The sequence below is a fragment of the Hylobates moloch genome, unplaced genomic scaffold (assembly GCF_009828535.3).
Source record: "Hylobates moloch isolate HMO894 unplaced genomic scaffold, HMol_V3 SCAFFOLD_18, whole genome shotgun sequence".
Taxonomy (NCBI): Eukaryota; Metazoa; Chordata; class Mammalia; order Primates; family Hylobatidae; genus Hylobates; species Hylobates moloch.
Window position 1 is genome coordinate 6,667,844 of NW_026652293.1, and position 72,089 is coordinate 6,739,932.

The window sequence follows — 72,089 nt, forward strand, 5'->3', positions numbered from 1 at the left end:
TGTCCAACCAGTCCTAATGCGATGAACCAGGTACCTCAGTTGGAAACGCAGAAATCACCTGTCTTCTGCGTCAATCACGCTGAGAGCTGCAGACCGGAGCTCTTTCTATTCAGCCATCTTCACCCATTGCTCTCTTGCAACATATCTTTGTATTTTCATATTTTTTGTAATAAACCTGCCTTTCTTCACCTAAGACTGTCTTGGTAAGTTCGTTTACCACCCACAAGGCTGGCCTCAGCCAGCTGCAACCCATGACAATATTCATCCCTATTTTAGAGTTCCTTCTTTGGAGTTGAAACAAGGAGGTCAAACACAAATGAAAATCCCCTTCATGGAAGGCAACAGTTGAGATGTGGCATGAATGAAAGAGGAAACATGCACAGGACTTCAGGGGAGGCCCAATAGAAAGATTGGAAGAGTCTTTGCGGGTGTGTTGATGTTTAGTCTGAACACAGAGGACCTGAGAGGTGTGCACACGTGGAACTGTGGAGTAAAGGCAGTCCAGGGACACATATTGGTGGAAACCCAAGTATGCACTTCTAAGGTCTACACAGTAAAATAAAAGTATTAACTTATGAAGTGGGTTTTCTAGGACTCTCATTTGCTGGGCTCTTAAATGATCACAAAGACAAAGTAGTTCTGATATGTGAATATTAATCACCATGAAATTGGAGCTAAAGGTATGGTAGAGATGCAAAACAGAAGTGATCCATATTGAATGAAACCAAGAAGGCCACAAGGCATCTTTTTTTCCCTCTTTTGGGAAAAATTATAGTTATTTTTCCAGAGTGGATCATCTTCCCTTGTATCTCTAGTTCCAGTAGGTCAATCTCTGGAGACAGCTTATACACCTCCAGCGCCATTTTCACATTGTCTGGGTTTGGGAAACACTGCATGAGTTTTCTGCCTGGGAGTGCTTGCTCAGGGACTCCTAAATGAAATATAGGTGCTGGATGTCCTTTGTAGTTTTTGCATTGGGTTTCATCTCCATATATTAATTATTTAAAATAAATAAAATCGAATGTTTTTGTGCTGCCTCTAGCAGAGAAGAAACTTTGCTCTCAGTGCTCTAATGACAGTTCCACACACTTAGTCATGGGCTGAAAAGGGAGCTGGAGTTACTTTTACATTGAGGGGCTGGAGATGACCAGCAGGAAGAACTGCAGGTGAGTTTCACCTGTCCAATCACAGTGTAGCCTTCATCACATTTATATACAGCGTCATTTTTGAAAGAGTTGTATAAATTAACTTGTTTAGGATGCCCATGGGCAAAACTAGGGGGAAAACTGCAATTTGATGGTGAGATACAAACGTGACAGAGCACGAACTTATAGAATGTACAAAATAGCACATCCCAGAATGCATGTTATTTGTAGGAGGCTTTATTCTGTCCTTCCATCCTCTCTGCCCATAAAATAACCTGGCTAAACCTTCATACTTGTGTGGCCATCCTGTCAGCCTCAGCCTGAGGAACTGTAGAAAGGTTCAAGTAATAGACCTTACATGTTCCACCATCTTACTAACAAGCTCACTCAACTTGACATTGTTTAGGAACCATTTTGGCATGAAGGCTGGATTCAGCCTGAAGTCACATTATACTTATGCTACCCTTAGTCCCTTGCAAGCTAAATGCAGAGATGTGCATCTGTGAGAAACTGTGAGAAAGTTACGTCATCCACAATCCCTGAGTCATTGCTCCCCAATCAAAACTGTCCATTCGGGTTATTATTAAAAAGTCAAAAAATAATGGATGCTGGTGAGGATGCAGAGAAAAGGGAACACTTATATTGCTAGTGGGAATGTAAATTAGTTCAGCCACTGTGAAAGCAGCTTGATGATTTCCAAAAGTACTTAAAACTACCATTTGACCCAGCAATCCCATTATTGGGTATATACCCAAAGGAATATAAATTGTTCTACCATAAAGACACATGCATGCATATGTTCACTGTGGCACTATTCACAATAGCAAAGATATGAAATCAACCTAAATCTCATCAATAGTAGACTAGATAAAGAAAATATGGTACATATACACCATGAAATACTATGCAGGCATGAAAAGAATGAAATCATGTCCTTTGCAGCAACATGAATGGAGCTGGAGGCCATTGTCATAAGTGAACAAATGCAGGAATGGAATAGCAAATACTGCATGTTCTCACTTATAAATGGAAGCTAAACATTGAGTACACGTGGACACAAAGAAGGAAACAATGGACACCAGATCCTACTTGAGGGTGAAGGATGGGAGGAGGGAGAAGATAAAAAATCTGCCCATCAGGTACTGTGCTTATTACCTGGGCAATAAAATAATCTGTCCACCAAACCCCCATGAGATGCAATTTACCTATATAACAAACCTGCACATGTACCCCTGAAACTAAAACAAAATTAGAAAAAAAAACTGTTTATTCATCCTCACCAAGAATGTACTTACTGCATTTTAAGATATTTTAGAAAATGACTCATGGGAATAATAAAAATGGTGACTTGCACATTGAAATAAATAGGACGTGGCACACAGCACTTCACTGAAAAGAAACACTGTCAGAGTCCACAAACACTGCATGAGGAAGTTGAACAGCATAGAGCAGCAGGAATGTCAGACAAAGTACCATGCCAAAATAAGAATTTTCTCTGAGGGCTAAAACCAAGTGATAATGCCTTCCGAATTGTTATTTACTGGGAATAAAAATTTAAAACATTTATCTACACATGGGCATTTAGAAAACCCTCTCCTGGCCTTTCTCATGGATCCTTCAACCTTAATCATCACTATTTTTTAATTTGTCCTCTTTATAGACTAATGCACCTAGCCATTGGTCCCCAAATACATCATACACATTTTCACAGGGGTACCTGTGCTCATATCATCTCTCCTACCTAGAATGCCACCTTTTCTTTTCTCCTTGCTGCTCAAGTGCCAATTGTTCTGTGTGAAGGCTTCTCTTTACTTCTCCAGCAAACAGTCATCATTTATTTCTCTAAGCTCCTATAGCAGTTATTAGGAAGAGATTATATATCATATCCAACTGCTTGCTGAGCTCTTACTATAATCTATACTGCAATGCATATATCACATATTTTATATATATGAATGTATAGTATGTATATTATTTATCTTTTATATATATACATGTATAGTATGAATACTGTGTATTCTATGACACTGTATCTGTCCTACATAGTATATGTATGCTACATATAACATATATACTATGATACTACAGACATAATATATTCATAATTGAAACACCTTATATATATTATATCATCCAGTGATCACAATACCCCTAACGGATACTCATTATCATCTTCCCTACCTTTTAAAGAAGAAAACATCTCCATGGAGAAGAACTTTGCTCTGTGTTAAGCAGCTACTGAGTGACAGAAAGAGTTGGAACTGAGGTCTGTTTTGCTCAAAAGTTCACATCCTCTATGGCTTCAGTCTGTACTGTCTATCTGCTATTTAACAACTGAGTTATACTCTCCTTATTATAATTTTTTTCTGTTTTGACAGTAGAGAACAGGTCTCAAGTATCTTTGTGTCTTTTTGACATGATAGGTTCAAAATAAATGTTCACCTATGTACAAGTCTAGGGCTCACAAATGAAATGTCCTGAGCCTCAGATCAAACCCATTATTAGGAAAAGTCTTTTTATGAATGAGTACAGCAAACACTTATGTGAATTCACCCCCATAAGTCTGTTCAGCAGACATCAAGGCACATCCTTGGATACTGTAAGGAAAATAAGTCATAACCACATGAATAGCAAAACCATAATACCAGTCAGCTTACGGTAATATCCAAAGACAAGGGAAGCCAACAAGAAGGATATAATAAGAAAGAAGGAATGAGAGAGAACCAACACAGAAAAGGATAAGATAACATTTTTTGGAGGAGATTTGAAATATATATTTTGAAGTTTAGATTAAAATCTGCTTAAATGGGTGAGATGTGGGTAGGCTTTTCATGTTAGAGTAATGGTTTAGGCAAAGGCTTAAAGGCAGCAGAAAGTTTTTACTGACGGAAGAAAAAGAGGCAAACTTAGAAACCAGATTGTGAAAAGATTTGGGCATAAGTTACACTGCAGGCAAAGTAGGATTTTGAGGAACTGGAAGAACAGGGGATAAATATGGAGAAACCCGGAGGAACAACTCTCTGTGACCTGTTAGACATAGTCTACCTTCACTGCCTCAGAAACAAGAGGAGACCTGGAAGGTCACGGTAGCGGTGCTCAGGGAAAACAGTAAGAGGGTTGGAGTGGAGTATGGCTTTGGAAGAATCACAAATTTAGCCATTTCATTTTCCAGGAGAGAAGAATAATCCAGGATAAAGGAATTCATTTAATCTTAAGAGTTTCCCTTAAAATACAACAAATTAGCCGGGCAAGGTGGCGGGCGCCTGTAGTCCCAGCTACGCGGGAGGCTGAGGCAGGAGAATGGCGTCAACCCCGGGGGGCGGAGCGTGCAGTGAGCCGAGATCGCGCCACTGCACTCCAGCCTGGGTGAAAGAGCGAGACTCCTTCTCAGGAAAAAAAAAAAAAAAAAAAAAAAAAATCCATTATTTTGATGTAAAAAAAAAAAAGAGACCTCTTCCAAAGTAAAATATTTTAAAATTCTCCTTAGAAGAAATTCAGAAGTCACCTTTGATGTTAAGAAAGTTCAAAGGATGAACAACATGGAATCATTCTGGGGCACTAGAAATTAATCTTGACATAAAAGACTACACATTGAGTACAGTGTACACTGCTCAGGTGATGGGTGCACCAAAATCTCAGAAATTACCACTAAAGAACTTATTCATGTAACCAAACACCTGTTCCCCAAAAGCTTATTGAAATTTAAAAAAGAAAAAGATAAATTAATCTTGAGAAATTATCTCAATGCTTTTGCCAGGATGACAGAATGGCATTGTGGGACACCACATTCTCTCTGATCAGCATAAAATCTTTCTATCTTCAGAACTGGGAAAATCCCTGACAGCACATGAATATGAAACATGATCACCATAGAGATGGACATAGCTATTGGTGAAATATTTTCTTCTCTGTTGAGTGATTTTGAAATCCTATGCAAATGCTCTCCTTTAAGTGTTCTGATAGACAGCATAAGGGATATGTGTATAAATATTTTTAATACTTTTAGGAAGGTTTTCTTTTAAAAAAGAAATCATATCAGAAGAAGAAAAATTACTTTTTTTTTTTTTTTTTTTTTTTTTTGAGACGGAGTCTCGCTCTGTCGCCCAGGCTGGAGTGCAGCGGCACCATCTCGGCTCACTGCAAGCTCCGCCTCCCGGGTTCACGCCATTCTCCTGCCTCAGCCTCTCCGAGTAGCTGGGACTACAGGCGCCCACCACCACGCCCGGCTAATTTTTTGTATTTTTAGTAGAGACGGGGTTTCACCGTGGTCTCGATCTCCTGACCTCGTGATCCGCCCGCCTCGGCCTCCCAAAGTGCTGGGATTACAAGCGTGAGCCACCGCGCCCGGCCGAAAAATTACTTTTTATTGGCATTCTTAATTTATAAATTAAAACAATTACATCTGCATGTATAACCAGCACTACGCTAGTGGGACCTACAAGTTCTCACAGACTCTTTCAGTGCTCTTGGTAAGGTAGAATTATTCCCTAAATTACAATAAAATACCTTACACCCTATATAATGTTTTCAGTTTACTCAATGCTTTATAATTTTACTTTAGTAAATGCACTCATTATTTGTAACAACATAAAGTTTTCCTTTCTAAATGACAAATATCTTCTACTCAATTATTAATGCAATAGAAAAAAATCAACCCTTTAGAATAGCTAATTTTAAATTATTTAACAGTATCCATTTAAACATAATTTTATGTAACATACATTAATATAAAAACTAAAGGTTTTTGTTAGATCAGCTTCTCAAAGATTTATATAATATTTTGCTTTCCAAATAACTAAAGATTATATCAAAAGAACTAAAACTATTTAAATATATTTCTTAATAATGTACTTCATTGTATTTCTCCAAAATTGTACCGAATTATTGCCATTTGATCATACTGCACTAATTTTTAACCAGGAATTCTTCACCATATCTTGATTTAAACTACCCCTCTTGTTCTCTTCTTCCCCATAACCTCAGTACTCACCACACAGGACAGCTGGAAACCACAGAAGAGACAGGACCCTGGGGAGGCAGTGCTGGGAAGATTCCCTGCAACTTGGGAGGCAGAATCTCAGACAGAGTACTGGGCTCGGCTTTCTCAGACACCCTAAATCAGATGAAAGTTTGTGCTCCAAATCTCTAGTAAATTGATGCCTGAACCAAGAAACTAAGTCTTGGGAAGGCCACAGCTTTGAGTCACTGAATGGCAGGGGCAGAGTTGGGTAGATCAGGTTCAGGACAAGACCCAATAGGGAGCAATCCAATAAAGCTCCAGATCTTGGGGGAACAATATGAGCTGAACATGAGAGTTCTGGGATTCAGTGGATATTTATATTCATTACCACAAGACTTTCTCACTGTCTTTTTTCCCCTTGTTATCGGGGCACTTGATTGCTTGTTGTCTATGTATATACATCATTTATTTCCAAGTAATCAAGTCACAGTTTAGACATGTGTAATGTCCTTCAGGTATCAGGGTGAGATGCTAAGACATGTTTTACACCATCTCCCAGAGGTGTCAGATCTTCAGTTACTGTGATTTCCCAATAGGCAGGTAAAAACTTAAAAAAATCTAGAGTTAAATGTTCTTCCTAAACACAGCCTAATTGGAATAGAGAATGCATGCAAGTTTATAATTGTAAAAAAAACCCAAAAATATAGTTCAAACAATTACTCCCTCAATATTTATGTTTTCTGGATGTATCTATGATATCAAATTATTCATCCACACTAATTGGAAAGTAAAGGAAAGTTTCTCAGAGTGGTGTGTACAGCACAGATAAAGCATGCGTGGCAAATTAAATGGTAGAGGATGAAGCATTATAAATATAGAAAGGATCATCATGACTTTAAGAACTTTTCAGTGGTGCTGGATCCAAGTAGAGGCCCTTCCCTTCCAGTATTATATCTCTGACAAAAGCACAAAAAGATAAGTTGTAAAAGGTTAACAATAAGTTGTATTTGTTAAACCTAGGACTTAGTTTATTAATAACTATCTGGGTTAAGACTGGTCCATTAATAACTACCTAAGTCATATGCCTGGGTTATTTCTTTTAGTCTCCATGAAGTGAAAAGGTGAAGATAACAGCTTGGATTTCATATTTTGCCCCTTGGAGAAGCTATGTATATTTGTTACTTGAGTATACACAAATATTCATCCACAGAGGACAATAAACGCTGAAAAAATATCCAAAAATGACCTTTAACAGCAAGCTGAGTGGTAATGAGTGTAATGGGCACATAACAACCAAAGTGCTTAACTCTCAAAAATAAAGAGGAACATTTCCCAGAAAAAAATGGGTGGAGTTCTTTGTAAATATTGCTGACAGCACAATTGAATTTCTTTTTTTTTTTTTTTGAGACGGAGTCTTGCTCTGTCACCCAGGCTGGAGTGCAGTGGCGCAGTCTTGGCTCACTGCAAGCTCCGCCTCCCAGGTTCATGCCATTCTCCTGCCTCAGCCTCTCCGAGTAGCTGGGACTACAGGTGCCCGCCACTACGCCAGGCTAATTTTTTGTATTTTTAGTAGAGATGGGGTTTCACTGTGGTCTCGATCTCCTGACCTCGTGATCCGCCCGCCTCGGCCTCCCAAAGTGCTGGGATTACAAGTGTGAGCCACCGCACCCGTCCTGAATTTCAACCTTCCTAGAAAGAAAGGAAAACGAATAAACCCATCATGTGATTTGATTCATTTGATAAACAGGAACTAAAATAAAATCTGACTATGTAGATAAAAGAGGTCATTTAAATAGTTAAGCAGGATATTGTTTTTAAGAAACAGCTTCTGCTTATTAAACATGTTCCAAATTTTTACATAAATTATTGCATTTAATTTCTTAAAGCAAACCTATAACATGGATATTAGTAGACATATTCTATGGAGGAAACTTATTCAGAAAGACTGAGTATACTTTTCTAAATCTTTCTCATCAGTGGCAAAATCAGATTCTGAATCCAAGTCTGATTCAAATCCCAAGCTCTTTTCACTATGTCAAACTAATTGCATTTAATGAGATCGGACTAAGCTTTTTGTGTGGATCTCTGTACCTATCACTTAGCAGAGTATGCCTAAGGACTTTCTGCTTTTACTATGGTGGAAAAGACTCTGAACTGCCTGTTTTATCAGGAGACCAAATCCTTATATAACCTACCAAGAATTATGTGGCTTAGTCATGAGACTGTGACCCAGGCCTTCATCTCCACATATGTTTAAAGAAGAGTTTGGAATTAGAATGGCCTCTATGATATTTCCAGTACAGAAATTTTAAGCTCGTGCAGTAATGGAAAAAATAAAGTGCAAAAAATAGGAATTTATTGTCTTAAATAAAGGACAAGAAAAGCAGAAATTGGGTTGACAATAATGAGGTATAAAACCTTACTCCTATAGCTCAACTCACCATGAAATAATCATATTAACACCTGTATCAGTCCATTTTCATGGTGCTGATAATACCAGAGATTGGGTAATTCATAAAGAAAAAGAGATTTAATGGACTCCCAGTTCCATGTGGCTGGGGGGGCCTCACAATCATGGCAGAAGGTGAAAGTCACATCTTACATGGTGGAAGGCAAGAGAGAAATGAAAACCAAACAAAAGGGGTTTCCCCTTATAAAACAATCAGCTCTTATGAGACTTATTTACTACCATGAGAACAGTATGGGGGAAACCACCCCTATGATTCAGTTATCTCCCACCAGGTCCCTCCCACAACACATGGGAACTATGGGAGCTACAATTCAAGATGAGATTTGGGTGGGGACACAGCCAAACCATATCAACCCCTATTGAATGAACAAAATATGTGAATGTAAAAGAACTTGCCTTAGCCCACCAAGATGCAGTCCTTGAGAAGAATTTTATGAAATTTATGAGATCCTAGAATACACCATTAAAGGAATAAGGATGTAAAAATGGGAGAGAAGAAAATAAATACAGTTTACATTGGCGAGCAAGTTACCTTTGTGGAGAGCTGAAGCTAAACCTCTTAAGGAACCTCAGGTAGAGAGTGTAGAACATGCCTCAGAGATTGCCTACCTGTGGATTAAGAAAGCTGGCATTTATATCTACCAACATCCATCTTGGTACCATATCCGAGGGAGGCCAGCCAATCACTTGGGTTCCCATCATGGAAGATGCAGTGATTTGCCTCTGCAGCAGTAGATTCTTGAATGGATTTGGATTTATCATCCCTATGGCAAGGCTTCTTGCAGCCATAACATCTGCGGACTTACTAAATGCTTTATTTGCTGTTATGGGAGGACATACATTATTGCTTCTGATCAAGGAATTCACTTGATGATGAAATAATATAAGTCAATGAAATGATGTTCCTGAGATTCACTGGTCCTATGTGGTATTCCATCACAGAAGCAGCTGACATTATGAAAGAGTGCAATGGTCTATTGAATGCCCAAGAAGCTAAGAAAGAATGCCTTATGAACTTGGAGTATAGACCTATAGCATATGGTGTATTTTCTTTTCTCTTTTCTTTTCTTTTCTTTTTTCTTTTGAGACAGAGTCTTGCTCTGTCACCCAGGCTGGAGTGCAGTGACGCAATCTCAGCTCACTGCAACTTCCACCTCCCAAATTCAAGCGAGTCTCGTGCCTCAGCCTCCCGAGTAGCTAGGATTACAGGCATGCACCACCATCTCTAGCTAATTTTTGTATATGTAGTAGAGATGGGGTTTCACCATGTTAGCCGGACTCGTCTTGAACTCCTGGCCTCAAGACATCCACCCACCTTGGCCTCCCAAAGTGCTGGGATTATAGGTGTGGGATACTATGCCCAGCCAGGATACGATATATTTCCTAAAATAGTAGTTGATAGTTAGAGCTATTCTGAAGTGGCGAGACTAGTAAACCAAAGGGCAGATATCACATAAAGACAGAGATGCCTGAGGAGTCCCAGCTGTTCTAGCCCTCAGCTTGTTAAGTCTTCCCAGCTCAGATACCAGACATGTGAGTAAGCAAATCTTTATATGATTCCAGCTCCTAGTCTATGAGACACCTCTACTGATGCTGAGTAGAGCAAAGTCATCCTCCACAAAGTTCTGCCCAGACTGCAGATTTATGAACAAAGTAAATGTTACCATTTTAAGCCACTAAGTAAGTTTTGGGTAGTTTATTATGCAGCAACAAATAGCATTACAGCATCCTCTACATTAACAGAAAAAATGTTTTTGATAACTTCACTAGATGCAGAAAACATACTTGATAAAATTCAACAACAATTTATGATAAAAATGGAAACCTCTTAGAAAATTAGGAATGAAAAGAAACTTTCTCAATCACACAAGATCGAGCATGTTCAGGGTGGTATGGCCATAGACATACTACATATTAGTGAGCCATTAAAAGTTTTTCTCTTGAGATCAGTAAGAAGACATGAACAATTGCTATATTCACTTCCATTGTACATTGAATTGCAGGTCCCATTCATGGGAATAGAATGTTAGCTGAGTAAATAGATAGATAGGCAAGCAGGCAGATAGATAGATAGATAGATAGATAGACAGATAGATAGATAGATAGATAGACAGATAGATAAATGGTAGGAGTGGAAAGGAAGGCAAACTGTTATTTCTCACAGGTGACATAATTAGGAACTTTAAAAAGCCAAAGACATATCAAAAATTAATTCGAATTAGCTAATTATCAAATAAAATATCAACAATTAACAATTATCTACTGTCCAAAAATTATATAAAAAGATTTTTTTGTAAATGTAAAACTTAAAATGCCAGGTGCCTAGTGGTAAGTTCAATGAGAGATGTATAAGAGCTCTTCACTGAAAGCTAGAGATAAATAAAAGATATAAATAAATGTAGGAAAATACCATGTTTATGGATTAGAAGGCAAAATATTGTATAGATATCAATTCCTCCCAAATTCATACATCAATAAAATGCATTCTAATAAAAATTTCAAAAGAATTTTGGTGAAAATTGACAAGCTGATTTTAAAATTCATTTAAGTGCAAAGGAGCAAAGTTGTCAATGTAATCTAAAGAGGAGGTGGAGGAGGAATAGGAGAAGGACCCACATTGCCAGATATTAAGGCTCATTATGAAGCTGTAGTAAAGAAGACATTGTGGTATTGGTGTAAGATAGCCAAATAGACCAAGGGTTAACAACTGTGAGTCAAGAACAAATGCCAAATATGCATAGCTAATTGGCTTACGACAAAGTGACACTACAGAGCAATGGGAGAAAGGATGGTCTTTTTAATAAATTATACCAGATTAATTGTATATCCATATGGAAAAAAATGAATCTTGGTCCTTTACTTTACACCATAGCAGTTATGGGTGGATCATAGTTCTAAGTGTGAAAGTAAAATTCTAAATATCTTAAAAGAAAACATGGGCAAAGATTTGGGTGTAGGCATAGATTTCTTAAATGGGATACAAAACACTGATCAAAAGGGAAGCACTTGATATATTGTACTACATTAAAATTAGGAATTTATGTTTATAAAACACATAACTTTATAACAGTAAAAAAAGCCAAGCCATAGATCAGGAAAAAGATATTTGCAATACATATCTCACAAAGGACTTTTGTCCAGAATATATTAAAAACTTCTACAACTAAATTAGAACTAGGTAAATCATCCAATAGAAAAATGAGTAAATGACTTGAACTAGAACTTCACAGAAAAGGAATATCTAAATGGTCAATAAACATATGAAAGGTAATTCAACCTCACTAATCACTGGGGAACAACAAATTTAAAGCACAATGTGATACCCAACAGAATTTCTCAAAAAAAAAAAAAAAAAAAAAAGAACAATTAACAATAGCAAGTGTTCCATGTTCTGCAGGAGTGTGTTTTGGTATAACAGCTTTAGAAAACTGAACAAACACATACACACACCTTATAAGCCAGCAATCCCATCCTCAGGTATATGCGGAGAAAAAAATGTCAATGTTCAGCAAAAGGCACTTACAAAAATATTTGTAGCAGCACTATTCATGATAGCCAAAAAACTAAAACTAACCCAAATGTTCATCAACAATAGGACAGATAAGTTAATTGTGATATATTTATACACTGGTGGAATACTAAATAGAAATGAAAATAAATGAACCTCAACTATGTATAACATGGATGAATCTCACAAATATAATTAAAGGAAAAAAATAACATGTATGAAAGAATGCATAATGGATGATTCCATTTCTATAAAGTTGAGCAACATGCAAGCCCAATCTGGTAAAAGTGCTGTTAAAAGTGAGAAGAGTGGAATTCTGTGCAGGGGTAAAGCGATGAGTTACTAATGGACAGGGGCCATCAAACAGACAATGGTTTTGTCTATAATGTTACAGAAAATCCTTTGAGTTTTGTATCCTTTTCTGTAGGTTAAGGGTAGGCACATGTGGGATTCAGAATAAAGGCATTCAGATAAAGATTATGGTATGAACATGGTTTGAATTTCCTGGCTTCCATTCTTTCTGAGGTACAAAAAAGGTGAGGCAAAGTTAATTACAGAAACTTCAGGCAGTGGATTTGTGTACTGGAGTGTGTCATATTTATGCAAAATATTGACCAAGATGACAACACAAACTGATATTTGGTAAATAATTATTTAATTAACCAGCACTTCAAGTCCAGGAAAGTAGACATTTGAGCTACAAAAGGCTAGACTATCAATAATTACACATTTTCTCTAGCAGTAATAAGAAAGTTCTCCTAACCCAGACACTTATTAGAGGGATGGTGCTTAAGGAAGAGTAGGGTTGATGAATGAAGATTCTGTATGTTGATTTGAAGGGAAAATTAAGTCCTTCATTTCCTCTTTTTCAGAAAATTTCTGATGGGTGTTCATCAGTTTGTCTCTCTCTTTTTCAAGTTTTTTAATCTCCAGAGATGGCTTATACACCTCCAGGGCCACTTTCACATCCTCTGGGCTTGGGAGACACTGCATGAGTTTTCTGCCTGTGAGCACTTGCTCACAACCTTCAGGTGCCTCCTAAAAGTGATTTAAAGAAATGAGTAGGGGATGGGAGTACATTCTTTTTGTTTGTTTGTTTAAATACTTTAAGTTCTAGGGTACATGTGCACAATGTGCAGGTTTGTTGCATATGTATACATGTGCCATGTTGGTGTGCTGCACCCATTAACTCGTCATTTACATTAGGTATATCTCCTAATGCTATCCCTACCTCCTCCCACCACCCGACAACAGGCCCCGGTGTGTGATGTTCCCCTTCCTGTGTCCAAGTGTTATTGTTCAATTCTCACCTATGAGTGAGAACATGCGGTGTTTTGTTTTTTGTCCTTGCGATAGTTTGCTAAGAATGATTCCTCAGGGATCTAGAACTAGAAATACCATTTGACCCAGCCATCCCATTACTGCGTATATACCCAAAGGAATATAAATCATGCTGCTATAAAGATGGGAGTACATTCTGAGAGTCATTACTGGCAAAAGGGAGATTGACCTGAGGAACAAATAGGAAATCAGGAGAGACAGTGCATCCTAGCAAGTGTTCACATGCAAGCCAAGCCCAGATCTGTCCTTGAGCAGCAACCAAGCAGGTCGAAGCTAAAAAGATGCTGGGCTCCAAAGGAGATGCAAAGCACATCCACAAGGACAACTGAGGGATGGTTCTGAGGACCAATCAGAAATGGAACAAATGCACAACCTTTATTGTAGAAAATGTAGAGCTAGGGGTCAGGACATCTGGGTCAATAGACTCTCAAGTCTAGAGATTTGGGCTCTAGACACAGAGCAGGAAAATGTGTCTCTCTTGGCTTATCACCATGCAAGTTTGGAAGTGCTAATTGTGGTAAGTTACTTATGCTTCCTGACAAAAGTCAGATCTCCCCATTGCTAACTGGGACAGAACCTGGGGAGAGGCCACTATTTTTAGGGATTGGTAGCACAGAAATTCCTTGAATTGTGCCACTTACCCACTCACACCTGGGCACTTCTGGGTACCAGGTTCTCTTCTCTGAGCAAGTGATGCTTTTGAGACCAACCACCCCATAGCCAGAATCACATTCAATGGTAACATTTTCAGGCTCAACATACTGATCCTTATCCACAGACAGCCTTCCATTCACTATTTCTGGTTTCAGACACAGAGCTGTAATGAAAATGTATTTTTGATCACATTGTTTCTCAAAAAAAGTCATCATAACAGCATTGGATAATAAAAACAATACAAAATTGTATTCACAATTATATTCTGGTCCTGCAGGTTGTTCTATGCTTTTATTTTAATGATAATTATAACAGTAATAATTAGCATTTATTGAACAAGTACTATATGTCAGTCTATGTGCTAAATTTTTTACTTATCTCATTTAATCCTCACTACCAATCTATGAGTTAGATACTATTATTATCACAATTTTACCAACAAGGAAACTGAAAAGTTAAATATTTCCTCAGTATCACATAGCTTATAAGTGGTAAGAATTGGTGCTCTCAGTTGCTGCACCCCACAGCCTTGATTTGTGGATTCTTGATATGTACTTTCCATTGTTCTTGCTTCATAATCTTACTGGGTTAAACGGAGCCAGTGGTGATTATTAGCAGAATGATGAAAGCTCCAAGCACAATCAAGAGACAGAGGCTTACTTGATTCGTCTTGTTTCTACAGCAGGTTTACCAACAGCACCACCATCAGGTAGTCAAAAGTGGAAGTGTAAATATCATGGGGAAATGGTGACCATCATGAAGTTTTTGTGGAGATTTCCAACACTTCATAATTTGGGAATTAACATTTGAGATTCCTCTTTCTTGAGTAGTTGAAATTAACTCAGGATTCTCATGAAAACTAGAGCCACAAAGGTATTCTCAGGTAAAAGATACTGTCTCAACATATTCTGGAAAGACACATGAGAACCTGGTAGTAGTGGTTCTCTCTGAACACAGGGCAAGCTATGCTTTTGGAAGACTGGAGTAGGAAGTAAAGTTCATTTTCAATATACCTGTCAATTACTTTTTAAAATATATCAGCATAATTTAAATAGTATGAATAAATAAAGACAAAATTTATGCTGCCTTTGATTAATAGGAAACATTGCTATTAATATTTTCTAATTCTATCTTCTATGGATTATAAGTTGAGTTGGAGTTACCTTTACATTGAGGAGGTGCATGTTGCCAGTGAAAAGACTTGCAGTAGATTGTAGCACATCCAGCCAAAACATATCCTTCATCACATTCATATGTAGCCTCAGGATAAGGAGTCATTAAAATAACTTCCTTGTAGTGTCCATGGGCAATACTGGGAGGGTAACTGCAAACTTGGATGATGAGAGAGAGAGAAGAGCATGAACTTATAGTTTCAGATTAATCTCCCCAAATCTGAGTGATCTGTAGGAAATTCAAATGTTCCCATCCAAATCCTTTTTCCATAGAGTAACTTGACACAACTCAACATTTCTGCTTTCAGGCTGAGAACCTAGAGAAAAGCTTGATGTGAATGAAAGCAACTCTTGGGTTGAGAGAATTCTCCATTTTATAGGACCTTTCTTGGTTTTTGTTTACATGATCACTAAAATATTTCACTACTTAGGGAAATTAAATGAGCTTTGGTACGAAAGCGTGAATTCAACCACAGAGAGTCATATTAAATGAAAATCATTCTCAATAGAAGTCAGGCTAAGTAAAGGAATAGTTGTAAAGGCCCTGAATAACTGCAGGATCCCCAAACAATCTTGTCCATAACTACAACACCATAAGAACATAATTACCATATCTTACCATTTAAACAATGATTTCAGTGTTGACATAAGTAATATGAAATGCTGGGGTAGTCACACTAGAAGGGAACTTTCAAGTTTCAGGAACTCTTGAATGAAAAATTGCAACAAATTTAGAGCCCTGAGAATGTCAAAGGAAGTCCTGTGTTGAAGGATGATTGCCTCCGAAGATTAAAACTAAGTGACAGGGATTTTAAAATGCTCTATTTTCTAAAAATAAAATCAGCATCTTTAACAAACCATGGACATATGAAAAAATAAAAATACTTCTATTGGCCCTTTCTATAGATCCTTCAAATTCATCTAGCACTATTTTTTTTTTCTTTTGAGATGGAGTCTCACTCTGTCACCCAGGCTGGAGTGAAGTGGCATGGTCTTGGCTCACTGCAACCTCTGCCTCCCAAGTTAAAGCAATTCTCGTGCCTCAGCCTCCCAAGTAGCTGCGATTGCAGGCATGCGCCACCACACCCAGCTAATTTTTGTATTTTTAGTAGAGACGGGGTTTCACCACATTGGTCAGGCTGGTCTCGAACCCCTGACCTCAGGTGATCCACTCACCTCAGTCTCCCAAAGTGCCGGGATTACAGACATGAGCCACCGCACTCGGCCCCATCTAGCACTATTTCTGTTTAACCAAACTAGTCAACTCCTCCTTCCCTAAACTCATCATGTACATTTTCACTTCTATATATTAATATTTCCTCCTGGGACTCCCCTTTATTAGCAGCCGCTTACCTTCTCTAATTGTTATCTCAAGTCCCACTTCAACATGAAGCTTTGTTTGATTATTCCAATATACAATGTCTGTTCTTTCCTTTTATAACACTTGTTAGCAGTAGATTACTTAAGATTAATAGAGTTTAATTAATGGGACATAAACAAATTGAGTGGTGCAAAGGATATATTGTAACAAATGTTTTGTACCCATGCCATGTCCCTTTGGACTTCTGACTACAGTCGCAGATGAAATGTATAATTTTACACAAGCTCAGATTTACGCTGATGATGTTCTACGGAAAGCATTCAATGTGAATCTGTCAGTCTTACTTTGGAGCCTCCTTTGCAGCTGAAAGAGCAAAGTTGCAATTGAGGCTCAGTTACTGACTAAATTACTGAAGTGGTTACTGCCCTTTAGGGCAACCCTAAACCAATGAGCAACAGAAAGTATTGGATAAATGTCCCAGTCTCCCATCCTTCAGACAGATAATTATGAAAGGCATTCCTTACACTTCTCTGTGGTCCCAAAGAATTGAGCCCCTGCTGCTTATAATAGTCACCTTTGCTGATTCCCCTTGTCTCTCTCTCATCCCTCGCTCCTACCTCCTAGAATCACCTCCAAAATAAACTACTAGCTCCCAAGTCATTTTCTCAAGCTTTGCTTTTAGAGAAACCCAAACTATAGTACCGAGTAATCACCATCATGTTGATGTGAAGAGTCTTTCATAATGAAGATACTTCCATAATAATAACATTTTCAGTGTCTTATCCTGATAAGAGACAGATGCTTATCACCTTAGATGCTTATTTCTTCTCCTTCGTGGTATTTCAACAGAGAGGTGATTCAGTAGGTCTGAGTTAAAGCAAGGAAAGAAAAGGCTGACACTGTCAGCCACTAGGCTTCAAGGCTTTCCCTAACAGATCACTTCTTCAACCTGGAGCTTCCATTGTTACACAATATGTAAATCATGTTTTCTCCCTTGACTTATAAATATGGAGCATTGTGAGGTAGTGTCCCTCTTTACTAAAACATCAGCATACATGCAGGAAAATGACAAAATGAGACTGAAAGACTTCATCAATTCTACTTTTTTCTCTTACAAGAAAATTTCTCCTGTAAGTTTGTCTTCCAACGTATTTTGTTCTATAGCTGCCTTGCATGGTGCTAGTGATGTGTATCTGTGATCCTTTTTGCACAATGCTCCTTGGAGGAGCAACCTCAAATTCAGTTAGTTTTAACTACTTCGATCTTTTGTGGAACCAAGTGGAATCATTTGGGGAATCTAGGAAATGATTATGACAGGTTCTCTCAATATTCTTACCTGGCTCACATGCTGGCATTTTAGGCTTCCATGTGCCATCTGTATGGCATGAACTCTCCCCATCAACAGAAACAGGGTAATAGCCTTCATCACACATATATGAAATATAGTCTCCATAGGCATAGACACATCTACCAGTGAAATACCTCCTTTCATTTATGATTCTGATATTCTCCAGATCTGGTATTGGGCAACATACCCCTGATGGATTAAAAAATGTTCAACATTACATGTCTGTATCAAAATATCTCACGTACCCCATAAATATATATACCTACTATGTACTCACAAATTTTTTTTAAAAATTTTTAAATGTTGTTCATATTTAGCAAATCGATCAGGGGGACACACCTTTGGCTGAAGACCTGATTCCACCTTATAGAAGTTGTTAATATCTGAAGGCAAACTCATAGAAGCAGAGAGTAGAACGGTGGGTGCCAGAGGCTGGAGGAGGGAGGGGAAACAACTCCCCAGTTGTTCAACAGGTATAAAGTTTCAGTTGTGCAAGATTAATAAGTTCTAGAAATCTGCTGTACAAATAGTGCCTATAATTAACAGTACTATATTGTACACTGAAAAACTTCTTGAAAGGGTAGCTCTTATGTTAAGTGCTTTTGCCAAAATTTAAGGAGAGAAAGAGAAAGAAAGAAACAAAGAAGTTGAGGGAAGAGTTAGACCAAGCATCTTCTCCAAATTCTGCCATTGTTTGGTTGAAGTGCTATTACTTAATTTCCCTCCAACTATGTTTCTTCATTAGAAGTCCTTAAAACGAAGTGTTGATTTTGGCAGTAATGAGCTAAGCAATTTAGATTCACCTTCTCTTTGATAACAAGTAGAAAAACATGGTGGGGAGAGGGCAGTTAATCCATGAAGAAAGAATTCAGGTGCTAAGACCTTAATTGTCTTAGTTGTTCTTTTAATGAGAAAGAAAGATACCCAATGAGGTGTACCAGGAATGTAGAGCTGCTTTTTAAAATATATATCTAGAGGTATACAATAATTCTCCTCCCTCAAAATACAACTGAGTGGCTAAGAAGCTGATCAGAACTCAATGTGTGTGTGGTAGTGGGGATTGATTGCTGGTAACCCACAGCTGTTGGGAATCTTTAGAACTATACCTTGAAGTAAGAATAAACCAAAAATAGACCAACTGTGTATAATAAGTATTGAAGCCCAGGCTTGTATCATTACATTCCCTGATTGGATTCGGGTCATTCAAAGCCCTTAATGCCCCTTACTACCTACCACAAGCAAACAGGAGACCAGACAAGATTATTAAAAAGCCAAAGAAAGCAAGAGACAATGCTAACAGATCTGAGCGGATCCAGAAAATGAAGTTCTAAACATTGACTTAAAAGCCACTTTGCTTTGTTACGTAAAAGGAAATAAAATACAACATTGAGAATTTTGGTAGAAAAATCAATATCAATACTACAAATCCACTACAAATGGGAATCTTGAAACTGAAAAAACAATGAAGTTAAGAATTCAACTAATAATTAATATCAGATAATACATCAATGAAGAGAGAATTGGTGAACTTAATTTATATTCATAGTAAAATACTGAGAAACAAAAAGTAAAAACACAGATAAGAGCACAGGAAATACAGAAGATTCAGTATAAAAGCTTAACATAAATGTAGCCAAAGTATCAGTAGAAGAGTGAAAATAGGGCTGAAATTGTACTCAAAGAAAATACTTATTTGTAATATTGAAGTATTTGAAGTTGAAAATTTTTCCAAAATCAATGAAAGGCATCAAACCTCATATTCTAGAAATATCCTAAATCTCAAAAAGGCTAAACACAAAGAAACCAACCCAGACATATCAGACAAAAACTACCACAAAATAAAGACAAGAACATCTTAAAAGCAATCAGAACAAATAGAAAACCTTCACATGATCAACAGTATGACTAATAGCAAAATTCTTGACAGAAACAATTAAAGGCAGAAGACAATGGAATGAAATCTTTCACATGACCATGGAAAATAATTGCCAATCTAGAATTTTATATCCAGCAAATATATCTTCAAATATTAAGGCTAAATAAAGGCACATTGAGAAAAACAAAGAGAAATTTATCATCAACAGGTTCTCACTAAAAGAAACTAAAGAGTATTATGAGGCAAAAGAAAGGGATAACAGATATGACTGAAGAATCAGAAGAGAATAAAATAGTAATTATGTGAACAAATCTAAACGAATTGGATTTACTAAGATAATAATGCAATAGTAATAATGATAATAATAATGCAGAGTTTAAGACACATTTAGAATTGAAAAATAAAATCATATAAGTCAGGCAGGATAAATCAAGTTAAAGGTTTCTAAGGCTTTTTATTGCCTGGGAAGAAGCAAAAGTAGTAAATCATGTGTAAACATCATAAAAAGAGCTAAAAGTAAATAAATACCAAGTAAATACCAGGTAAAAAAATGGAAAAAAATTTTAAATCAATTCAAAAGAAGGGAAAAAAAGAATGTAAAACAAAAAATGTGTATAGCAAATAGATGGTAGATATAAATTCAAATATATTAATAATTACACTAACTGTACACTGACAAGTGCTCTAATTAATGAAAATTGTCAAGTAGGATTAAAATATCCAACTCTATCCTGCTTCCAAGATACACTTAAAATATACAATTACAGAAAGTATAAAAACAAAAGACTAAAAGAGGATAAGCCATGTAAACACTAACTCAAATAAAGATGTCAGAAGTATATTAATGTAAAAGTAGAACTTTAAGGATAAAACAGTTATAGTAATAGAGTCATTTTATAATGATAAGTGAAATTTATCAGGAAAATATATCATTCTAAATTTGTATGCATCTAGCAATGTAGTCTCAAAATATACAAAGCAAAAATTGTTTTGAAAAAACTAAAAAGATGGCCAGGTGTGGTGGCTCACACCAGTAATCCCAGCACTTTGGGAGCCCGAGTGAGTGAATTTCTTGAGTCCAGGAGTTTGAGACCAGTCTGGACAACATGACAAAACTCCATCTTTACAAAAAATACAAAAATGAGCCAGGTGTGGTGGTGTACACTTGTAGTCCCAGCTACTGAGTCAGGAGGATGGCTTGAGCCCGGGAAGTTGAGGCTGCATCGAGCCGAGATCATGCCACTGCATTCCAGCCTGGGTGACAGAGCAAGACCCTGTCTCAAAACAAGCAAGCAAGCAAACAAACAAAAACTCTGAAAAGATAAAAGACAAACAAAACTTTTTTAGTAACCGAGAGAACGAGTAGACAAGAAATAAATATAAATATGGAAATAGATTTGAACAAAACCATTAAAATTAGATTAATTTATGTATATGTAACATTGCACCTAACAACTGCAAAATATGCATCTTTTCAAGTGCACACAGAACATTTATAAAAATTAACTATATGCTATGGAGTGAAGCAAGTCTCAGCAAATTTCAAGGATTGTGCTCAACATTTTCAATATCAAAGAAGATACACACACATATATACACAAAACAAAGTTCAAGTCTTCTTACTCTCACACTCGTTGGAAGATGTCCATGTCAAGTTTTCCTGACAAGTCACAGTCAGAGGCTCATCTAAAGCAGGTCTATAGCCAGGTTTGCATAGATATTTCAACTCAGTTCCAATTTCAAATATTTCGTGATCACTTAGGTTGTAGTCATTTCTCTCCCAGGAAGCATAGGAAATGTCCGGTAGGTCGGTGCAACCATTCACTCATAAAGAAAGCACAAGGGTGAAAGAAACATGTTACTGGGAATGGAAGAGTGACTCATAAGCCTGTCACAAAAAAGGGATATAACATAGTCATTCAGCAAAAAATGAGATGGTAAAGATTAAATGGGAATTCCAGAAAAAGACTCGGCAGCACCACTGTAGACTAGTGTCTATTAAGTGCATGTGTCTACTAAATGCATGTGCCACTGGAGAGGCTGTACTGGGAAGCATGCCACGGTGCAGGAAGGGGACAGTTTCTAGGTGCTGGGCCAACTCTGTAGGAGCTTAGTTTTCCTTTCACGTCACTGCACTTTAGAATGGTTGGTCTTCAGGGGAAGCATTAGGATCACTAGAAAGACACAGCAAAAATTTGCTTTAAGATAAGACTGACTTTCTAATCTCATTGCCTAATGGGGAATTAAAATAAGAGTCATTCTTCTTGACATCATGATGCTGTCATCTGCAACTTCATGCTTTGGCCTCAAACCAAGCCCCATAAAACTTTTGCAGCTGGGCCTTTCGTCTTGTATTTTTTTTTTTCTATTCAACAATATGCTAAAGGTCAGTGTGAATCAAGGAGAGGATATGTGTCTGTCAAATTGTGTATTTATTGAATTTCATTACTACACATTTTGAATGGCACCTAAGTTCATGTGATAGCAGAAGAGACTAGATAAACCACAATGTATTGGTGGCTTCCACCTCCAATTAACTATGTTAGCTTGTGCCGGTTACTTAATCTTCCTTTTTCAGTTTCCTCATCATTAAAATTGGATGAAAAATAGCAACTTCTTGGAATAGTTGTAAATATCGAATGAGTTAATTGATGTAAAGCACTTAGAACAGTGTTTATAACATAGAAAATGCTCAATAAATGTTAGCAATAAATCATTAATGTTATAAATGATCTGTATGTATTTACAACATCAAGGTCTCAAGACCAATATTGGCCCACAGAGTATTTCTATGCAAATTATAAAAAAGAACTGTCTTAAAGGAATCTTACTGCCATTGTTCAAAAAATTCTCATAATAGATTGATTTTGTTAGACTGAAACACTTTACTATTGTCTCCTGGAAAATTTTTATAGCAAATATGTAAGTCTACAATATCTATGAAGTCATTGGTCTCATGACTATATGATATATATGAAATTCTTCCAATAGCCCTAGAGATTATTAACAAAAAAATCTTCCTTTTAACAAGAAAAGTATTAATTTATCTTAAAATGATTATTGGGAGTCGAATTGGCTTGTGCCTATGAGCATGCCACACTTATATGTCAGGATAATTTTAGATCCAAATATTGGAACTCCATCGTAGTCCATACTCACTGGATATGCAAGAGGGAAGAGAAAGATACCACTCATTATTCGCTTCACAATAGATTAAACTGCTGCCACAGAGGATATAACCTTCCTCACAGTTAACCAAAATAGAGTCTTTTTAAGTATAGAGGGGTCCAAATCCAGAAATAAAGATTGCCTTTGGAATCTGTGGTCGACGACAGACAATTTCTAAAGAAGCATACAAAAAGACATCTGAGTTATCAGAGAGAAATGGCAGTAAAGATGTGACTGTAACTGTTGGCATGGCTTCAAAGAGGGCCTGATACAAATATATATTTAATAGGCACTGAACAAAGAAAACATTTTGGAGATTTGTATACTTCCTTTCAGTTGCCACAAACCTCAGCAAAATGAGGTCCCATCATGTTAGTCATGTAAAGTCCTCCAACTTTCTCATCAATAAGAATGGGCAATATCTAAACCCTGAAGTCCAAATCTCAGTGTCTCCAAATCCTTCCATTAAATGGCCTAATTTCCTGGATGATTTTGGTTGGGGGTCAGTGAGCCATGGTAATGATATGGTGTCATGCAGAGGCAGCCAGGGTATCGGGAAATCTGTGCTGCGCCTCCATAAGCAGAGAACAAGCCGCCTTCACCCCACATCATGTTAGTCATCACGTCCTGTCAATCCTGTCATCTTAATTCCTCTATACTTCCTCAACTTCCCTCCAGGCTCACTGCTATGGCTACAGTTGAAGCCACCTTCACTTCCTGGCTGAAAGGTTGCAACAGGTGCCTATTAGATATGTTTTGTCTCACTTCACATTGTCTTTTTAATGTCTTCCCTTTTCCTTCATTCCAAACTCCTGAAAGTGACACACAAAGCTTTCGTAACCTGGCCCCTACTAACTTATCCAGCCTGAGCTCCTGCCTTTTCCACTTCTTGCAGTCTTTTCACTATTATCCTCTCTCTCACCCCGACATTGGCTGTGTCCTGTACTGAGTCAAAACAATATGTGATACTATGGTTTTTAGGCACTTTATTTGCAGTAAAGAATAATGTCCTAAACCAGCAAGCTGAATCATTACTGATATTGACGTAACGTCTCTTCTGGCTTCCATAGAGAGGCCAAGGGAAAGTACTTTCTTTCATTGTCTTTTATTACCTTTATTACCTGCTGGTGTTGGTGTTTTGTTTGCTCCTTAGGCACGCATGGTTGACATTATTAGTGTCCACCCATATTTCCAGTTATTGTAAGGTAAACAAAAGACAGTGTTTCCCAGTTATTCTGTATTAGGCAGAAATAAGGAACTAGTTCTGGCCAAAAGGCTGTAATGACAAGTGATAGATGTCACTTCCAGGTCAAAGAACTGAAGAGCCAGAGACTGACTTTCCTTATTCTCTTCTCCTGCTAAACTAATTGTGGAAGTTTTGACATGGAAGTGTCAAAGATCTAAACAATCTGGATTACCATATAAGTGACAGCTGCCCTAGGGAGTTTCCCAGACTAGCAGGGCATTAAGAAGAAACTTGAAAAAAAAACTTTTACTATATAAAGGTCTTGAGATTTAGGTATTGATTACTACTGTAGCACAGCCTATGCTATTCTGACTGATACAGCATGTAACAAGATTAGTTGAACAAATGAATGATTCCATCATTGCAGTGATTAGTTTCTCTTTGAATCATTCCATCTTCCCTAATAAATATGCCTTCCTTTTGTTTTTAAACAAATAAAAGAGATCAAAGCAGAACTCATCATTCTGCCTTACTTTCACAGATGGGAGGGTTTGGGCTCCAGACACCTATTGTTTTATTCTCCATGGTGCAGGAGATGGAGGCGTTGCCTATGAGTGAGAAGTAGGGGTTGCAGCTGTAGGTGACAGAGGAGGCATACATGTAGAATTCTTGATCTCCACCACTGTGCTTCCCATTCCTGATGTCTGGAGGGGGCTCGCACTTGGCGACTGAGGGGAGTGAGTGAAGAGAAAGAAACACTCAGGGTAGGCATTGTGTTAAATCGAAAATTCATGCAAATTCTAATGGAGGGTAAAACAAGCAGTGAAATTTCACAGCAGCGTTATTACCTAAAGTAGTTTAGGTTTGTAGTCAGGTCAGAAAAAAAAAGTTTTACTTACTTACACATTCTGGAAGAGAATCACTCCAGTCAACTCATTTACCTTGGATCTGACAATGACTGGTGGTTGAGCCAATTAAGAAAAATCTAAATAAGATAGGTCAAAGATTTTAGTGGAATTCATTTACTCTAGACATTAATTGTCTATGAGATTTTGGACAAATCAGAAAAAATAAATATTGAGTACTATGCTTAGTACATGTGTGATGTGATAATCTGCACACCAAATCCTCATGACGTGAGTTTACCTATATAACAAACCTGCACATGTACCCCTGAACCTAAAGTAAAAATTTTTAAAATATATATTTTTACAAACTTTCTTATCTCCTGTTTGTTCTCCTGAAAATGTATTTATCTTTCTAAAAAGTCATTTGTTTCCCGTAAGTGCCTTTCTCCCTTCATCTACTAAAATGGTATATAAGCCCCAAATTCTAATCACCCCCTTTGAGTTACTCATCACCAAGCTCTTCCACATGTATATTGCATGAATAAACACTGTAATTTTCTCCTGTTAAAGAAAAAAAGAAACAAATTTTTATTAAATATTTTAAAATGAAAAAATCATGCTGTCTTGATTACTAATTACCATTTAGGCCAACTTGCAGTTACATTTTCTCATATCAAGCAAAGGGTTTGTTCAATTTTAAAATGCTCTAGCTTCTCTAAGCAACTTAAGCTTTTTCTTTGTATCACATGGTACCCATCCGCAATGAATAAAAAGAGAACACAACAAGTTTTACACCTAAAATCTGAGGACTTGGCTTAAATCTTACACTTTCCCTAACAAGCTATAAATCAGGCAATTCAAAACAAGTAAGTGGTTCACTTGAGTTTGTTATGTAGTTTCTTTTAAATAAACGAGCAAGACACATTACTGATGTGTACTAGTACTCTGACGTCTAATTTGAATCTTTCTTCTGGCTTCTAGAGCTTGGCTTACTGTCATAAACCTGAGAGTTCCTTAGGAACTCATAAGTTCCTAACTTCCTGATTATCATCTCATTGTTCTTGCTCTTGACAAGTCCCAGTCTTTCTTCTAGGACTTTTTGCCTTTAAAAAAAAATTTACCCTGAATATCAACAATAAGTTCCTGAATAAAATATTATCAAACAGAGTCCAGGAACACTTTAAAAGAAAATTATACAATGACCAAATAGCATAGTTTTATTTCAAGAATAAAAGGATCCTTCAAAATTGGGAAATATATTAATATAGAATAACTTGTTATGGACTGAATGTATCTATCTCTCAAAATTTATATGTGGAAGCCCTAACCCTCTAGTGTGGCTATATTTGCATAAGGAAGTAATTAATGTTCAGAAGGGTGGGGCCCTGATCCAGTAAGATTAGGATCCTTATAAGAAAAAACACCACAAAGATCTCCCACTTGCAGTCCCTGCGCCCTCATGCTGACACCAGGGAAAGGTCATGTGTGGACACAGTGAGAAGACAACCAGCCATCTGCAACCCAGGCGGGAAGATGCAACAGGAACCAAAACCTGCGGGACCTTGTTCTGAGACTTCTAGACTTCAGAACTGTCCCAGCCCGTGGGATTTTGGTATTTTGTTATGAAAGCCTGAGCAAACCAATATATACATGATATTAATAAATCTATTAAGAAAAATAAAAAAATAAACCATCATCTTGATAGTCACTAAAATGGCATTTGAAAAATAATCAACAATTAGTTTTGGCCAAAAATGTTCAATATAACGGGAATCAGTGGAGATACAGCTCCATTAAATTTGGGAAGAAAATGCTAGTCATTTCTGCTAGAGTCAAGAATAAGAGAACAATAACCGGTATCAATTTTTTATTTGAGATAATTGCTAGCATAAGTACATAAGAAAAAGGAATTAGAAATACAAAAATTGGAAAAGAGAAAATAACGGAATCATTATCTGCAGATGACATAATTACATATCTGGAAATCCCAAGAAAATCCACTGTATTAGTCCGTTTTCACACTGCTGATAAAGACATACCTGAGCCTGGGTAGTTTATAAAGAAAAAGAGGTTTAATGGACTGTCAGTTCCACGTAGCGGAGGAAGCCTCAAAATCTTGGCAGAAGGGAAAAGGCATGTCTTACATGGCAGTAAGCAAGAAAGAATGAGTGCTAAGTGAAAGGGGAAACCTCTTATAAAATCATCAGATTTCGTGAGACTTAATTATCACCATGAGAACAATAAGGGGGAAACCGCCCCCCCATGATTCAATTATCTCCCACAGGGTCCCTTCCACCACATGTGGGAATTACGGGAGCTACAATTCAAAATGAGATTTGGGTGGGGACAAAGCAAAGCCATATCACCAACTGATAGACTATTATAAGTAATAAGGAAATTCAAGGCATTAGCTGAGATATGAGATTAATATATAGAAATAAGTAGTTTCCGTATATACAAATAAAAATTGTTAGGAGATATAATGGAAGAAGAGACACCATTTGCAATCTCAAAAATAAGACAAAAATAAAATAAGATAGCAAAGACTAAACATAAGAATTGAAAAATGTAAATGGGGAAAACTTTAAAACAGTCTTGAAACACACACACACAGCCACACACACATAGACGACTAGGACAAATGGAAAGTCTTGGCTGGCAAGATGCAACATCATAAAATGTCTATTCTCTTAAAGTTCATTTAAAAGCTCAATACAATTGTTTAAAAGTAAAAATCAACCAATTTAAAAGTTCATATAGAAATATAAACAAGCAAACATTGGAAAACTCTATAAAAACAGAACAGTCAGGCGGATACCTCTAAAGTGATGTTGCACTAAAAATTCAAGAGAAAGGAACTGGTTGTGTGAATATACAAAAAGACTAAGCGTTGAATAGAACATCTAAAAAAGACTAATATACACTGAAGAATTAAATACGTATTTTTAAAAGATGTTCTCTCACATGGATTAGATGTAGACTTATTAATAAATGATGCCAAGACAATGTGAAGGCCATCTAGAGAAAGATATGGATTCTTTCTGTATTTTTTTAATATTTGCATGTGAACCTATACTTACCTCAAAATAAAAAGTTTTTCACCCCTGAGAGATCTGAAAAAAACAAAAAGCTTAAAAAATACTATACAGAGATTTTATTTTCTCTTTTTAATAGGCAAAAAATTCAAAAATAGTGAATCACAGAGGTAAAGACACAGGCATTTGTTTATATTACAAAATTTTACAGTTTATAAAGAGCAATTTGGCAATATTTAGCAAAATTTCAAAGCATCTTCTCTCTGATCCAACAATCCCACTTCTGGGAATTCATCCTACAAACATCTCTCTATATTAATACATATAACATAGCATATATAAAAAGTATGCACCAGGACATTGTATGTAACAGGAAAAGATTGGAAACACACAAAAGTCCATCAGTAGGAATCATTAAATAAACTATGATAACCTATGACACATGCGTTAGAAAACTATACAGCTGTAAACATACATATACACACAGACAGAGAGAGAGCATGAGGACACACCTGGTTCGTGAATGTCAAAGACCTCTAGTACATATTTTCTTAGTTATTTCTGGTTGCTATAACAAAATACCATAGACTGGATGGCTTAAACAACAGAAATTTATTTCTCACAGTGCTAGAAGCTAGGAAGTCTGAGATCAGGGTACCAACATAGTTAGGTTCTGGTGAGGGCCCACTTCCTGGTTTGCAGATGGTTTGCCTTCCTGCTGTATCCTCACATGGCAGAGAAAGAGAGAGAAAAACAGACAGAGAGAGAGACAGAGAGAGAGAAAGCTCTCTCATGTCTTTTTATAAGAACACTAATCCCCACATGAGGACTCCGCTCCCATGACCTAATTACCTCTCAAAGGCCACATCTCCAAATACCATCACATTGGGGATTCAGATATGAATTTTGAGGGAATGCCAAAAAAATTCAGTCCATAGCAATGTTTTAAGTGAAAAAAACAAAAGCAAGTTTCGAAACGATGTATGCAGTCAGATATCTTCTGTGTAATAAAGGGGGAAAAATATTGACAAAAATACTTGTACTCGTATTTATAGAAGTAAACACTAAAGGGATAAATCCGAAACTAATCAATGTCATTTTCTGTCAGAGGACAGAGAGAAATGGGATGAATGAGGATGGGGTGGAAGTGAGAATTATTGATGTATACCTTTTTATGCCACTTTTATTTTTGAAACATATAACTGCATTAACGCCTTATAAAAATTAATTGAAAAGGAAATTATTGCTTCTAAGTTGTCTTATACTCACCCCTCTGAGCAGCTGAATTCTATGGTTGAACCAAGGAGAAGATCTTTTTAACTTCCACTATCCCATTGATTAATTATGGATTTCTGCATCGTTTCTCTAGGAGGAAAATTAAAATAGTGACTCATGATTCCGATTACTCACAAAATAGGACATTAGAGAAAAAGAAGTCTGGTTCACTAACTTTAACTCCTGCTTCCAGATAGACCTAGAGATGTTTTTCAATGCTTATTTCTTATTCTGACTCATTAATATTTTGCTTTGAGAAAAAAATAAATGTAAATGTATATCTCATTTTTCTGACACATTTTAAGAAGAGAAAAAAAAACTTCACTTAGTTTCATTTGCTCAGTTAGACCACTGTGATAATACTGGATGTATTTATTGACCAGTTGTCCATAAAAATGTATGCTCTCGAAAATATATGACCTTCATCACAGGGAAACAGAAGGAAAAGGGAAGCAGATGCTATATTCTAACTGTTAGAAAAATATGTCCAAGTGTATTCCCAACTGATTTCTTCCAAATACTATAGGTGATGTTAATTTTGAACTGTTTTGATCAAAGATTTTCATATGAATTAAGTAATTCATTAAGTTCCTAAAAGAACTTTCTGGGGAAAAAAGTAAAAGTGAGAAAAATAAATGTTGATACTTACTTGCACAAAAGATACTATAGTTCCACAAGCCTTTGGCATCACAAATCAGTCAACTTGAATTGATTTTACCATACCCAGGGTGGCAGGTGTACTTCAGAGTAGTTCCAGTTTTGAATTCAGTATCATACAACGGATTTATTGGAGAAGCAAATGGTAACTTGGGTGGAGGACCACAGTCACCTGCACACACAAAAAAATGGCAAGGAACATCAACAGTTATATCTTGGGACACAATGTCTTGATGTCCGAGTACTAAGTTTTCTAGAGCAGAGACCATGATTTTCTCTTTCATCATAACTCCTATTATGTCATTGTTCAATGAGCGCAGTAAGTGATCAATAATACACATTTGTCGAGTAATGATAATGACAACAATAATGAGTAAACACAGAAAAATTTCATCCGTCTTTGAGTGTATAAGTGCTAATTTATTAGAAAGTGAATGAATAGACTTGATTTTCATCATTCTATCAGATTGCCCACATCTGTCTGCTCAGAATATAGGTAGCTATGCCATGCCATATGACTCTACCTCCTGCCTTAGCAGAAACATATTTTCTACTAATAATAGCATTATACAAGATTAGTTGCCTCAGTCAGGGATGAGGAGGCATTTCATTTGTGTCCTTTTGGAACTTTTAGATTTAGAATAAATGGCCTGTTAAAAAATAAAATATTTTTCAAAAGCATCACAAGGTGGAGAATCATTAAACCCTTGAAAAATAAAATCCTAATTCTACTTCCTTGGCAAGAATTAAACAAAGTACTGAGTGACCTTCCAAATGCCCCAGAAGAATTATACCAACCCCCTCTACATTCTAAATAACCACACAGGCAGTGAGAGTTCGTGGCCAGGCTGGCAGATAATATGCATTTATTACAAGTCATGATTGCTTCAATGTTAAGTTGTTCAGAGTTTCCTGGAGAGAAAAATTCTAAAAAGGAGCATCAGGACGGTCTATAAAACAAGATTTTCTTTCTTTAGTTTATAGCATGTTTCCCAAATTCCAGGTGATCAAATATATCCCATAATGTTAAAGATCTCTTAGACACCTCTTCAAATAGGGTGTGTGATGAACTCAGTTGCACGCTGGTCATCTGGCCTGTCTTCCCACTACTTACCAAGAACGGTAGCCAACAAAACAGCATCAGTTGAAACAGAGTTGAATTGGAGACTTTCCACAGCCTAGAAACGAGTGAAGCTGCCGTTTCTCCTTTTCTGTCGAGGGTGGAGCCCTCAAGGAGTGCAAGTGGAGCTCTCTGGGCGTGCATGATCTGATGCCTCTTCTTATCTTTATATAATGACCTTTTTACAGTTTTTTTTAACTTCAAGTCTATTATATATAAGTATGGCTACTCCTGTTTGCTTTAGGTTTTTGTTTGCTTGGAATATCTTTTTCCATCCCTTCAATCTGAGTCTATATTTGACTTTAACCATGAAATGAGTCTCTTATAGGTAGCACAACATTGGATCTTGTAGTTTTATTCATTTAGCCACTATGTATCTTTCAATATAAAAATTAACTTATTTACATTCAAGGTTGCTGTTGATAGGTAAGGACTGACTCTTGCCATTTTATTAATTGCTTTGGTTGTTATATAGATTCTCTGTTTCTTTCTTCATTTTTTGTTGCTTCCTCTTTTGTTGGTGGTTTTCTGTGGTGTTTAACTTGTTCCCTTTCTCTTTCTAATTTGTGTGTCTGCTGTAATTTCTTTCTTTGTACTTAACCATGCAGCAAACATAAACAGTCCCATAGTTATATTGACCATTTTTAGCTGATATCAACTTAACTTTGTTTGCATAAAAATACTCTAGACTTTTTCTGCCTTTCTCACAATTTATATTTTTCTTGCCCTAATTTACTTCTTTATCTATTCTGTGTTCCTTAGCCACTAATTGTAGCTGTTGTCGTTTTGACTATTTTGACTTTAAACATTTATACTATAGGATTGAGATATTTACATAGCACCATAACATCACTGGAGTATTCTAAGTGTGATTTGTAAATTTACCTTACTAGTGAGTTTAGTACTTTCATGAAAACACATGTAGGCTTTCTTCATTCTTTTTTACTATTATTTATTTATTTTTCCCCTTGACTGGATTATTTCAAAATATCTAAATTGTATTTTACTGATCGTATAACTTTTAAGCAGCATAGCCAGGATATAAACCTAGATTTTGGAAATTTGTCTATGAAAGTTGAATATGTACATTATACAACCAGCGTGTACACCAAAAGACATGTATAGGAATATTCATAGTTATGTAATAGCCAAAGAACTAAAACCATCTAAATTGTATCTTTAATAAAGTGGATAAATAAATTATAGTACAGTCACAGAATGGTATAATATATAGCAATAAAAATGAATAAATAACAACTAGACACAACATAAATAAATCTCACAAATGTAAGCAAAAGAAATCAGTCAAAATATAATACATGCTGCATGATCTCATATATAAAAAGAAGTAACAAACACTCAGCTAGATTATTTAGGGATGCATGCTTATTTTATAAAACTATAAATAACAGAAAAAAGGTGATTGCTACAAATCAAGAGAATGACGGCATTTGAAAAGGAGGAATAGGGCAAGATGAGGTGAGGCATGAAGAAACAGGTTCTGTAAGAAGTGGTGACAGACTGAGAGGACTGGCATGCTAAGTAAAATCTTTCTGGAATAAATTAGGGATGTATCTTGGAGGAGGATAGAAACTGAGTAGCTGGATAAAATAGGAAATACTATACAGTATTGGACCATAGTTTTCTACATGCTGGATCATAACATGTCTATTCATACTGTTTTAGTGTTCAAACACTGTTGAAAGATTTGGATTCAGAAGTGGGACTTGGTTAAAACTAAGCACACACCCATATCAGACCCTCTCACAGTTTTGCAATTGACAAGTGAGGGTAGTTATACATTTGCTGATAAAATTTTTCAGTATTTTCTTTTTTACTAAGAAAAGAACTTGGGAAGTAGGGGTAAGAATCCCCAGTCTGCTTTGATTCTCATTTTGTCCCTGTTCTATCTTCTGGTACTTCCTCCTCATAGAACTAACTCTGGACAGTCCTTGAGGATTTGCTTTAACTATTGATTTTCTGTTTTTAAATAAGTCCATTGGGAGCACTAACTGTCCATAGAGAGTCATATACTTTTTGGTTGCAATGTTTTTTGTTTTTGTTTTTGTTTTTGTTTTGGAGATGGAGTCTGGCTCTGTCACCCAGGCTGGAGTGCAGTGGTGATCTCAGCTCACTGCAACCTCCACCTCCCGGGTTCAAGTGATTCTCCTGTCTCAGCCTCCCAAGTAGCTGGGACTACAGATGCACACCACCACGCCCAGCTAATTTTTAGTAGAGACAGGATTTCTCTGTGTTGCCCGGGATAGTCTCGAACTCCTGAGCTCAGGCAATCCACCCGCTTCAGCCTCCCAATAGGCATAATGTTTTTAAGCATTAGAGTGAGGGTGGAAATAATTAAATGGAAAAATATTTAATTTGAATACAATTTTTTAAATCTCCAATATATCAAACACTATTAAGTAAATGAAAGAATAATAAAATTTTAAGGCCAGGTACAGTGGCTCATGCCTGTAATCTCAACACTTTGGGAAGCCCAAGAGGGTGAATCCTGTAAGCCCAGGAGTTCGAGACCAGCCTGGGCAACACAGGGAGATCCTGACCCTGTCTCTACAGAAGTAAAAATAAAAAATATCAGCTGGGCATGGTTGTGCATGCCTGTGGTCTCAGCTACTCAGAAGGCTGAGATAGGAAGATCACTTGGGCCCAGGAGGTCGTGGCTGCAGTGAGCCATGATAACACCACCACACTCCAGCCTGTATGACACAGCGAGACCCTGTCTCAAAAAAAAAAAAATTAAATTAAATAATTAAAGCAGATACAACAATTAAAATTTCATGTCTTAAATATAAAAGACTTCTTTACAAATCATTCAAAAATAAAATTGTCAAACACATGAGGAAAGAACACAAACAAGTAAATCACAACAGAAGAAATACAAATGTGCATGCAGAGTGGTCTGTTGAGGCGTTCTTACAGGAACTTTGTCTGTAAAGAAAGAATGAGAAGGAAGAGAGAAAAGCAAAACTTTGAAGCAGTTGTGTCAGAGACTTCAGAGCATCCTCTAAAGTTGGACTGGCCCTTCAAAGGTGTCCAGGATTAAGTAAAGCTGGGCTTTTGTACCACTGCATCGACCAATCAATAAATGTGGGCGTCCCAGAGAAAGACTGCCACCTTGAGTGAGGCAGCTCCCCCAAAATATCTGTTTGCTAAAATGCAGATTCCCAATCCCCTAATCAAAAATATATCTAATGAGGCTTCAATGCCTGAATTATTTTTAAAATGCCTCAAGTTATTCTCATGTTCAGCAAATGCAGGAATCACTAACAGAGACGAAATCCATTCATTTTTCTATGTATTCCAGGGTCTATCTTTGATTCAAAACAAAGCTTTAGTAGCTGTACCTGGATATCAGTAGCTTGCTTAACTTCTTGTAAAAGCATCAGTCTTAATTTATGTTTTAATAGATCAACTCAGTTCTTATTAAAGGCTGGTATATTTGGCTATTTGAAAAACAACTTTGCTATTGTCCATGTTATTGGCATTATCCTAATTATGTTATTCACTGTTTCTTATTAAATGGCCCATAGGATAAATTTTAATTTTCTATTGTAAGTTTTTCTATTTTAATTAGTGAAAATAAGTTCCTCTTTCAGAACTGTTTCTTTTTATCAACTAGTAGGACATATATAATCATTTTTCCTTGACTGAAAATAAACTCAACAAAATTGCTTATAAGTCTAAATTTTAATGAATTTGCTGCTACTCTTCCTGTACTTCCTCTTCCATAAGTCTTGCTCTAAGCAATCCTTGAGTAGTTTGACTTTGCATTTTTATTTTAGCATCATTAAGTTATACATGCCGTGCCAGTTATCAGTGCATTTCCTCTCAGATCCAAACTAACCATTTATTACAGCTCTGTGATAATGGATGAAATTCCCTTAAGTATTAATCCTTAAGAATGATGTTTAATATTCTCATTAGAGGATGCTTGAGGGACATTGCAGGAAGCAAGGATTCTCCTGCTGTTTCCTGCTGCTACATGATGGATTAGTAAGATATACGGGGGTGGTCTGCCCCAGGCCCTCTTCCCAGAATGCACTATCCCCTGGCAATCTTGCAGTCGTGGACCAGGCTGGCTATCACCTCCCCACGGTGATAAAGAATATTTAAGAAAATAATGGCTGAAAATCCCCAAATCTGGAGAAAGGTTGTAGCATTTAGGTACATGGAGCTCAGAGCTCATCTATGAATGGAGCTCAGAAGTCACCAATCCACTTCAACCCAAAGAGGAATTCTTCCCTAAGGTACAGCATAATGAAATTATCAAATGTCAGACATAGAATACTGAAAACAGCAACAGAAAAGAAATATGTCACATTAAACAGAGCCCCAATACAGCTTTTAGATTTCTCAGCAGAAACACTGTAGGCCAAGAGAGAGTGGAAGGATATATTCAAAGTACTAAAGGCAAAAAAGTCCAACACGAATATTAGTACCCAGCAAAGCTAACTTTAAATATGAATGAGAGATAAAGACTTACCTGGACAAACAAATTTTGAGAGAATTCATCAAGACCAGATTTGTTTTAAGAGAAATGTTAAAGAGAGCTCTTCAGTCTGAAAGAAAAGAACACTAACATATTAGAAGAAAACGTCTGGAGGTATAAAACATATTGGTAAAAGTAAGTTTACAGACAGATTTAGAATAATGTAACTGTAGAAACTCAACCATTTACATCTTTAGCATGAAGACTATAAAACAAACTGTTACAGATAATAACTACAACAATAGAGATAGGCAATATAAAAAGATGCACATAGAGACATCAAAGTGTGGGGAGGAGTGATGTTAAAGAAGAGTTTGTTTTTGCTTTCATTCTTTTCTTTGTGATCAAAGTTAAATTGTCAGTTTAAAATAACCTGTTATGACTATAAAATTTTTTATAAACCTTAGGGAAACCACACACAAAAACTTACAGTAGATACATTAAAAAATAAATGTCAACCACTGTAGAAGATAGTGTGGTGATTCCTCAAAGACCTAGAACCAGAAATACCATTTGACACAACCATCTCATTACTGAGTATATACCCAAAGGAATATAAATCACTCTGTTATAAAAATATGTGCATGTGTATGTTCATTGCAGCACTATTCACAATAGCAAAGACATGGAATCAACCCAAATGGCCATCGATGATAGACTGGATAAAGAAAATGTGGTACATATACACCACGGAATACTATGCAACCATAATAAGGAATGAGACCATGTCCTTTGCAGGGACATGGATGGAGCTGGAAGCCATTATCCTCAGCAAACTAACACAGGAACAGAAAACCAAACACCACATGTTCTCACTTATAAGTGGGAGCTACACAATAAGAACATATACGCATGGACACAGAGGGGGGAACAACACACACTGGGGCCTGTTAGGGGGCAAGCGGAGGGAGAGCACCAGGATAAATAGCTAATGCATACAGGGCTTAATACCTAGGTGATGGGCTAGAAACCTGCAGGGGCTCCAGCAACAAAAAAGAAACAGCAACAGAAAAAGAAGAAAGGTGGAAAAGGTGGCTGGTGATGAGAATATTCTTGTTGCAGGCTGTTTTTAAACTAGTCTCAGTGACACTAGGAATATAATAAAGGTAACACAGCAAGAAGCACAGAACTGCTCCCTCTTCATCTCCATGTTTTCATAATTTCTTGTGTTTCAAATAGGGAAACATCTTCCTCAAAGTCTGCCTAGTGAGATATGGCCTACTGGTTGCCTCATAGCTTTGTACAGATTATGAGGACTGAAAATATTTGGGCATTTACCCATCTTGGTATCTGTTGTATCCTTTATCTGTGTGTGCTGATTCAATCTTTTTTCAGTTTCACCTACCTTATCTAAGGTTTCCCAGGATTTAAACAAAATCTATTTCTACGATTTCAGCTACAGTCTGAAGGTACTTGTTTCTGTTCAAGTCCCACTTTAAATTATGTCTTAGGAAGCCTTAGGAAACTGAAAGTGGAATCTTCTGAGCATTCCTAAATATCTGCTTAGAAATATCACGTGATAAAGAGGGACCTTCTTAATACAATACACTGATGTTCTTCACTTAATTAAATGGATGGCCACAAGAAAAATAAAGTAAATGTCTTAAATAATTTAACCATAAATTTTTTGTCATGTGATACTGGAATATGGGATACTTTTCATATATATATATATATAGCTCCTTTGTGCCCCATGTCATTTTCAGATTATGGTAACATGCTGATACAGCACCATGAAAGAACTCTAGGAAAATATATCAATGTAAGAAGTTGACTCTTAGACCTAGTGTCCTGAGGTCAGATGGGTTTGGACTGCCTCAATCAGAAAGATTAAGGACTATTATCAAGAACATGAACATTGGCTTCCTACATAGAGAGGAAATCCATACCAGGCAGTATTAAAATCTAACAGGTCTGTTTGGCCCATTGATAGGTAGTCAAATGGTATCTCCTTCTGGTTATGGATTTTGACCATTGATTACCTTTCTCAATGTAATGAAGTATTTTACAGTCAATTTGTGATGTAAATGTTGCTCTTGTCTTTCCTCACTTACAAATTACTTTCACATTGAACAGTTGTGAGACAGACACATTGAGGTGCCTGCCTTTGTTAGTATTCATTTTATGCTGTCCAAGGTATCATTTAATTTAGACTTACAAGTATTTCCTTGTGATTATATTACTCTGTCCTTGTTAATAAAGTGCTGCTGTGTTTGACTCTAAACGTAACTATCAAAACTTCTTCAAAGAGTTTTTTATAAAAGACTTTCCTCCTTTACAAGAAAGAAATGGGGTGCTGCCTTTCTGTTTAGTAAAAGCAGAATCTGCAGTGGCATATAAACAAGAGATCCTTTTTAAATACAAATGATGTATTGTGGCATAATACTTTTCTGAGCTCTATGGAGAACAGTCTTTTGGTAATAGTGGCAGATATTTATTCCTTCTGAATATATACCCCATTATAGGAATAACTGTTACTTATTTAGGATTCTATTATTGAAAAGTTTGACCCAAGGCACAGCAGCGAAATTTACAGTTCTCAATTTAGTTGTCATTATTGACAGGCATTGGTATTATTAGTCATTGCTAAGCATCTGAAACTTCAGTTCAAATAAGTAAGTTTTAATTGTCAAATGAAGTATAAACACATGAACTTTCTAGAAATATTTCCTCTTTTGGATAGGTCTTTAGCTAGTACATATATATACTTTGTCAAATATATGGATGTGCGTGTGTACATTTATAAAAACCAGTATGGATACATCCATTCATTGTGGTACATTTTAAAATAAAATATTTTAGCAGTGAAAAAAAAATACCTAGGTGATGGGTTGATAGGTGCAGCAAACCACAATGGCACACATTTACATGTGTAACAAACTTGCATGTCCTGCACATGTAACCCAGAACTTAAAATAAAATAAAATTTAAAAATAAATTAAAAATAAATAAATAGCATGAAATCAAAAGGTACTACTAGAGACAAAGACTTAACTATGAAACAAAAGAGTAAGAGAGGAACAAAGAAAGACTCAAAAAAAAACGAGAAAATAAGCAATAAAATGGTAATAGTACATCTTTAGCTATCAGTTATAATCTTGAGTGTAAATGGGTTAAATTATCCTATTAAAAGACATAGAGTGGTAGAATGGACTTTAAAAAACAAGACTCAGCTATATGTTGTGCTCAAGAAGCTCATTTCACCTATAAAGACATGCATGCACTAAAGGTGAAAGTATGAAGAAAGTAACCAATGCGAAACAACCCAAAAAAAGCAGGAGTAGATATACTTAGATAAAATAGACTTCAAATCAAAAACGATTTTTTAAAAGATTATTTTGTAATAAATGTAATGATAAAGAAGTCAATATGGCAAGAGGATATAACAATTGTGTTTGTGTATGTATGTATGTATGTATGTATGTATGTATGTATGTATGTATATACCCTCCACACCAGAGCACCTAAATATATAAAGCAAATATTAATAGACTTAAAGAGAGAAATTGACTGCAATAGAATAACACTAGAAGATTTCAACACCCCACTTTCAGCAATAAACAGATAATCCAGACAGTAAATCGACAAACAAACTTTGGAGTTAAACTACACGCTATACCAAATGGAACAAATTGATATTTACAGAACATTTCATCTAACAGCTGCAGAAACACATTTTCTCATTACCACATGAAATATTCCCCAGGATAGACTCTATGTTAGGCCATAAAACAAGTCACAGCAAATTTTTAGAAATCAAAAGTATACCAAGTACCTAAAAACAAAAAGGCCCATTAAGTCACAAACCCACAGCTAATACCATACTAAATAGGGAAAAGTTGAAAGCCTTTCTTCTAAGATCTAGAACAAAACAAAGACGCCAAGTTTCACCACTTTTATTCAACATAGTACTGGAAATCCTAGTCTGAGCAATTAGACAAGCAAAAGGGGATAAAAGGGCATTCAGATTGGAAAGGAAGAAGTCAAAATGTCCCTGTTTGTAGATGACACTATCTTATATTTAGTAAAATGTAAAGACTCCATCAAAAAACTCTTAGAATTGATAAATGAATTCAGTAAAGTTGCAAGATTCAGCATGAATACAAAAAAGTTAGTGATATTTCTGTAACCCAGTAGAGACTGGCCAATGCCATACTGCTTAGTCAACAGATGGGACCATACAGAAAAGGCAACTGTAGAAGAGTCCATCTGTATCCTGGCCATATGGCCTTGACCTACTCTAGAGATTACTGCAAATGGTCCCATAGGTGCCATTGGCTACCCATGTCTCTCTGACTGATGGTGAGCCCCATCCTTAGAGCCTGCTCAGCCAGCCAACAGTGTAGATCCCTTGGGTCTGGGAGCCATTGCTACTGGAGCCAAACTTCACCAGTGAGAGAAGAGAATAGGCAGAAAAATACCCAGGTCTTCATCCTGAGGAGGACAACTCAGAGTTGGGTTCTACATGCTCTCAGATGCTTCCAGCATGATTGAGTCCCAGTTGGCAATGAAATAACCCCCTCAACAATGTTCCCTCATGGGCTTTATTCCCTTCTCCATCTTACTGCCCACTCACTCACAGTGTTTTCTGGAACCACCTTTCAGGGAAACTAGTTGCTCACAAATTCCTGTATCAGGGGAAATTCAAAAATAAACATTAAACCAAGAAATGCCTAGTAGCCTAGTAGGTAATGGCTTTTAAGATCATGGATAGATATGTTTGATGTTAAGTGGGTGTCTTAGTCTATTTTCTGTTGCTTAGAACAGAACACCTGAAACTGGGTAATTTATAAACAGAAAAATTATTTTTTACAATTCTCAAGGCTGGGAAATCCAAGGCCACGGCTCGGCATCTGGTGAGGATCTTCTTGGTGGGGACTCTGCAGGGTCCCAAGGTGGCACAGGGCATTACATGGCAAGGGGGCTGAGCATACTAACTCAGGTCTCTCTTCCTCTTCTTATAAAGCCACCAGTCCCACTTCCGTGATAACAGCTGCGAAAATGCATTCTTCTCATTAGCACACGAAATATTCATCTATGAATGGTTTAATCCATTCATCAGGACAGAACCCCCATGAACCAGTCACCTCTTAAAAATCCCACCTTTCAATAGTTCCACATTGGGGATTTACTTTCAACATGAGTTTGGAGGGGACAAACATTCAAATTATAGCAGTGGGTTTCTCCAACAGCGCCACCTCCTCTGTTACGTCTAAAGTTCAGTGAAAGCCTGCCATAATGCCATCTCCTTCACATAATTTTGGGAAAATTAAGCCAAAAAGGCCAGTGTTCAAAAGGCCAGAGTTCTGTGTGCAGGGAGAGAAAAGACAGCCAGAGGAGCTGGGATAAGAGTGAGAAAGAGACTGCACAGGAAGCAAGAGTCAGAAAAAGTGATGACTTAAAGGAATAAAAGTTCCTAGAGTACCCAGAGATATAAGGAAGTTTGATATGGGGTATCTCTTCCTGTGTGGGGCAGTTGCTCAATCTGTTTTAACTTAATATTAAGGAAAATGGTGACCAAATCAGATAGAAGACTTGAGAATGTGCAGAGGACTGGCATGTGGGTTTCATCTTCATCTATCTTTCAAAGTTCCTTCTCTGGGGTTGGAATGAGGAAGTCAAATACAAAAGCAAATTTCCTTCTTGGAAGGCAATAGTGGAGATGTGGCATGAGTCAAAGAGACAACGTGCACAGGGGCTTAGGGGAAGGCATGACTATCCCAGAACGGGAGAATGGATGAGGCTTTGGGGGTGTGTTGACATTTAATCTCACAAGGGAGGACATGAGTGCTGTGCACACATGAAACTGTGGAGTAAAGGCAGTCTGTCCACGATAAGAATCCAAGTATGGCGAGGCATGGTGGTTCACACCTGTAATCCCAGCACTTCAGGAGGCCGAGGTGGGCAGATCACTTGAGATCAGGAGTTTGAGACCAACCCGGCCAACGTGGTGAAACCCCGTCTCTACTAAAAATATAAAAATTAGCTGGGCATGATGGCACACACCTGTAATCCCAGCTACTCAGGAGGCTGAGGTGGGAGAATTGTGTAAACCTGGGAGGTGGAGGTTGCAGTGAGCCAAGATCATGCCACTGCACTCCGCCTGGGCAGCAGAGCAAGAGTCTGTCTCCAAAAAAAAAAACCCAAGTACTTATTACTTGTGGCCCAAACAGTAAAACAAATGTATTAACTTTATATTATGGGTTTTTTAAGGGCGCTTATTTCACAGAGTCTTAAATGATCACAAAGACAAAATAGTTTTTTATACGTACATTTTTAATTGAAAAAAAATTTGTGCTTTGTGTCTTGAAAAGCAAAAATATGAGCCACACAGAGGATGATTAATAATTTCACAATCTCAAAGCACTAAACTTTAGCAAATTATCATTTCTAGATATTTATTATGATGAATATCACTGCCAAATTGACAGTAGATTTGCTAAACTGATCTGTATTGAATTGCAAGAGGCAAGCCAGCAAGACACCTTTTCCTCCTTCTTTTGAGGAAAATTATAGTTCTTCATCCAAAGTGGATTGTCTTGCCCTGTCTCTCTGTAGTTCCAGTTGTTCAATTTCCAGAGATAGCTTATATACCTCCAGGGCCATTTTCACATCCTCTGGGTTTGGGAGACACTGCATGAGTCTTTTGCCTGTGAGCACTTGTTCACAGCCTTCAGGGGTCTCCTAAAAGAGATATAAGTGGTGGGTGTGATTGAAAAGCTTCTCTTCTAATCATAAAGGAGGGTGGATCCTGACAGTGGAATGACTACAGGATTGAACCAAGACCAACCTCAGACTGGTGGTTGAGGCTGGGAAAACAAGAAATCACTTGGGTCCCACCACAGTCTTCCCCAGGGGAACATGGATCTGTTCTGAGACAGCTGTCCAGAAGGCCCCCATGGTAACAGAGGCTGTTTTTGCTGACCATCCAGAAATGGAACAACAATGTATTATATAGCTTAGCAAAAGTTAAGCTAGGAATCAGTACTACCGGGTCTATGAAACCCCGCTCTGTAAGGGCTCAGTTTTTCCTGTTCTCAAGTGAGAACAGGAGAACTTGCCACCCCTAACTTACCAGACTGCTTCAAGACAAAAAGAGTTTCTTTGAGTGGGAGTAGCTCAGAAATGAATCCTGACAAGTCAGATTTCACCATTGTGGAGTGGTACTGAGAATTGTGTAAACCTGGGAGGTGGAGGGGTTGACAGCACAGACATTCCTTGAATTGTGCCACTTACCCACTCACACCTGGGCACCTCTGGGTACCAGGTTCTGTTCTCAGAGCAAGTGATACTTTGGGGACCAACCACACCATAGCCAGAATCACATTGGATGGTGACATTTTCAGATTCAACATACTGATTCTTATCCACAGACAACCTTCCATTCACTAATTCTGGTTTCAGACACAGAGCTGTAATGGAAACATATTTTTAAGAAATCTGTAAATCTATGAAGAAGGACATGATAACAGTCTCAGATAATAAGAATGAACTGTATTTAGTTCTGCTAATTGTTCTATCTTTCTCTTCATTTGAAAACAATCATATTAGCATTTTATTGAGTATGACTACCTATCAGACTTCTGCTAAGCACTTTACGTTGCTATCATTTAAGTCTCCTGGCAGCCCTATGAAATGAGCACTGTTATTATTCCCATTTTATCTAAGAGACAGTTGAGATATGTTAAGACATTTGCTCAAAGTAATAACGTTTTCATGTAATATGACAGCATATTTCTTTTTTTATCGTACTTTAAGTTCTGGGATACATGTGCAGAATCTACAGGTTTGTTACATAGTTATACATGTGCCATGGTGGTTTACTGCACCCATCAACCCGTCATCTACATTAGGTATTTCTCCTAATGCTATCCCTCCCCTTGCCCCCCACCCCCTGACAGGCCCCAGTGTGTGATGTTCCCCTCCCTGTGTCCATGTGTTCTCATTGTTCAGCTACCATCTATGAGTGAGAACATGCAGTGTTTGGTTTTCTGTTCCTGTGTTAGTTTGCTGAGAATAATGGTTTCCAGCTTCATCCATGTCCCTGCAAAGGACATTAACTCATTCTTTTTTATGGCTGCATAGTATTCCATGGTGTATATGTGCCACATTTTCTTTATTCAGTCTATCATTGATGGCATTTAGGTTGGTCCCAAGTCTTTGCTACTGTGAACAGTGCTGCAATAAACATACATGTGCATGTGTCTTTATAGTAGAATGATTTATAATCCTTTGCGTATATACCCAGTAATGGGATTGCTGGGTCAAATGGTATTTTAGTTCTAGATCCTTGAGGAATCGCCACACTGTCTTCCACAATGTTTGAACTAATTTACACTCGACCAACAGTGTAAAAGTGTTCCTATTTCTCCACATCCTCTCCAGCATCTGTTGTTTCCATGACAGGCTATCTCTAAAAGAAGATATGTGACCCCAGAATCCCAACTAACGAGGTAACTCTCACTCACAGTTTTGATTGCTGTGAGATTCTAAGTATAAAAATTTCTTTCTTGCAGACATTTATGCAGCCAACAGACCTATGAAAAAATACTCATCATCACTGGCCATTAGAGAAATGCAAATCAAAACCACAATGAGACACTATCTCATGCCAGTTAGGATGGTGATCATTAAAAAGTCAGGAAACAACAGATGCTGGAGAGGTTGTGGAAAAATAGGAATGCTTTTACACTGTTGGTGGAGTGTAAATTAGTTCAACCATTGTGGAAAACAGTGTGGCAATTCCTCAAGGATCTAGAACTAGAATTACCATTTGACCCAGCAATCCCATTACTGAGCATATGCCCAAAGGATTATAAATCATTCTATGATAAAGACACATGCACACGTATGTTTATTGCGGCACTATTCACAATAGCAAAGACTTGGAACCAACCCAAATGTCCATCAGTGATAGACTGGATTAAGAAACTGTGGCACATATACACCATGGAATACTATGCGGCCATAAAAAAGGATGAGTTCATGTCCTTTGCAGGGACATGGATGAAACTGGAAACCATCATTCTCAACAAGTTATCACAAGATCAGAAAACCAAACATTGCATGTTCTCACTCATAAGTGGGAGTTGAACAATGAGAACACATGGACACAGGGAGGGGAACATCACACATTGGGGCCTGTTGGGGGGTGGGGGGCTAGGGGAGTGATAACATTAGGAGAAATACCTAATGTAGGTGACAGGTTGATGGGTGCAACAAACCACCATGGCACATGTATACATATGTAACAAAACTGCATGTTCTGTACATGTAATCCAGAACTTAAAGTATAATAAAAAAAATTTCCTTCTTGACTATTATTCTCCTGTGTACAAAAGAGACAATGATGGCAAATAAATACTGAAGTTTTTGACAGCAAAGTCATGTATGTTGACAGCAAACTTCTATGCATGTAAAAATCAGACCTGATCTCAACTCCTCCTGTCCCCACAACTGCTGCAAACTTCGAGTGCCCCTTCGCCCTCCCTGACCCCTCACACCAACACACACCATCTATATCATAGCAGGTGGTGCCTGCCCTGCACGAGACTCTGGTGGAAATAACTGTCACTCATCATATTTAGAATTCACTCAGGGGAGCCTATATTCATACTAGAGCAAGTTTCTATGGAAACTTTGCCACAGGCCACAGGTACACTAAGATAAAATGTGATGCTTTTAGAATATTTCTGGAAATATACAAGAAACCAGGTATGGGCTGCCCCAAGAAGGCTGAATTATGGATTGGGAGAAAGAAATGGAGGAGATTAATGTTTGTGTGTACCCTTTGTACTTTTTGCATTGGGTACCATTTGCATATATTGGTTATTTAATATAAATCAAATCAAATGTTTTCATGCTGCCTCTGACAGGGAAGAAACTTAGCTCTCAGTGCTCTCAGGACAGGTCCACCCACTTAATCTTGAGCTGAAAAGGAAGCTGGAGTTACCTTTACATTGAGGGGCTGGAGCTGACCAGCGTGAATACCTGCAGGAGAGTTTCGCCTGTCCGACCAGAATGTAGCCTTTATCACATTCATATGTAATCTCCTCTTCTTTGAAAAGGCTGTATGAACTAGATTGTTTATAATGCCCACGGGCAATTTTAGGAGGAAAATTGCAATCTTGAGGGAGATACAGAAAAGTGAGAGAGCATTAGCTTGTAAAGTGTATAAAGTAGCACATTGCAGAATATGTGTAGTTTGTAGGAGGCTTCATTCTGTCCTTCCATCCTTGCTGCCTGTAAGAGCACGTAGCCAAACCCAGACACTTGTGCTGCCCTCCTGTAAGCCTCAGGCTGAGCAACTATAGAAAGGCTTGAGATATAGCCCTTAGGTTTTCCTTCATCTTATTGACAAGTTCACTCAACTTTCCATTGTTTAGGAACTATTTTGGCATGAAGGTTGAATTCAGCCTTAGGTCATATCATACTCATAGTACACGTAGTCACTTTCAGGCTAAATGTAGACATTTGCATCTGTGAGAAACTGTAAGGATGTTATATCATCCACAATCTCTGAGTCATTGCTCCCCAATCGATACTGTCCATCCATGCCCAAGAAGAAAATATTGCATTTTAAAACATTATAGAAAAGAGCTCATTGGATAAATGAATATGGTAACTTGAACACTGAAATAGTCAAGAGGACATGGTGCAGAGCACCTCTCTGAAAGGGAACACTGTCAGGTCCACAAACACTGCATGAGAAAGTTAAAAAAAAAAAAAAAAGCAGAGCAGCAGGAATGTTAGACAAAGTACTATACCAGTGGACTATGGCAGTTATAAGTACTATAATAAGATGCTCCTAGAAGCATGGAAAAGGTGATGGCCCACAGTAAGTCAGACTGAAATGCTGGGATTGCCGTGGCAGATGGTATAAGAAGGGATTAAATGACTCAGGGAAGTGAGCGTGCTGGAGTGGACATTTGTGTACACTGAAAAACGCACCAGGTAGTTATTCCACATGGGAAGTCCTAGAGGGAACAATATTTACCAAAGCTATAAGGAATTCCCTGAAAAGAGGAGAACCAGCATCAAATGCTGGAGCTGATGACAAAAAAGTTCATTAATGAAAAAGGTTCACTGATAGCCATAGCAGTCAGAGAGCTGCTCATATGCCTCAGAAGCTAAATAAATGCAACCATTATAATGAATTGCAAGGTCAAAGAGGCAGTCAGGGGTGCCTGAGGGTTATGAAGATTAAACCATAGTTTTCTTAGGGGTGAAAACAGATGAGCAGCCAACAACATTATACACTTTATTTGTACCATCAAAAGAAATTAAGGATGGATGATCAAAGGACCAACGGCATTTGGCCCAATAAAAAGTCACAATCCTTTGCCCAATATATAAACCTAGGACAGTTTTCCAGCCTGGTAATCATTAATTGAAGATGAAGCCAGTTGCCAGGAGTGAAGATGCTACAAAATCTTGGAAGGTTTGCACAGTAATGAATCTGCCAGTCCTCCAAGAGGACTATGTTTATTTACATAGGTAACTGTGCACTGATAAAAGAGGTACAATAATTCAAAAATTATTGCACACAGGGCTTGAGTTGACATTGATACCTGGAACAATTATAGCTCTCCTATTAGACCAGTTTGTGGTCATTTACATTATCCTTGAACGTATAGTCAGAATAGACAAAATTGGTAGTTGGCCCAGCCCCTATATTGGGTTCTTGACCTGCGGGGTAAGAGCCATCTTATGCAGGAAGACCAAGTGAAAGCAATTGATACTGTCCACCCATCTCACCCTCTCCCCAAGGCAAATAAAGCAAATTTAAAGAAAAAAACACCACCACAATATCTCCCAGGGGTGGGAGAGGAACATGAAAATTAGTGCCGTTCAAATAGCTAAAGACATGGGAGTGGTCATCCCTATGATATTTCCATTAAATTCTTGTCTGTCTACTACAAAAATTAGAAGGATTCTGAAGAACTACAGTATACCACTGAAAAAACGACACCACATTTTAGTTCCTATTGCAGCCATTGTACCAGATGTGGTATCTTTGCTAGGGCAGATTAATGTGGCTTCAAATAAACGAGGTCACTGATTCAGCAGAGGCCCTTCTTTCCTTTCCTAGCAGAAACAGTTTGCATATACATGGAAGGTGTCAGGAGTGTACATCAGGAGTGTGGATATCTGTCTGGATATCCACAGAACATGACATTGATCCAATATATCAATGGCATCATGTTAATTCCCCCAGATAAGCAAGAGGTATTAGCATGATGATGCTCCAAAGTAAAAAATACAATAAAAAATAGAGTCAGGTGTTTGCCACATCAATAAAATTTTCAGAGGTCCAAGGTTCAGGGAACACTGAGATATCCCATCCAAACTAAAGTCAAATTATTGCAAAGTGCACATCCCACTCTAAAGAATGCAGTACAGCACCTAAATAGGACTTTTCAGATTCTAGAGGCAGCATAATTCATACTTGGGGTTATTGCTCCAACCCATAGGCTAGGGGGGACAAATGATTGCCAGGTTTGAGCGGGGCCCATGTTAGGAAAGTGCTCAACAGCAGGTCTAGTCTGCAGTGAAATTATCCTGTTGCTTGAGCCTTAGGACCCAGCAGAGCCTCGTGTATTTGAAGGTGGTTGTAGTAGGAAAAGATGTAAATGTCAACAGGACAATTACACCATATACCCTTGAGATCCTGAAGCAAGGCCACGCACTGCAGTAGAGGATTGTATGCTTTCTGAAATATAACTCTTGGCATGTTACCAGGTCCTGATAGAGAAAGCTCCCGACAGTGGGTCATCAAGTGATCATGCAGCCAGAATCACCCATCACGAGCCAAGTCTGTCAGACCCATCAGGTTATAAGGTCAAGCAGGCAACCATTCATTATAAGCTGGAAGTAGAGCATCTGGGATTGAGCATGGGCAGGACAAGGTGGCACAGGCAAGCTGCACAAACAGAAAGCCCAATTCCTACCTGTGCCCAGCCACTGTGGCAGGAATGCCTCTTCTTTAGCTCACAGTTGTGGCTATACCAGTTATCCAGTATAACCAACTGCCTGGATGGGGAAAATTCTGAGTGTGGTTCACAGATAAATATTTTTGGTATTGTAAACCAAAAATAAAATTCTAAGGTCCCCCAACCATCTGAATGGACCCTTCCTCTCAACCAAGGCATTCCAGAGTTAACCTGAACATCTTGTTCAGGCCATGATGGAAGAGAGGGTTGGACATTCCCCATTATACCCCTCCAACATTAACATCAACACAGATCTTAAATCTAATAAGAAACATTTATGGCTCAGTGTGGTGGTTCATGCCTGTAACCCCAGCACTTCGGGAGGCTGAGGCGGGCGGATCACTTTAGGTCAGGAGTTTAAGCCCAGCCTGGCCAACATGGTGAAACCCTGTCTCTACTAAAAATACAAAAATTAGCTGGGCACAATGGCATGTGCCTGTAATCCCATGCTGATTGCTCAGGAGGCTGAGGCATGAGAATCTCTTGAACCCAGGAGGTGGAGGTTGCCATGAGCCGAGATCGCACCACTGCACTCCAGCTTAGGCAACAAGGAGAAACTCTGTCTCAAAATAAAACAAAACAAAACATATCTCCACAACCCCTTATCATAAACCAGATATTCCTTTCTTCTGATAATAATTCAACCAATTGCCAATCAGAAAATCTACCTATGATCCGGAAGCCCAGCCCCACTCCTCCTTCCCTGACACCACTTTGAGTTCTCCCACCCTTCCAGATCAAACCAGTGTAAATCTTACATGTATTATGTCTCCCTAAAATGTATAAAAGCAAGCTGTACCCCAACCACCTTGGCCACATGTCATCAGGACCTCCTGAGGCTGTGTCACAGGTGCGTCCTTAACCTTAGCAACATAAATTTTCTAAATTGATTGAGACCTGTCTCAGATATTTTGGGTTCACAGTATGTGTTGTAGAGAAGTGAGAGATCACCTCCACCCTAATCCCCTTAGCTCTTATGTGGGCTCTTTGGCTGGATCTAGAAATCAAATTGACACTAGGTAGATTAACAAGGGGAAAGCACACAAATTTTATACATACATGGGGATCTTCCCAAGAGGGTAAAGTTTGAAAAAGTGGCCAAAGCAAGATATTTTATACTTTGTAAACAAAGAACAATAAATTTGAGAAGAAATGACAGGACAAAGAGGATTTGGCTAGGAGTAATAAATTTCTAGGAGAGTCACTAAGAGATGTATAGGGAGGGGCTGTAAAACTAGTGGAAGATAAAAGCTACTTTGGGAAGTTTAGTATTCAGGTCCACTGCAGCCCCTAATTCCCAGTCTCTGGTGATAAGGGCTATTTTCTTGCTCTAGTAGGGGGAGGGTACTGTTCCCAGAGCAATCTTTATGTCTTGTGCATGCAAAAAGAGACAGGACAGCTAGCCCTTTCTGAAACTTCAATTCCTCTAATGTTTTCCACTTGAAATATTCAACATACCAATTCAGCATATTTTGAAATGGCATGCCCTTCACTCCTTTGGTGTGTACAAGCTAAAATGAATGGAAGCTGCATTGCAGCCCAATCAAGATCAGTCCTGAAAGACAACTTGTAAGGGGTAATCTTCCTGAAAGGAAGTGCTATAGATGGTGCACCCAAAGAAAGTGGCCTAAGGATAGGCTAAATTAGGACTCAGGGCATGGAATGAATGGCTTGTCTGGTCAAGGTCCTAATCCTGTAAGGAGAAAGATTGGAAGATTGGGCACAAAGAGATCTGGGGTAGGAGCAGGTAAGTGGACATTTGAGAGTGGGCAGGAAGTGTGAAGATCTTTATTTTGTGTGTTAACACCAGAGCATCTCCAATGGAAAAGGTATTAAACAACCAAATAAAAAAAAAATAGTCTCAGCCAGTTGAAGTAAGCCATTCTCTGTTATTGCCCTCATGGGTGCCAGCACAAGAGGAAGAGGAGCAGAGTGGTTGTGGTGGCATGCATGGAAGACAAGCATGGGCCCAACAGCATGGGCTCCCACTCACCAAGGCTCACTGTTGTCACTGAATCTCCAACCTACCAACAACAATGCTAAGTCCCTAGTATGATACCATCACTTGAGGCAACCAAAACGCCACTTCCTAGCAAGTTGACTACATTGGACCTCTTCTACCATGAAAGGAAGAGAAGTGTATTCTGATAGAACTAGACGAATATTGCAGGCATGGGTTTGCCTTTCTTCCTTGCAGAACCTCAGTCAGCACGGTCATCTTAAGGGTTATAGAGTGTCTGAATAATTGGCATTGGCATAGGATCCACTACATCCAACTAGAAAACCCACTCACAGCAAAGAAGGTGTGTTGTTGGGACCATGCTCACGGAATCCACTACTCAAATCACATACTGCATCATCAGAACCTGCCGACCTGTGAAAACACTGAATGGCCTATTAAAGGCACAGTTGAAGTGCCAGCTGGGAGGCAATGCTTGACAGTGATGGGACACTATCTTCCAAAATGCTGTATTTATTTTGAATCATATTGACTTTTATATGGCTCTGGGTCCCCAGTAAAATAAATGCATGGGTCCAGGAACCAGGGGATGGAAGCATGAGTGGCCCCATTGGCTACCACTCTAAGTGACCTACTTGGGAAATTTGTGCTTCACATCTCTGAAGCTCTGGGACCTGCAGGTTTAAAAGGCCTGATTGGCAAAGTGGGAACATTTCTACAAGTGGGAGATAGGAATTTTCCTATTGATGGATAAGCTGCAACTAATGCCTGGCCACTTTGGGCTCCTAATAGGGGTAATGAGCCCTCACCATCGCTAGATAGAGATATCAAACACAAAGGGAGGAGGGTGGAATGCGTTAAACTTGAGCCTTTTTTTTTTTTCTTTTTGAGACAAAGTCTCACTCTATCGCCCAGGCTGGAATGCAGTGGCGTGATCTCGGCTCACTGCAACCTCCGCCTCCCGAGTTCAAGTGATTCTCCTGCCTCAGCCTCCTGAGTAGCTGGGACTACAGGCCCACCGCCACCATGCCCAGCTAATTTTTTGTATTTTTAACAGAGACCAGGTTTTGCCATATTGGCCAGGCTAGTCTTGAACTCCTGACCTCAGGTGATCTCCCCACCTCAGCCTCCCAAAGTGCTGGGATTACAGGCGTGAGCCAGCATGCCTGGCCCACTTGAGCCTTTTGGAGAAGCAGAAGGAGGCATTCCACACTGGGTGATGGTCTGACTGGAGGGCTCAGAGGCAACAGAAGGCCGCTGTTTGAGGAAGAAGAAGGAAACAAGTTCAGAAAGGCAAGTTCAATAGATTTCGACAGTTCTTCTTCTGCAGATTGAGACATATGGACCAGAAATAAGGGAAGAAAGAGAATAATACGAAGAAACAAAACGCAGTACTTGAAAAGTCTAGCTTATCTATTACATGTTGTCTATTTTCACTGATTCAGAAAAGAAGAAACTGAGGAGGCCAAAAGAAAGGGAACACACAATGAGGAAGAAGGAGAAAGTTGGACTGATTCCAAGAATCATGCAAGGTATATGAATTTTTTTACCTAATTTTAAACCTTCTCTTAATAATCTCCATCACACTGATATGAAGAAACTCCCAGAATAAGATAATTCTATGAACTCTTACTGTCTCCACATGATGGTGTTCTGGGACTCCATGTGCCATCTGCTTGGCATATAGCTGAAAACCTATGGATCTCATGACATGAAAATGAAATCTCATCTCCGTAGAAATAAACACAGTGATTGGCAGTACGAGTTTTCCTGTGTTGAGTGATTTCACCATTATTTAGCTTTGGTTCAGGGCAACATAATGCTGAAAAATAAAATGTGAGGTGCATGGTTAGTAAAATCACCATGGGGAAGCTTCTATGGCTAACAATCTCATTTCCGCCTTTGGAAGATCTCACCACTGAAGAGAGATTGGGGAAACAGAAAAGGAGACTCAAGACACTCCGAGTCTGCTCTTTTCGCCCTTATTTGCTAAAGTCCTCTAATCCAGTTACTTCCTTCCAACTAAGCATTTCATTAGGAGCCTCGAAAATGAAAAGTTGGATTAAACCTATATGAAGAGCCAGGTATGGTAGCTCATGCCTATAATCCCAGTGCTTTGGGAGTTCAAGATGGGAGGATTGCTTGAGCCCGGGAGTTTGAGACCAGCCTGGGCAACAGAGTGAGACCCTGGGCAACAGAGTGAGACTCTAAAAAATAAAAAATATTAAAAAAAAATTTAACCAATACGAAAATGTAAATTTTCAAAATTATTCAAGGGCAATGACAAACAACATCCATTTACTTATGGCTTCATTATTAAACTTTCTATTAACTTATACTTCTCAAGTCACAAGGAAGAAGAAAGTTTTCAAAAGTTTATATCCACCTAACAGCTAAAGCATACGAAAAAATTTAAATTACTGCTTATTTCAAGGATTTTTCTTTTTTGATGCAAAATTTAAGAGAAATAACCATTTAAATGGCAAGATCTTGCTTTATCACTCAGGCTGGAGTACAGTGGCACAATTATGGCTCACTACAGTCTCAAACTCCTGGGCTCAAGCAATCCTCCCACCTCAGCCTGCTGAGTAGCTGGGACTGCAGGTGTGTGCCACCACACCCACTAAGCTTTTTATTTTTTGGTAGACAAGGGGTCTCACTATGTTACCCAGGCTGGTCTCAAACGCCTGGCCTCAAGTGGTCTCCCCACCTCGGCCTCCCAAAGTGCTGGGGTCACAGATGTGAGCCACCACATCTGGCCAAATTCTTTAATTTTTTAATACAGTAAGAGCTGCTATAGGGACATAATTTTTTATTCATTAGTAGAACTACTTTAAGAAAAATCTTGCCGGGTGCGGTGGCTCACACCTGTAATCCCAGCACTTTGGGAGGCCGAGGTGGGCGGATCATGAGGTCAGCAGATCGAGACCATCCTGGCTAACACGGTGAAACCCCATCTCTACTAAAAATACAAAAAATTAGCCGGGCGAGGTGGCGGGCACCTGTAGTCCCAGCTACGCGGGAGGCTGAGGCAGGAGAATGGTGTGAACCCCGGGGGGCGGAGCCTGCAGTGAGCCGAGATCGTGCCACTGCACTCCAGCCTGGGTGAAAGAGCGAGACTCCTTCTCAAAAAAAAAAAAAAAAAAAAGAAAAAACTTGCTATTGTCTGATGTAAGAGAAAACATCAAAGCAGAATAAAATATTACATTCTCCATGTCAGTAACTCGACCAGTATTAAAATGGGGTCTTCTGGACATACTCAAACACTTCCAGTGCTCATTTGTTTAGGAATTATAATAAAAATATTCAGCAATCATATGGTTTGGATATTATAACAACAATAATATTTATGAAATGCTTTGCAGTGTAGAAAATACTTTTAAATATGTAAGTCATGAGTCTAAATTCACATTTGATCAGGTTTCATAACTTGGATAAATACTACTTCACTTCTGCTTTTAAAATGGTTAAAAATATTCTTTATTAAATAATTAAATCAATAAGACCATAGTGGGTCAAATAAATGTAACCAACTGGGTCCTGCTCTGTCTTCCAGGCTGGAATGCAGTGGCATGATCTCAGCTCATTGCAGCTTTGGCCTCTTAGCCTCAAGTTATCCTCCTACCTCAGCGTCCTGAGTAGCTGGGATTACAGGCGTGTGCCACCACATCCCGCTAATTTTTTAAATTATTTGTAGAGACAAGGATCTCACTCTGTTGCCCAGACTGGTCTCAAACTCGTGGGTTCAAGCAGTCCTTCCGCCTCAGCCTCCCAAAGTACTGGGATTATAGGTAGGAGCCACCGCACCTGGCCTAAATACAACTATAAAGGAAGTTTTTAAACATTTATAAGCAATACTTTTTGTTATTTAAGTAATGGCAGTAAGTTTTATTAAGTATATTTTTAATTCAGTCCTTTTGTTAAAATCTTTTATTCTATTTCCCCAAAATGAGTCTGAATAACTGCGATTAAACTTTGTTAAGTCTGAATATGAAATAAATAATCTTCTGGCAGGTTGATCTAAACTACCACTTTTCATTATTTGTGCATTTCACACATTGTTCAAATTCTGATATGCAGCATAAAATTCCCTGTATTCTTGGCCTCAGCGTCTTCACCTCTAAAGTGGCAAGGTTCTGATAGATGGATAGAAGAAACCATTTTTTCCTCTCTTGTCTGTTCTACTGAGGCTCATAAAATAGTATCCACTTGTCATTCAGTCCCTCACTCATTTCCACAAATAAAAGAGGTGCGTCTCCTACCACAGAAACTGGAGAAAGTCTCCTTTCTATCCTTCCGAAGTGAGAATACCGAGTCACGAGTCAGGATTTGTCTTCTAGAGGCAGATCAGGAAGCCCTGCCATCTCATATTTCAAGAGGCATGAGACACAAGTCACCTTGCAGCTGGTTACGTTCATGACTGTTTCACAAACTTGTCTTCTGCCAAACACCACAAAGCCCATACTGGGGAGGTAAGAGCTATGAAGGAAGCCTGACTCTGACAATAGTTGAGCTGTATTCTCCATTCTAGTTTTACCAGTAAGAAAACTAATACATAATCTGCATAATGTTTGACTTCTGTGTCTACTTCTCATTTGATTCTGAACTGGGATAAGGAAAGGTTACAATTTCTCAGGGCCTCAAACTGTAACATGTTTATGGTCCCCTTCTGGCACTAACAGTTTACTAATCTGTTGAATTAACTTAATTCTAAATTTGTTGTGAGGGATAAAATTATATTCATTTAAGGTAGAGAATCCTAGCACATACTGGACATTTAATATACAAAAATATTAAAAAACAAAAACTCACCCTCACATCCTTGGTATGGGGTCCATCTCAAATTTTTCTGACAAATCACAGTCGTAGGTGCATCTGTAGTGGGTTTGTAGCCAGGATGACAGCGGTACCTTAACACAGTCCCAACAACATACACATCCTCTTTTGTCAGCCTAGGATATGTTTCCCAGGAAGCATGTGGAATGTCTGTTAAATTAGTACAACTATCTGCTCATGAAAGAAGAAGAACAAAAGGACACTATTACTAGAGTTGCCACAGCAGTCAATAAGCCTGTCCTATCAAAGGGGGTCATGTGTTCATTCAGCCCGGAACCAGCCTGCAAGGCCTGATGTATCAACCACACCAGAAAACACACATGGACATTCGCTCAAATGTGCACACCTCCAGAGAGGCTCTTTACTAAGGGCACTCCCAAGTGGTTTCCACGTGCTGTGCCAAGCATAATAATATTAATTCTCATTCCTCTTCTTTACACTTCAGAGATTTTAGTTTCTGAACTGAAGCATGGCAGGAAAACTCTCACAAACAAATCTAACTATGTTTCCTGATTGATTGGGGGAAATAAACAGGAGCCGTTCCCCTCATCCAGATAATACCAGGAATGGCTTGGCAAGAAAAAAACCAAGCTCCAAGCATTTTTTGAGCCTGGGCCTGGGGTCTTGTCCTCTTCTCTCTTTCCCAATGCTACTGATTCATATGATATGGAAATATAATGCAAACATCTACCACGTTGGCTGTTTATTACATTTTATCTTCAGACATTTGAAATGGAATATAAAAGTTCTTTTTTAACAGCATTATTCAGATTAAAGTCACAACAAATAAATTCACCCATTTAGAATGTGCAATTCAATGGTTTTTAGTATATACAGAGTCGTGCAACCATCACCATTAACTAATTTCAGAACATTTTTATCAACCCAAGAAGAAACCTCATATTCATTATAGTCACTCCCTATTTCCACCTCCCCCAGGTCCTGACAACCACTAATCTGTTTTTTTTTCTTTATGGATTTGCCTAATCTGAGCATTTTAAATAAATGGAATCACACAATACATGTACTTTTTGTGGCTGGCTTATTTCAGTTAGCATAATATTTTCAAGGTTCATCCATGGTGTAGCATACATTAGTACTTTTTATTTTTCATTTTTATTGCCAAATGATATAATCCATTTTATGGATAAACCACTTTTTGTTTATTCATTATTCAGTTGATGGGCATTTGGGTTGTTTGGCTATTATGAATAATGCTGCTATGAATCTTCATGTAAAATTTTTGTGTGTGGACATATGTTTTCATTTCTCTTGGGTATTTGTTTTCATTTCTCTTGGGTATCTACCCAGGAGGGTAATTAGAGTCATATGGTAACTCCATGGTTAAACTTCAGAGGGACTGCAAAAACTCTTTTCCAAAATGGTCACACCAGTTTATATTCCTATTAGCAGTGTATGAGAGTTCTAATTTTTCCACATCCTCACCAACATTTGTTATTGTCTATCTTTTTTATTATAGCCATTCTGCTGGGTGTGAAGTGGTATCTGATTGTTACTAGAAGGCTATCCTTACAAGAAATGCTAAAGGAAATTGTTCAGACTGAAAGCAATTGACACCAGATGGTAATTTGAATCCACACAGTAAAACAATGAGCATCAGCAGAGGTCATTATGTCAGTAATCTGAAACACAATATAATATATATTACTACTTCTTCCTTCTCTTGGCTGATTTAAACAGCAATTGCATAAAACAATATGTATATAATTGCATTATTAAGCCTATAACATACAGAAATGCAATATATTTGACAATAACATCACAAGAAATGTAAGAGGGAACAAAGCTGTATTGTAGTACAGAAATGACACCAGATGGTAACTTGAATCTACAGGAAGAAATAAAGAGAGCCAGAAATGATGAATAAGAAGATTAACATAATAAATTCTATAAATATATACTTGCCCTCCTTTCTTCTCTCAGCTACTATAAAAGACATGAAACATGAAATTATATAAAACAATAATTATAAAAATATATTGTGCAGTTTGTAATATATGTAAGTGCAAAATACATTGTTGGATTCTTGGTTGAGGTTTTTATCTTTCTGCACTTTGAATGTGTCATCTAGCTGCTTTCTAGCCTCCATTCTTTCTGATTAGGAATCAGATGTTAATCTTACTGGGGTTACATTGTACATGATGTGTTGCTCTTGCTGCTTTCAAGATTTTCTCTTCATTCTTGGTTTTCAACATTTTGATTATAATGTCTCCAGGTCTAGATCTTTTTGCAATATCCTACTTGAGTCCAACAAGCTCCTTGGATATGTAGATTAATGTGTTGTTTTGTTTTTTTGTTTGGGTTTTTTTTTTTTTTTTGGTCAAATTTGTGATATTTTCAGCCATTTTTCCTTTGTATAGTTTTTTTAGCTCTTTTCTCTTTCTCTCATCTTTCTGGGACTCTCATTATACGTATGTTGGTACACTTAATGGTGTCCCACATTTCTCTGATGCTGTTTATTTTTCTTCATTCTTTTCATCTCTGTGCTTCAGATTGCATAATCTCAATTTATCTTCAAATTCACTGATTCTTTTTCCAACTCAAATCTACTGTTGAGTTCCTGTTTTGAATTTTTCATTTTACTTATTGTGTTTTTCAACTCCAGAATTTCCATTTTCTTTTTAAAATAATTTCTATCTTAATCAGTATTTTCTATTTGATAAAACACTGTCATAATACATTTACTTAATTCTTTAAATATTGTTTCCTTTAGTTCTTGGGACATATTTATAATAGCTCTTTGTAATTCTTTGAACTTTTCTGCTAAGTCCAGTCTGTGGGCTCCCTCAAAGACAGTTTCTATTGTTGGCTTTTTCCCTTTACATGGGTCACTCTTTCCTGTTTCTTTGCACGTCTGACAATTTTTTGTTGTTGTTGAAAACAGAACATGTTAGATAATACATTGCAGCAACTTTGGATATTGATTCTCCCTTACCACCTTTAGGATCTGTTGTTGTTTCCTCATTTTCTTGTTTGTTTAGTGACATAATTGGACTAGTTCAGTTAAGTCTATTTCCTTCAAAGTGTGCAACATCTAACAGCATGCCTCAGAGAGCACAGACTTGGGCATGTACACAGTCTTTTTAACTGCCAGAGATAACTCTGGTTTTCTCTTTGACTGTCTCTTTCTCATTGAGTCTTTGGGTGGTCTACCTCTGTTGGTATTACATACAACCATTGGCCTCCAGCAATTTTTATCTGATTGTTCTACTTTTTTCAGCAACTCCCTGGGGTATAATATGCTTCACAGTCTAATCCAATTAAAGTTCCTTGAAAGGGGCAGAGTGTTTACAGTCTTTGAAGCTTGCTCCAAATCTGCCCTGGAAGAATGTCTGTCCTATAGATCAGGAGCTGGGGGAAATTAGAAAACTCATTCTTCCCCAGGCACTACACTAGAGTTCTTCTTATGGTGTAGGAGCTGTAAGAAGAGAAAAGGGGGAAGTAGGAACTGGCACTGCCACCCAGCTGTGCCCACCACCAAGTACACATATTCCACAACCCAGAGCTGGGGAGAATAATAACTGCCAATATTCATAGCTGTCAACCTACCCATAATAGTTCTTCCATTCTAGGAAGCTGGGGAAGATTGGAGATGCCACTTGGCTGCTGAGCCAACTGGAATAGTTCTTCTGCAACATAGAGCCATGAAAAAGGGGGGACTGACTTCTTACCAGCTGCCCCACTTAGATCCCCCCCATATAATGGTAGTTGGGGGTGAAGGAACAGACACTGATGCATGTTTGCTGGCAGCTATTCAATATTCGACTTCCACAGCATGGATATTTGAAAAATACTGTCATATAATTTTCACTAGCTGCCAAATCCACCCCAAATAACTTTTTTACCCCAGGGAGCTGGGGAAGATGGGAATTGCCACTTGTAGGATGAGCCCACAGAAAACATCCTCCCACAAGGTAGAGCTGTTGCAGCCCCTAGTTCTAATGCAATGTCCTCCCACTGTTCCTATCAAGTCTCCATATTTTTGCTGAATAAATGCTTCTCAGTTTGTTGTAATCCCATTGATCACTCTCCAGAGACCTTGAATGGTTTTCTTTGCTAATTTTGACCAGCTTGGTGGATACTTCTTCAGGAGAGAGGTTTCCCCAAACTCCTCCACCACTGTTCCAGAAATCCCCAGAAGTTCTTGACATTTCGTGAGGGCAAAACTTAGAGCACAAGGCATCAGTGGCTTCCTTCTCTTACCAGTTGTATAACCTTGGGCAAATCTTTTAACATCTGTGAACAGTTTCTCATCTGTAACATAAGGATAATCATAGTGCCCACAATTGTTGGGAGGATTTGTCAAGTTAATCCTTGTTATGCACCTAGTCCAGTGCCAAGTTATCATTATTACTATTGCCATTATTTTTAATAATCCACATGAGTTTATAACTTCAGAGTGTTGGAATCATAACCAGTTCACACAATACTTTTGTACGAGTTATAAAAGGCATTTTTCCTCAGGATAATTTATTATTTGTCTTTCAAAGTAATTATAATAGTATAATGATTTTGTCAGAATAAGACAATTTTCTATCAAATTCCAGAAAATTATTGAAATAAATATACAAATCCATAATCTCTACAATGTTAACACCTCCCTTTAAGGTTGGAATGTGCACAGTCTTGTGGTATGTGGCAGTCTTGTGTGATGATATATGACCTTGCAGAGTGCATTAAAATCATTCTTCTTTCCAACAAGAAGAAGATAAAGGAAATTATTGATCTAGATGTAAATTTTTACTGTAATTCATAGTGGGCCTATGCATGCAAGTATACCCATATTAACAGTACTGGGTACCTTTAGATGCCAAACATTGAAATTTCATCATAGTCCATACTTACTGGGCTCACAAGCAGGAGGAGAAGGATTCCATTTGCTATCGGCATCACAATGAATTACACTGCTGCCTCTGAGAACAAAACCTTTTTGGCAGTTAAACACAATACTGTCTTTGTAATTATAGATGGGTCCAAATCCAGAGACAATTTCTCCATGTGAAACATCTGGCTTGTGACAGGTGATTTCTAAAGAATCATGAGAAAAGACAAGTGGATTTTAAAAGATAGATGGCAATAAGGATATTACTGTCACTGCTAATCCAGTTATAAGTGCAACACAAATGCCTGATGAATGTGCATGTCAAGTAGATACAAGGGAAACATTTTAAATGTGAATACACATACACAAACGCATACATATATAATATATCTGTATATATTATATATATATACATATATATAATGTACTCCTTTTAGTACTAGTTTTTATTGGTGGAGAAGTTGAAGAAGTTATCCACAATTACCTCATAGAAAGACCAATGTAATGGAAACTTATTTTACTGAGGCTTTTAAAAGCTGAAATTATTTATATTATGTTAATAATACTTATAATATTATATATTTTATATATTCTATAATATAGTCTTATAGACTATATAACATTATACCAATAGTATTATATATTTATATTTGATATAATATATATTTATATATACATGTATGTGTATGTGTGTATATATATAAAATATATAATTTCAGCTTTTAAAATGAGTTTTCATTACATTGGTCCTTCTTCAAGATGACTGTGGATAGCTCCTCCAACTTCCCTACCAATAAAAATCAGTCATACATAACCCATCAGAAACATATTTCCAAGGCCCCCAAAACTTTCAGTATAATGGCCTAATTTCCTAGATGATTTTGGTTATGGGTCAGTGGCCCATGGTAATTGCATAGTGCAGAGGCAGCCCAAGGGATCAGAGACCCACGCCCTGACAAGCAGAGAATAAGCTGCCCCCTATCTCACACCCCTCACCCACATCCTGGAAGTCATCCAATCCTGTCAATTCTGCTACTTTAATTCCTTTACAATCCCTTAACTTCTTTCCAACCCCACTGCCATGCCATAGCTGAAGCCATCTTCAGTTTTTGGCTGGAGGGTTGCACAGGTGCTGTCTTAGTCTGTTCTTGCTGCTATAACAAAATACTTTCGCTAGTTTATAAATGATGGAAATTTATTCCTCACAGTTCTGGAGGCTGGGAAGCTCAAGATCTAGCCACCATCAGATTCAATGTCTGCTTGCTCTCTCCTTTCAAGATGGTGCCTTCTTGCTGCGTCCTCACATGGGGGAAGGGATGAATGCTCTGTCCTCACAAGACAGAAGGGCAAAAGAGACTAGGGCTCTCCCTTCAACCTCTTTTATAAGGGCACTAATCCCATTCATGAGGGTGGATCCCTCATGACTTAATCACTTCCCCAAAAGTTCTACCTGTTGAAACGATCACATCGGGTCTTAGGTTTTATCATGAGTTTGGAGGTACACATTCAAGCCATAGCAGGTGACTGTCAGTTAAGTTTTGACCCACTTCAGGTTGTTGTCCCACAGCCAGAGTTATCTTTCTAAAATGCAGCACATTTATTCCCCTCGTTAAAGCCTTTCAAAGTCTCCCCTCCATGATTGTTCTGAGCACCTGAGACTGAAACACAAGGCCCTTCATAACTTGGCCCCTGCCCACTTTTCCGCCCTCAGCTATTGCCACTTTCACTTGTTGCAGATCTAACTCCAGGCATTTTGCACTGTTGGAAGTATCCTGCTCTTTTGTGCCCCTCGTCTGATTGTGTCCTGTGGTGGGTTAGTAAGCAATACTGTGTAAACTTAGTAGTAAAGTAAGATTTCTTAGACTAGCACACTAACTAACATCTCTTTTGACTCAATCATCACTTGCTTTGTCCTGTTGCCCTTCTGGCACTTAGTAGATTTTGCTTGCCCTACAGGCATATGTGTTTCATCTTATAGGTGCAAATTATATTTTCAGTTCCGCTTCTTGAACAGATCGAGACTACATTCCCCAGTCCTCTGAGGCTACTCTCTAGTTTGAGACGAAAGGCTGTAATGGAAAGTGATATGTGGTTGCTTCCAGGCCAAAGCTCTTAGCCAGGACACAATTGGCTTTCTCTCTTTGTCTACTGAAGAGACTGTGAAGGCACATTTTGAAAAGGAGGTGCCATAAGATCAAAACAACCTGGCTTGCTGAGCTAATTGCTAAGCTAACACAGACTACAGCTGCCCTGGAGAGTCTCCTGGACATGGAACAAACTCAGTGTGAGTGGGAATAAACTTTTACTTCACCAAACCAGTGAGATGTTGTTGCTGTTTGTTCCCATATACTGTTAGCTCCCAGTTCACCACTCCCATTTTTATGGCTTTTATATTCTAAAACAACATGCAATAAGTATCAGGTGGCCAAATAAATGCATCAGAGCAATAATTAGTTTATCTTTGAATTTTCCACAAATAAATGCATCAGAGCAATAATTAGTTTATCTTTGAATTTTCCATTTGCCCCCCAATAAATTTACCTTTCTTTCTCTTTTAAACAAAAGAGAGCAAACATTTTGATGCAGAATTCATCATTATGACTTACTTTCACAGGTAGGAGGGCTTGGTCTCCAAACACCTATTGTTTCATTCTCCACAGCGCAGGAAATGGAGGCATGGCCCAAGAGTGAGAAGCGGGGGTCACAGCTGTAGGTGACAGAAAAGCCGTATGCATAGAAATTTTCTTCACCACTGTGCCTTCCATTCCTGATGTCTGGAGGGGGCTCACACTTGACAACTGAGGTAAGTGAGTGAAGAGAAAGAAATACTCAGGGAAGGCATCGTGATAAATCTGAAATTCATGCAAATTCTAATGGAAGATACACATACCTGTAAAGATGCACAGGGACTTTATTACCTAACAGAGTTTAAATTGATAGTCAAGTCAGAAGAGTCTTTACTTACTTTCACATTGTGGGAGAGGATGACTCCAGCCAACTCCTCTATCTTGGACTTCACAATGACTAGTGGTTGAGCCAATTAAGAAAAATCTGAATAAGATAGATCAAAGATTTTAATGGAATTCTTCCTACCCTAAATTAAATTAAAGATGTCTGTGTAAATAGAATTGTTACTCCATATTAAAATAAGGAAATCATATTTTCCTGGATATCATTTCCCATTGAGCACTCCATTCAGTAAAATTTCATTACTGCAGTGAGATGCGTGTGTTTGTTCCTTTGGACCCTCATTCCTTAATCTGTTACTGAGCATCTACTAGGGATCAGGAATGCAGATCATCCAGAGCTCAAGCACAACAACAAAAGGCTGGCTTCAGTGTGTTCTATGGTTGTCTTTGGATGAGAGTACCAGCTAGATTACTGAGTCCACACTCTCCCCATCTTTGGCTTGAAGCTTCCTCTGACTTCCAGGTGGGTGTCTTATTCCCATACATCATTAGCTTTCAGTTCACCACTTCCATTTTTATGGCTCTTGACATGTCCTACTCTTTCCTCAGTTTGTCTTCCTGTCCTCTATCTTATGCTAACAGAAAAAAAAAACAAAAGATATGAATGATTACAAATTGTAGCATCATCAAGGATATTGATAACCATCAATGATATCAAATTGTAGCATCATCAAGAAATAAACCTACAATGTGATAGAACACTAAAGTAAATGTCACCTTCAGCAATCTAAGAGCCTGTGGAATTTATTGAATAATAACTTCAAGAAAATATATCTTAACTACAACTACAATTAAGTATTTCTTTACTTTAAAATTTATTTAAAATGTAGTTTTTCCAACCTAGCCCAGAGACTAAGTGCAAAATATTGTTTCTGGTTGTTTCAATGGGAACACCTTAGTGTTCCAACAGCATCTTAGTTCTGATTCTTTTCACTTTCCCTTATGGAAGCCATACACATTAAGGAAAAGAGAGGATAAAAATGAGAAAATCAACAAAAATGAAACAAACAGAAAAGATAAGAGAAAACTAATAGATATAGGTGTCAAGCAAAAGAGAATCAACATATGCTTAATTGGATAACCTAAAGAAGGAATCCAAGTAGAACAAAATAGCTTTTTAAAAATTTATTTTAGGCCAGGTGTGGTGGCTTACACCTGTAATACCAGTACTTTGGGAGGCTGAGGCAGGTGGATTCTTTGAGACCAGGAGTTCAAGACCAGCCTGGCCAATATGACAAAACCCCATCTCTATTAAAAATACAAAAATTAGCCAGGCATGGTGGTGCGCACCTGTAGTCCCAGCCACTTGAGAGCCTGAGGTGGGAGGATTGCTTGAGCCCAGTAAGTTGAGGCTTCAGTGAGCCATGATCGTGCCACTGCACTCCAGCCTGGGCAATGGGAGTGAGACCTTGACTCAAAAAATATATATATTTCAAGTAAATGTTACTAAAATAAAATAATACTTCAATCTACATATTAAAATTGCACATCACATAGTAGCAAAAAATTAAACCAAGTGATTTCTACCAAAACAACTAAAAGTATTAGGTTTCAAAGATAAAGAATAATATCTTTAGACAGTCAAACAAAGATCAAGCCATATGAGAAGAAATTTCAGATCAGTAGTATTCACTAGCAAAAGATAGTGCAGCAGTACCTATAAGACATCCAAGAAAAGAAAGGATGAGCCAAAGACTATATCAAGCCCCATTATCTTCTAGGTATCAATGCCTCAGATATATTATCTGAACCTGCAAAAACTCAAAGAATAATTTCCACGTGGGACTTTTTCTTGGAAACCACCATAGGACAAACTACAGCCAACCGAGATGACAATGGCAACTTTAACCAAAACAAACAAAAATGGTAGCAAGTGTTGTACATGCAGATCTAAGACAAAACAAACGTGATTTTAAGTGTGACTGAAGGAAAAATAAATGTTATATGCTCAGACAGCACTGAAATAGTATAACTAAGAAAAAATAGAGATAGGGAAGACAGGGTAAAATAAATTCCCTTATTGCCTGATCATTTGCAAAATTGAGAGTGAAGGCAACCATAGACACATATGAATATTTCACATTAATGTTAAATACAAAATAAACACTAAGATAATACAAATTATACAAATTTACTGGTAGGGAAGATAGAAGGGGTGAAGGAGGGGGAAGAATACAAGATCAGTTTATTGTTGTTTATAACAAGGAACCAATTTAAACTGTCTAAAGATAAAGAGGAATAATGATATTATATAAATTTAAATGTACATAGGTCACCACTAGAACCAAATTTTGAACCTTCCTAAATACCACTATATATTTTTAATAGAAAATAAATATACACATACATATATATTACAAACTATGAAATAATATGACAAAACCAAGTCTATAAGTATCACTTACATATAAATGTAAACTCCTAATGAAAGAAAAACAGCTTTAATTGGAGCAAAATTCTGCTCTGTTATATACAGGAGACAAACCTAAAAGTGTTTCAGACAGATTAAAAATAAAAGACAGGATAAAATTATACCCAGCAAATCCAAATCAAAAGAAAAGCAAAGATAATAATTTTAGTACCCCCTAAGTTGGACATCAGAACCAAGATTATTAAATTACACAAAATGGGTACTTTATATGTTAAAGATTTTGATTTTCAGTGAAGAGCTATGAATCTTTATGTAGCAAAATATGTATGTAGCAGCAATTTTAATAAAACAGAAGTACATGAGACATAAGAAAAATGATCAAAATATGCTAATTGTCATTATTTTATAATAGTTAAAGTAATTATAAAATTATTAATTTACTTTAACTCCTATCTTCATGCTTAAGGTATATAAAGACAAGCATAATTAAAGATTCAAAACAACTTATCAAGAAAGTAGATCTGACTGGGCACAGTGGCTCATGCCTGTAATCCCAGGAGTTTGGAAGGCTGGGGCAAGAGAATCCATTGAGCCCAGGTGTTCTAGACCAGCCTGAGCAACATAGCAAGACCTCATCTCTACAAAAGTTAGAACTTTAGCCAGGCATCATGGCACATGCCTGTAGGCCCAGCTACTCAGAAGGCTGAGGCAAGAGGATTGCTTGAGCCAGGGCAGTCCAGGCTACAGTAAGCCAAGACTGCACCACTGCACTCCAGCCTGTGTGATAGAGGGAGAACTTGTCTCAAAAAAAGAAAGTAAATCTGATGTGTATATAGAAAACTTTATATACTACTAATAAAAAAATCCTTCATTTCGGTGCCTGTTGAAATATTAATGAAAATTGATTATATATTATGATGCGCCCTAAAACCTCTGTAAATTTTAAAACATAAAAGTAACATTGTTCAATTCCCACCTATGAGTGAGAACATGTGGTGTTTGGTTTTTTGACCTTGCGATAGTTTACTGAGAATGATGATTTCCAGTTTCATCCATGTCCCTACAAAGGACATGAACTCATCATTTTTTATGGCTGCATAGTATTCCATGGTGTATATGTGCCACATTTTCTTAATCCAGTCTATCGTTGTTGGACATTTGGGTTGGTTCCAAGTCTTTGCTGTTGTGAATAGTGCCGCAATAAACATACTGTGCATGTGTCTTTATAGCAGCATGATTTATAGTCCTTTGGGTATATACCCAGTAATGGGATGGCTGGATCAAATGGTATTTCTAGTTCTAGATCCCTGAGGAATCGCCACACTGACTTCCACATTGGTTGAACTAGTTTACAGTCCCACCAACAGTGTAAAAGTGTTCCTATTTCTCCACATCCTCTCCAGCACCTGTTGTTTCCTGACTTTTTAATGATTGCCATTCTGACTGGTGTGAGATGGTATCTCATTGTGGTTTTGATTTGCATTTCTCTGGTGGCCAGTGATGATGAGCATTTTTGCATGTGTTTTTTGGCTGCATAAATGTTGTGGGGTGGGGGGAGGGGGAGGGGGGAGGGATAGCATTAGGAGATACACCTAATGCTAAGTGACGAGTTAATGGGTGCAGCACACCAACGTGGCACATGGATACATGTGTAACAAACCTGCACATTGTGTACCCTAAAACTTAAAGTACAATAATAAAAAAAAGAAATAACTTTAAGATGCAAAGGAGGCAATAATCATTAAGTTTAAGTGTAATAAAGAAGTTCTGAATAAAATTGAACACACATACAAAAAAATAAGTAACATTCTTGGTTAATCTAGAAGTCTTTTTATTTCTTTTATTTTCTTTTTTTAAAATTTTTTTACTCTTTAGAGATGGGCCTCGCTATGTTGCTCAGGCTGGTCTTGAACTCCCGGGCTCAAGTGATCTTCCCACCTCAGCCTTTGAAAGTGTTGGAATTACAGGCGCAAGCCACTGCACCGGGCCCAGTCAGTTTGGAAGTCTTCAGTGGAAGAATGCTTCTACCATGGGACGCAGCAAGAGTTCCAAAAATTAGAGTTGCCAGATTTAGCAAATAAAAATACAGGGTGCCTAGTTAAATATTAATTTCACGTAAACAATGAACACTTTTTTTAGTTTAAGTGTGATTCAAATGTTGCATGGAACATACACTAAAATTATTTGTTGTTTACCCAAAAATCAAATTTAACTGGGCATCCTGTATTTTACCTGAAAACCCTAAATTAAGCTTGGCGGTTGAGACCTGTCAACTCTGGACCCTCATGCAAGTGAAGGAAAGGCAAAGAAGGAGTCCACTCTGATGGTTGGTGTGACCAATCCTGATAATGAAGGGAAAAATTAGATTGCTTCTGCACAGTGATGGTAAAGATGAGTATGTCTGGAATGCAGGAGATTCCCTGGGGCACCCCCTTATACTCCAATGCCCTATAATTAAAATCAACAAAAAACTACAATAACCCAAATCAGGCAGGACTGCTGATGGCCCAGACCATTCAAGAATAAAGGTTTAGGTGACCCCATTGGGCAAGGAACCAATGTCAGATGAAGTGCTTGCTGAGGGCAAAGAGAATATGGAATGAGTAACAGAAACTTGTCGTTATAAATACCTGCTACAACCACATGACCAGTTGCATAAACAAGGACCATAAAAGTTGTGAATATTTCTTTCTTATTTTAATATAAATAGATACTACATTAATTGTGTTTCTTTTTACGCCTTTCCTTCCCCTACTATATAAGATGTGTTCATAGTGGCTTACCTTACATCTCAATATTTAAGTTATAGAATATCAAAGGGGAGATATGACTCAGCTCAAAGGGAATTCTCTTTTAGGAAGAGAATTTCCATGTTTTTGGGTGTATGAGGGATAGTTGCATTATGTAAAATGTGAGTATTATTTTGCTATTGACTTTATTTGGAAATTAAGCTAAGTATGGTTAAAACTAGTGTATACAAATATCAAATTTGACAAGGTGTGAGCTGTGGTAGATTTATGTTGTGTCAACTTAGCTAAGCTGTAATTATGTTTCCCAGAATTATCTTCCATACATAATGCCAAGTTAGTATGGCCCATAAAAGATGGTAGATGTGAATTAGTAGAGCCATATTCCATATGCCAGAAAGGTCAGGGCAGAGCACAGGATGTGACTGCAGTTCACAAGCACTGTTGTTTCTCTGTTCTATCACTTTGTTAGCAGAGGGCTCAACCAGGCCACAGCAGAGCCAGCTCCTGCAGGATTTCCTCCTTCATGTACCCTGGCTTCTGATCCAAGTACATTAGCACTGTGACAGACAACTTCTACAGGACATACCCATTTTTGAAGTTGAAGGCTAAGGGGCAGTGAAAGAACAAGATGAATTCCGGTTTACAATGGTGGGCTTTACTCACTCATCTTTGCATGTTCCAGTTTGTCCTTGAAGCACTCAGTTCATGTCTATCTTCCCTTCCTGAGTCCCTGCCCTGCTGACTTCAGGCCACAGCAACAGACATTGAAGGAACAGCCTCCTGTAAACACCATTTAACTATCTCCCACACCTATGTCAAGTCAGGTCCCTACAATAAATCCTGCGGTTCTATTTCTCCAGGTAAATCCTGACTGACATAATTAACGTAAGTAGATAAGAAAAAGAAAACGGAAATCTAAAAATTGGAAAGTAGGAGGTAAAAGAATCATTGAAATGATGTGATTACAAACCAGGTAATCCTAAGAGAACTCAACTGAAAGAATTTTTAAAAATTTTTACAAATAATATGACATGGTTTGGCTGTGTCCCCACCCAAAACTCATATTGAATTGTAGTTCCTATAATCCCCATGTGTCATGGGAGGAATGTAGTGGGAAGCAATTGAATCATGGGGGCAGTTAACCCAATGCTATTCTCGCGATAGTGAGTGAGTTCTCATGAGGTCTGTTGGTTTTATGAGGGGCTTTTCCCCCGTTACTCAGCACTTCTCCTCCCTGCCACCATGTGAAGAAGGTGCCTTTCTTCCCCTTTGCCTTCTGCCATGATTGTAAGTTTCCTGAGGCCTTACCAGCCATGTGGAACTGTCAGTAAATTAAACCTCTTTTCTTTATAAATTACCCAGTCTTGGGTATTTCTTCATAGCAGCATGAGAATGAACTAATGCATAATAAAAAAAATTTAGAAAGTTAGCTGAGATATCAAACTAACATGCGGAAATCAATAGTAGATAGATGATAGATATAGATAGATAGATGATAGATGATAGATAGATAGATAATACATAGATAAACTAGTTACAATACAAAATGGATAAATAATCCATTTAAAATACCAAAAACATTTTTTGTTTGGTTTTGCCAGAGGTTTAAACTCTTCAAGAAATGCAAAATCTATGTGAGGAAAGCTGAAACACACATGAAGAAACAAGAAAAAAAAGACTAAGATGAACTGAGGAAAGCATAGCAAAGGGTAGCAGAATATGCCAAAATAGACCAGTTTGGCATAAAGATTGCTTTTTGAGTTAAAACCACTTGAAACACAGCAAGATGCAGGAAGGGCACGCTGACCTCCCTTTTTCTTCCTGAAGGCTGGAGATGAAACTTGTTGCAGGAAGTCAGGGACCCCAAACGGAGGGACCTGCTGAAGCCATGGCAGAAGAACATGGATTGTGAAGATTTTATGGACATTTATTAGTTCCCCAAATTAATACTTTTGTAATTTCTTATGCCTGTCTTTACTGCAATCTCTAAACATAAATTGTAAAGATTTCGTGGACACTTACCACTTCCCCAGTCAATACCCTTGTGATTTCCTATGCCTGTCTTTACTTTAATCTCTTAATCCTGTCAGCTGAGGAGGATGTATATCGTTCCAGGACCCTATAATAATTGTGTTAACTACAAAAATTGTATAGCATGTGTGTTTGAGCAATATGAAATGTGGGCACCCTGAAAAAATAACAGGATAACAGCAATTGTTCAGGGAATAAGAGAGATAACCTTAAACTCTGACCGCCGGTGAGTTGGGCAGAACAGAGCCATATTTCTCTTCTTTCAAAAGCAAATGGGAGAAATATCACTGAATTCCTTTTCTCAGCATGGAATGTCCCTGAGAAAGAGAATGCACACCTAGGGTAGGTCTCTGAACTGGCCCCCCCGGGGCGTACCTGTCTCTTATGGTCCAGACTGCAGGGGTGAAATAAACTCCAGTCTCCCATAGCACTCCCAGGCTTATTAGGAAGAGGAATTCCCACCTAATAAATTTTGGTCAGACCGGTTCATCTCAAAACCCTGTCTCCTGATAAGATGTTATCAATGACAGTGGTGCCCAAAATTTCATTAGCAATTTTAATTTCGCCTCGGTCCTGTGGTCCTGTGATCTCGCCCTGCTTCCACTTGCCTTGTAATATTCTATTACCTTGTTAAGTACTTGAATGTCTGTCACCCACACCTATTTGCACACTCCCTCCCCTTTTGAAAATCCCTAATAAAAACTTGCTGGTTTTTGTGGCTTGTGGGGCATCACGGATCCTACCAATGTGTGATGTCTCCCCCGGACGCCCAGCTTGAAAATTTCTCTCTTTTGTACTCTGTCCTTTTATTTCTCAAGCCAGCCGATGCTTAGGAAAATAGAAAAGAACCTACATGATTATCGGGGCAGGTTCCCCGATAGAAACTCTCACAGGAAAGATACCTTCCCTGTACCTGAAGGAAAAGAACACTTTTATCACCAGAGGCAGGGAGTCAAGGCCAAGAGAAATCTGTACAAAGAAACTTTGTACAAAGACCACTTTTTGGGTCTTCATTTTCCTGTGAAGATTCCTATGTACTTGTTAAAATAAAACCTGTGTGCTTTTCTCCTGTTAATCTGTTTCATGTCAACTTAATTCTCAGGCCTGGTGGAGACCCTAAGGGGGTAGAGGAAAAGTTTTGCCTTCTCTACAGTAACATATTCTTATCTAGAGAGAGTCAACATTATAAAATATCTATTCTCCTAAAGTTAATTTTATCAATTTATTTTTCGAGTTGAGGTCTTGCCCTATCACCCAGGTTGTAGTGCCGTGGCACTATCATGGCTCACTGCAGCCTCGACCTCCCAGGCTCAAGTGATCCTCCCACCTCAGCCTGTTGCATAGCTGGGACTAGAAGTGCGTGCCACCATACACTCGGCTAATTTTTTTAATTTCGTGTAGAGACAAGGTCTCCCTATGTTGCCCAGGCTGGTCTCGAACTCCTGGACTCAAGAGATCTTCCCACCTTGGTCTTCCAAAGTGCTGGGATTACAGTGTGAGCCACTGTGCTTCACCTAAAATTAATTTTAAAACTAATCTAACACTGATTTTAAAATATGTCTAACTTTAAAGTTTTTATAGAAAAATAAATACATGCTGTCAGGAAAACTTCAAAAAAGAAGAGCAATAAGATACCACTACCCATATTGGCTATTAAAACATATTATAAAGCCTCAATTATTAAATGACTGTGAAACTTGTACATAAATGTACAGAAAAAATACTGGCATTGAATAGAAAGTCCAG

At 37.9% G+C, this 72,089-nt stretch overlaps 2 protein-coding genes and 1 long non-coding RNA gene across 3 annotated transcripts in view; 1 reads left to right on the top strand and 2 right to left on the bottom strand.

Annotated features, from left to right (window-relative positions):
* Positions 1-11,940: 11,940 nt before the first annotated feature.
* Positions 11,941-32,005, bottom strand: LOC116457960 (C4b-binding protein alpha chain-like). The gene is given in 13 exon segments (XM_032137484.2): positions 11,941-13,121; positions 14,066-14,241; positions 15,242-15,409; positions 17,908-18,108; positions 21,419-21,622; positions 22,955-23,137; positions 24,683-24,877; positions 25,049-25,062; positions 29,382-29,397; positions 29,957-30,136; positions 31,079-31,102; positions 31,105-31,248; positions 31,975-32,005. Coding segments are annotated over 13 exon segments (1,785 nt in total). The 3' UTR covers positions 11,941-12,872.
* A 9,800-nt stretch (positions 32,006-41,805) lies between these two features.
* C4BPA (complement component 4 binding protein alpha) overlaps positions 41,806-72,089 on the bottom strand; it is a 51,034-nt gene continuing 20,750 nt past the window's right edge. Inside the window, exons 5-12 of the mRNA XM_032137075.2 lie at positions 63,188-63,273; positions 62,829-63,020; positions 60,246-60,428; positions 55,356-55,550; positions 52,177-52,365; positions 45,544-45,717; positions 42,828-43,003; positions 41,806-42,275 (exon numbers count right to left, since the gene is read on the bottom strand). Of these exons, the coding sequence (XP_031992966.1) occupies positions 42,102-42,275; positions 42,828-43,003; positions 45,544-45,717; positions 52,177-52,365; positions 55,356-55,550; positions 60,246-60,428; positions 62,829-63,020; positions 63,188-63,273 (1,369 nt within the window). The 3' untranslated portion in view covers positions 41,806-42,101. The remainder of the gene's footprint in view (positions 42,276-42,827; positions 43,004-45,543; positions 45,718-52,176; positions 52,366-55,355; positions 55,551-60,245; positions 60,429-62,828; positions 63,021-63,187; positions 63,274-72,089) is intronic.
* On the top strand, positions 56,858-66,490 carry LOC131381837 (uncharacterized). The gene is made up of 3 exons (XR_009210806.1): positions 56,858-56,963; positions 62,883-63,654; positions 66,029-66,490. It is a non-coding gene; the product is annotated as an uncharacterized LOC131381837 (long non-coding RNA).